This window comes from Vombatus ursinus, unplaced genomic scaffold (assembly GCF_900497805.2).
Source record: "Vombatus ursinus unplaced genomic scaffold, bare-nosed wombat genome assembly UNPS02014820.1, whole genome shotgun sequence".
NCBI classification, from domain to species: Eukaryota; Metazoa; Chordata; class Mammalia; order Diprotodontia; family Vombatidae; genus Vombatus; species Vombatus ursinus.
In genome coordinates this window covers 26,801,035-26,873,123 of record NW_020954598.1, presented here as the reverse complement: position 1 = coordinate 26,873,123, position 72,089 = coordinate 26,801,035, and the positions used below count along the sequence as shown (strand labels likewise).

General features: G+C 40.7%; 1 pseudogene; it reads right to left on the bottom strand.

The window, feature by feature from the left end:
* Positions 1-16,332: 16,332 nt before the first annotated feature.
* LOC114024103 lies at positions 16,333-71,277 on the bottom strand (annotated as a pseudogene).
* Positions 71,278-72,089: the final 812 nt, after the last annotated feature.

The following is a 72,089-nucleotide window of genomic DNA, read 5'->3' as shown; positions in this document are numbered from 1 at the left end:
GCTCCTGCGGCATCCATCCATTCAACGAACACTTACCATTTCCCTGATTGGTAAGCTCCTGCCCGTCACCGTTCAACGCAGTGGAGCACGTGGCTTCTTGTTCTCTTAGAGCTCGTGCACTGACATTGTGCAACAATGTATCATCTGTGCCTAGGGCTGTGCGAGGGAGTGAGGCCAGAGGGATCAGGAAGGCTCCGGGGAGGAGCTGGCATTTGAGTTGGGCGTTAAAGGATGGGTTCGACAATCCAAAATGGAGGAGGACAGTCCTGGGAATGGGAACAGTGCAAATGCAGGGAATCTAGAAAAAAATAGGGTGTGTTCAGGGGAACTTCTGGAGGGAAATAGGAAATGAGGATAGGAAAGGAGTACTCAGGTTGGTGCTTCCTTTGAATTAGCAGGTAGAGGAGCTTGACTTTGCTCAGGCAAAAGGAAGCCACTTAACATTTTGAGCAGATGAGTGACAAGGGGTAATGTTATAAGATAATATGTTAAATGTTTTGCAAACCGTAAAATACAATGCAAATGTCAGCAATTTTTATTCATCTCTCTGAGCCTCGTTTGGTCATGTATGTGGCACGGTATGGATTGTTTTTGTGAATCAGAATTATGCAAATACAGCTTGAGTTTCAGTTCCAAACACTTTCTACCAAAAGACCAGGCAGGAACCATAATTCAAATAGCAAAACATTTCAGACAGAAAAACCAAGTAAATAATAGAAAAATCAAGCAATGGAATCATTTTAAATTCCCCATATACTAAAGGATACAATTTCTCACACACTCTCATAATGTGGTGGTGGGGTGTCAAGGGAACATGGGGAAGAAACAATCCCCAAGTCAACTTATGCTTTTGGGTGATTCCATTGTGGCAGAAACATTTCTTGCAACTCTCATAGCATGATGCTGTAAGCTTCATTTGCCAATAGTCATCATCACCTGGAGCTGTCTGTCCTTTGCTACTGGGGCTTTTTCCAAGGGGTAGATGGACTGCCAGGTGTTATCACCCATTTGTGAGAGCTGAGTACATGCTCCACCTATACCCAGGTAGTACTCTGTGGGTGACCGAAGCATAATGAAGAAGGAAAGTTGAGATCATGAAACGTTGAACTGACAGGCCAGATTGTTTGAAGGAACATCAACATTTAGGTTGGTTGTAGTATCATCCACCACTCTCTTAGGATGATATTGCAAAGGATATGCCTCATGAGTTTGGTTTTGCTCCTGGGAATGTGATCATCAGGTATTTACTGACTTGGCTGCCAGGCCTAAACACACTGCTACTTCCACCCTAAGTTCTTGGTTTTTCTGCCCACCATCGTCTCAAAATCCAGGTGGATGGGGCCCCTAGTAAACAGGTTGTTCTCCAGACTTATAGCTATCAAACACCTGCCCCTCCTCCCTTAATCCCAGTGATTTAGAGTTGTCATTTCCAAATGCAAAAAGCCCTTCTACTTTCTCCATGTTCTCTTTTGCATCTAGTTAAATTGCCACCCCCTCACTTGTCCTTTTCTTCCTCTGCCCATATCTTAAAAAAGAAAACAAAACTTATTTTAAAAAGAGACAAATTAACAAAAAAAGATTCCGATTTAAAAATTTTTGCTTGAGGATACAAACTTTTCTCAGATTATGAAATATTTGTGAAGTGTTAATTATCCTGTGTATAATGCTATATATTCATTTTTGGAGATCACAGTTTTTGCCAATCAATAAGGTATAGGCCTAGTCAGTATTAAATTCACTTTCTGCTAAATCATAGCAGGAAAAAACTAGTCTTCTACAAAGATATCACCTTACAAAAAAGAAAAAGAAATCTTCATTTTATCTAAATCTTGGCAGATACTAAAATTTTAGCACCATCCAGTGGCCATTTTTAAAAAGTGCATATTTTTGAGAAACTGAGTACAGTACTATAAAGCTGTCTACAATCCTCAAGTCATACTCAGATCCGGAAAGATAAAGCAACTGAATTTTTCAAAAATTTAGCACTATAATTTTACAAAAGAATATATTTTCCAATGAAAAAATATTTGCCCTGTAAAATGAAACAGAAGTTAGTTAAGACCTGTTTATCACTTGATCAAACTATAAAAATAATTCTTATATTTTTATATATGAATGGATAAGGATACCATTTGTTATAGACAAATGTTATACATTTGGTCTTACTTTTATCTGAACAACAACAGTTAATAAACTTGTGATAGTATGTTGAAACAAACATTTGAACCTGAAAGGCTTATTGTGTTTCAGCTACACTCAAATAAAGAGGGGCAGTAACATCAATGACATCACATTTTGAGAAAGTTTGCCCTGGAGAATGAACCTACGAATCCACACGAATAATCTTATATTGTAGTTATTTTATAAATTATAAATATGGAAAATGTATTCTACTGATAAGTATCAACATATTACTATAGGTTTAAGAAGTATTATAAAATTATAATCCTGTATCATATTTAAGTAAAACATGAATTATTTTAATTAATCGATCAATAAACATTTATTAAGTGCCTATTATGTGCCAGGTGCTGTGTTAAGCACTGAAGACATAGAAGAGACAATTCCTGCCTTCAAGAAGCTTACAATCTAATGGAGGAAGATAGAACAGAAAAGGAAGCTGAAAAGCATGGCGGGGTGGTAGTAGGGAGATAAAAGTTTGTTTTGTTTTTTTTTTAAATGAAAATGTTAGAGACACATTGTTATATAAAGCAATTAGGGTATTGCTACATGATATTTGGAAACTACCCGGTCATACCCAGCTAGACTATTTCACATAGGAGTTTTCCACTAATGAAAAAACCATAGGACCTTAAGGGTTTCTAGGCTATCCAGGAGAATTTGGAATGGAGGTGATGTACTTGGTAGCATTTCTTGAATAGGTAACTTCATTTATTCATTCAATAGATATTTATTAAATTCCTACTATATGCAAAACATTTTCAGGCACAGAGTTGATAGAAATTTTAGATAGTCTTTGTTTAGTACAGTCCATGGTATACATGCTTAATAGATGTTTTTCATTTATTCGTTCATCCATTGCCCTCAGGGATCCGCATCTACTAAAAGGACACGACATACGTACAAATAGTTGCAATACACATTTATTTACATTTGGTGTTTTACCATCTACAAAGTGCTTTTCTCACAAGAATCCTGTGAGGTGGTTTTTCATATCTATTAGGCAGCTGACAAGATATGAAACAGGGAGCATGGAGGTCAGGTAGGCCCACCTACAGGGAATAGACCTGTTAGGGGAGTGTGGGAAGGGGAGAAAGCGTTGTGCAAATTTCAGTGGAACACTGTCCTAAATGTTGGATAAGGTCTTAGTAAAAGGACTTGTACCAGCCAGTGCTTTAAAGTATGAAAATATACAGTGTATTGAATTTCTCACTAAAGAAAAAATAGCACAGTGGATAGACCACCGGCCCTGAAGTCAGGAGGACCTGAGTTCAAATCCGGATTCAGACCAAACACTTGACACTAACTGTGTGACCCTGGGCAAGTCACTTAATCCCAATTGCCTTAAAAAAAAAAAAGAGGCTACCATGTTGTAAAAGGACTTACTCATGATCAAATAATCAGTAAATGTTAGAGCTTAACCTTGACCCTAGGTCTTCTGACTTCAGCCACATCCAGTGCTCTTTCCACTACACTGTTTCTCCAAGAAGGGAAAAATTACCCATTGAGGAGCTATAAGAAGGCTTCATGGAGATACTTTCTAAATTGTACATTTTGAGGGATGAGATTTCAACCAAGATGATACAAAAAAGTGTGAGTACAGAAACAGGAATTATAATTACTGACATTTATATGTTGTTTTAAAGATTGAAAAACATTTTACATATAGCATTACACTTGAGCCTCATAATACACCTGTGGTATAGACCAATACATATATTATTATTCCCATTTTACAAATGTGGACACTCAGAGGTTATATGATTTTGCCATAGTCACATAGCTAAGAAGTATGAGTCAGATTGTGAACCCGGGTCTTTGTGATTCCATGCCTAGCACTTCTCCAGTACATCATGCTCCCTCTAAAATGTGGGACTAAGTAAGTACCTGGAGTGTTAAGGTACTGTCAGGACCTGTTCTAGATTCTGGTAATTGACTACTGGATCATTTCTTAGATGCAAATTGCTCTACTAAGTACAGAACAAAAGACCCTGAGTAAAGTGTTAACATGTTATGTGCCTAAAATATAAAGCAATATGAAGAATGACCCCTTATAAAATTTCGTGACCACCTATGCAGAAGAATGGGCACCCAGGGAAGCATCCTGGAGTCCAGCCAAAGTGCAGGCTTCTGTCTCTGAACAGAGGCTTAACAGTTAGCCATGGGGGTGTCAGACTTCCTTTTCCCCACTTCCTTTTCTCCCTTCTTCACCCCCTTAACCAATTGTAATACTCAGAAATGCTGAAGCATAGATCTGGGAGCAGAGGAAGCAGATTAACACCTTGTTTTCCCACCAGTCACTACCCTAGAACCCTTAGGAAGCATTGAAAATGGGTGAAACACCACTGACTCATATCAGAGATGGAAACTTTCCTGTGCAATCATCGAGCTGCTATGCTGCCCCATATCTCCCATGAACTGATATTACATGTGGGTTCCTGACATAGCCAATGGATGCCCACTTTGATATAGACACCTCAGAACCTGCAGTTGGTAAAGATTAGAACTCATATTTAAGTCCTTTTATTTTTCCATTAGTACCACTCACCCCTTACTTTGGGCCAACCTTGTAAACTAACAAGATGGCTTTTGAGTTTAACCACTTACCCTCTTACACCCAACCCTGTTCTCATTTTTCAATTAGCAAGAAGAGGCAACTAAGAACATCCAGACTCCCTGCTATAATAATCTCTGTTGGACTGTCACACCACCCGGTTACATATTACTGATGTTGGATTTCCTGATCAAATACGGTTTCCTTTTAAAGCATAAAAGAACATAAGGTCCACTTGAGCAATATGGATCTCCCAGTTGGGGAAGGGGGCATCTAGCTCTTTGATAAATCATAGCTTTGCTCTGAAGGTAAAGAGCTTAGTATCCCCTACCAACCTCCACTCTGCTCACTCTACTATCATTCCCACTGATATGTATCCCTCCACCTGGGCTGTCATTAATAAATTCCATCCTGAGGCAGAGCTGTATGCATTAATTCTTTATTGACTTGGGGACACCAAAAAAAAAAAAAAAGAATGGTGGAACTCAAGTAAGTAGAAGGCAGAGAAAGGGGCTTTTCATCCCTTATGTAACCCTACCACCTACAATGTGTGTAGATATTTGTTCAGTGGACCACAGATGACTAATAATTATTCAAATCCTGCTTTCCTTTCCTATTGACTTGCACTGCTTATCTCTTTAATATAAAATACCATACTGGAAGACTCTTCTTTCCCAGACTCCCCCAAAATGCTTAAAAACTAGTACCTGTTGTTTGAGCTCATGCCTCCTTCCACACATGCTCTTAACACATCATAAACTTATTGATGAATACTGGATGAATTAAATGTGGGTACTGTGAAGGTACAAATCTCTAGTTTAATAGTTTTAACTCATATACTCAAATTGCAGACCCCTTAATGGCATTACAGTACTGGTCTAAAGTTAGAAAATGTAAAGAACAATTCTTAGGAAAATTATGAAGAGAATTAATAGCTTGATAAAAGAGGCACAAAAAATATTAAGGAAAATAACACTTGAAAAGCAGAATTGCCTTAGTGGCAAAAGAGGCACAGAAATTCACTGAAGAAAAGAACTCCTTAAAAAGCAGAATAGGCCAAATGGAAAAAAAGAAGTATAAAAGCTCACTGAAAAGAAAATAATTCCTTAAAAATTAGGATTGGGCAACTGGAAGCTAATGACTCCATGGGACATCAAGAAACAACAAAACGGTCAAAATAATGAAAAAAATAGAAGAAAATGTGAACTATCTTCTCAGAAAGACAACTGACCTGGAAAACAGATTGAGGACAGATAATTTAAGAATTATTGGACTAGGCATAGTGGATAGAGCACTGGTCCTGGAGTCAGGAGGACCTGAGTTCAAATCCAGCCTCAGACACAACACTCACTAGCTGTGTGACTCTGGGCAAGTCACTTAACCCCAATTGCCTCATCAAAAAAAAAAAAAAAGATCGAAAGAATTATTGGACTACTGGAAAGCCACGACAAAATAAAAGAGCCTAGTCATTCTATTTCTAGAGATTACAAGGAACACTGCACTGACATCTTAGGTCCAGAGGGTAAAATAGAAATTGAAAGCATCCACCAATCATCTCCTGAAAGAGATCCCAAAATGAAAACTCCCAGGTATATTATAGCTAAATTCTAGAGAGTCAAAGAGAAAATATTGCAAACAGCCAGAAACATCAGATATCAAGGAGCCACAGTGAGGATCACATGAGACTTAGCACATTCCATGTTAAAGGAGGGCTTGGAATATGATATTCCAGAAGGCGAAGAAGCTAAGATTACAACCAAGAATAACGTACTCAACAAAACTGAGTATAATCAATCCTTCGAGGGGAAAATGGATATTTAACAAAATAGAGGACTTTCAAGGATGTCTGATGAAAAGACCAGAGCTGAATAGAAAATCTGATGTTCAAACATAAACCTCAGGAGCAGCATAAATAGGTAAGCATGAAAGAGAATAAGAGACTCAATAAAGTTAAACTTTTTACATTCCTATATGGGAAGATAATATATGTAATTCCTAAGAACTTTATAATTATTAAAGTAGTCAGAAGCAGTCTACATAGATAGAGGGCAATGGGTGTGCATCAATTCTGTTGGGATGATCTCAAAAAAAAAATGAAGGGGTGAGAAAGAGGGATGTACTAGGAGATGGGGGAAGGGAGTGAGAGAATGGGGAAAATTATTTCACATAAAAGAGGTGCACAAGGAAGAGCTTTTATAGTGAAGGGGAGGCAGCAAGCAATCTTTGAACCTCAGTCTCATCAGAATTGGTTCAAAGAGGGAAGTGTGTGTGTGTGTGTGTGTGTGTGTGTATACAGACACACATCCACATGCACTCAGTTGGGTATAATTGATATATTTTCTTGCTGTCCCATTTACTTTCCTACAATCAGCATTTCCATTTCCCAAACCTGTAATTTCCAAGCTGGAGCAAGGGGGAGAGCCTTGGGTCTTGGATCCACAAGAAGATCCAGATGGAAATGGCCCAAGAGATTTCTACACAGGTGAGCGAAGGGAAAGCTTGAGGTGTCTTCTACTCTCTGTTGTCTCAACTTAAAAAATTTTTTTCCATAAAAATTCTTTTTCAATCCAGTGTTAGAAAAATGTAACCCTAATTTATTAAAACAGCTGGGCATAGGCCATTAATGAGCACTGCCATTTCCAAGACCAATCTACCCTTCTTGTCTGTCTGTAGTCTTGGTCCTCCAGGGACACTGCCTGACCAGCCTTGCACATTCTGCCTGTGCTGAGGCTTTTCTTTGCTTCTCCCCATTTGTTTCCCTTACACACTATCTAAAAGAAATATTCAAGCATCACTCAGGACAAGAGGCAGCACAATAGAGCAGATGGTGGCTTTGCCTCAGAGATGGGGGTTTGGGCTCAAGCCCATCTCTGACACATACTGTGACACTGAACAAATCATTTAGCTCCTCGGTGCCCTGAGCAACTCTCCTAAGACTGCAAATTGGGAGTAATTGCCAATCTGCATTGGGTTTTTTCCAAGAGAGATTTTCATGTACTGATTTTTTAAAAAGACATCAATTAAGGAATACTTGACAATAATATTCTGTCTTACAAAGGGGAAGGCACAAAATGATGACAGAATTACTAGGGGTGGAGGAACAAGAGAATACCACTAGGCAGGCTAATGGAGTGCAACATCAGTGGTCTTCAGGGAAGGAGGAAGAAGGGGAGGGTCAGCCACAGCCCCTCAGAAAGACCACCTTCCAGCTAGGTGATCAGCTCTGCTGACTCCCTCCACCCTGGTTGTAGGAGACGTTGGGGTCCTGGCTCCTCCACACAAGAGCTACCCAATGAAGTTGGAAAGGGACGTGGTTTTCTAGAGGAGGGTTAGATTCTGGCTCCTGTGTGTTTTACTGGTTTCCAATTTCTAGTGTCACAGACGGGGAAGTGTTGGGGACCAATGAGGATTGCACGGGAAGGGACCTAAGCAATCATACAATCTCTTATCGGTCCATTTCTCTGCATGCCTTATTCCTCCTAAACTGATTCTGTTATCACCTTCATCTCAAGTCACCCCAGCCCTCGGTACTCTTGTAGTGCTCATGCTCTGGCTTCACCCTCCTCCCTTCCCAAACTCTAATTCATCCATCACACAACTGCCATTCCTAAAGCGTTAAGTCTGACCATGTCACTCCCCTGCTCAGTAAAGCTCGGTATGTCCCTATATGATCAAACCCAAATGCTTTTGTTTGGCATCCAAAGTTCTTTACAACATGGCTCCAACTTTCCTATGTCATTATAAATTATGCCTTTGCATGCTCTGGTCTCCCTGGGGCTCCTAACACGATGTTCCATCTCCCATCTTCATGCTTTTACCCAGGCTGTTTCCAACGCCTGGGATGCACTCCTTCCTCGCATCTTTCCTTTAACATGCACTCAAACATCACCCCTGCATGAGGCCTTTCCCAGCTCCCCCGGATAGAAATGAACCTTATGGTTAGTAAATGTGTTCATGTCTCCCTCCTAGAGAAGATAAACTCCCAGAGATCTAAGACTGCCTCATTCTGCAAGGTCTGTGGCTCACATTAAGTTCTTAACAAATGTTTGTTGACTGATATGCTACAACTTTTTCTTTTAGGGCAACACAATTACAAAGGGCAGGGGTCACACTTAGTGAGAAAAGCTAGTCAGTCTGCCCGGGATTATCCATCCGGAGAAAACCTGCACAGAAACTGGAACAGAACTGAAGAGACACTGACTGTGCAGATTCGGGAGCTTCCCAGGCATCAACAGCATGGAGCCAGCCGGAGAGGTAATCAAGAAGAGTACAAGTACACAAAGTGAGGTGTTGAAAAGTGCCCTGAAATGTGTAATAACAAAGTGCAAAGTGCTCCTTTTGGGATCTAGAGAAAAATAAAGAATAATATACAAAGTATACTTTGTACACTTAGTGTATGGTGCACTGCCATACTAATAATTTAAGAGAAGGAACCCTAGGAAGCCATCAGAATTCATTTTCCTAGTTTTTCAGTTATTTGGTATGACAGGAACAGCAACTGATGTACTCAATGCATCACTCATAGTATGTATTCACTTGCTGAACTATGCATGGGGCCAATTATTTATTGTGAGGCACCAGTCATGTGGATCCCATATATCCTAAATGGGAAGTTAATAGTTGCAATTTTGTGTCATCTAATAAATAGTTTTCTTTTATCTGCTCTAGCTCACCTCTTTCTAGGTATTCTTGTTGGATATGCAATAGACTGATGTGGCATCATTTTTATCCAGGAAGAATTATTTGCTTGATCGTTGGTACAACCAGCTCTTAAGGAATGGCTGATTCAGGACCCCTGATGTTCTTCCAATTCTCTACCCCTGCCTCAACCCCAGCTAAGTGTTTTTCCCATCCACCACCATGGGGTTTTGGGCTTATGTAAAATGGATAGGACACAGTGAGATGAGGAGAGTTAAGCTATTCAGATCATGGGAATGGTGAAATCTCAGAGCATATTTTAAAAAATAATCTTACTGAAGGTGTCCCCAATCCTTTTTTTTTTTTTTTTTTTTTTGGTGAGGCAGTTGGGGTTAAGTGACTTGCCCAGAGTCACACATTTAGTGAATGTTGTGTCTGAAGCTGGATTTGAACTCAGGTCCTCCTGACTTCAGGACCGGTGCTCTATCCACTGCATCACCCAGCTGCCCACCCCAATCCTTTCTAAAAAAACCTCAGAACAACAGGAGGGAGAAGGCTGACAGCATTGTCCCTTCAGGTAGTCTATATTCCTGCCAAACTGGACTCCTGCTGCTGTGCTCAATGCCTGGAATGTGCTCCCCTGTTCTTCGTCTTTATTTGGAGTCAGAGGATCCAAGTTTGAATTTGACCAGAATGACCTTAGACAAGTTACTTAAACTCTCTTGGACCCATTTTCTTAACCATAAGATGAGGCAGCATGTCAATGGGCAGAGGTTAGGTCTCTGAAACAGGCAGGCAGTCAATAAGCATTTATTAAGCACCTACTATGAGCCAGGTACTATATTAAGCATTTTCAGCAAGATTTATAAACAGGAAGACCCAAGTTCAAGTTGTGCCTGACATGTACTGGTTGTGTGACCTTAAACAACTTCCTCTCTGCCCCCAGGCAATCGTCTTAGCCTGTGGCAGAGCAGGTGCCAACTTGCATTGGTAGGAGCTCCCTAGAGCAATGAACTCATAGGTCAGGTTAAAAAAAATAAAAAGGAAGCGTGGGCAGATAGGTGGCACAGTGGATAGAGCACCATCCCTGAAGTCAGGAGGACATGAGTTCAAATCCGGCCTCAGACACATGATACTTGCTAGCTGTGTGACCCTGGGCAAGTCACTTAACCCCAATTGCCTTGCCAGCAAAAAAAAGGGGGGGGGGAGTGAAGAGGTTCAACTACATGACCTCTGAGGTCCCTTGAGTCCTAAATCTTTAATAATCCTATGAACACGTTCTCCACTTGAATACTGTTTCATGAATCAATGAACAAGCATTTATTAAGTGCCTCTTATGTGCTAGGCATCAGGGATACAGAAATAAAACAGTTCCTGCTGTCAAGGAGCTTACATTCTGGGGAGTGGGGGGACTGGAAAAGTATATACAAAGTAATATAGGAACTGGACCTTTGCTTTCTTTTATCAAGAACTTCTAGATAAGGAAACTCACTCTTACTAATCCAGGTCCATCTTCTCTGCCACTCACAGTCCTAGTAATCTGTTTGGGGTACTGAGAAGGTAAGTGACTTGCCCAGGGTCACTCCTACTTGAATCCAGGTCTCCCTAGTCCTGAGGCCAGCCCTGTAGTCACTAAACCAGGCTGCCCCTGGCACACAGTGGGCACAAGCCAATCTGGAGTCGAGGAAGGGCGCAGCCTGTCCTCCGAGCCCTGGCAGCTTGGGCCCAGCCGTGGGCGCTCAGGGTCGAGAAGCCCAGTCTTCGTGGCTCTGTCTGTCCAAACCCACCTTGATTCCTAACGGCCTTTTTTCTCGAGGCATCACCATCCTTCTAGTTAACACTCGTGTCATCTTTGACTTCTTAATAACGCTGAGATTCTCTCTAAATATCCGGTCAGTTGCCAAGTCATGTTGATCCCCAATTCTTATCTCCTGTCAGCATCTTTCTGTCCACTCACGCAGCCAGCGCCCAAGTTCACGCTCACCTCTTGCAATACCTTCCTTGGTGGTCTCAATGTCTTAAGTTTCTCCCTCCGCCAATCCACCCTCAACAGAGATGCCAAGCTGAGAGTCCTAAAACACAGGTCTGACAACACAACTTCCTTTCTCAAAAAATTTTAGTTGCTCCTTATTTCCTTGAGGATAAAATACAATCTACCTTGTTGGGCATTTAAAGCTCTTCACAATTTGGCTCCAATCTATCTTTACAGATTTATTTCCCATTACTCCTCTTCCCAAATTTTATATTCCAGTCAAAAAGGACTATTTGTCATTCCCTCCAAACAATGGTATGCTGATCAAAGACCAACCAACTTGCCTGGGAAAAACATAACAACAAAAACAGAACTGTACTGCCGACACACATTTTTCATTAACATTTTCTCCATTTATTTTCTTAAGTCTAAGCAATCATCAGAGTCTTGATTTGTAGTGTTTGCTGATTTCCCAAGTGCATGTGCTCACACTGAAAATTTAACATCAAGAGAGCAGTTCTAGTGGGCTGTAGCACAGCCCTGTCTTCACTAACAGTCTCTGTCCTCCATACCTTTTACATAGGTTGTGCCCTACACCAGCTCTCATTTCTCATTTTCACCTCCTGGATTCTCCAGCTCCATTCAGGGCTCTGCTCAAGTGTTATCACCTCCAAGCAGCTATTAGCAATACCCCTGCTGAAATGACTTCATGTTCACCTCGTATGATTTAAAATGTACTTATCTGTGTATGTGTTCTTTTCCCCAAATAAATCAACAAGTACCTAAAGTGCTTAATAAAAAGGAATTAAGTAGCTCATCTCAAATGATCCTGCCACCTCAAAGCCAAACAAAGGGAAAGCCTCAAACAGAATCAAAAGGAACCATAGGCATTCCCAACCTCAAATCCACCAATTTGAATGTCACCTCCAAAGACTCAGATCACGACCTATCCACGCCTGCTCATGCCATGGGGTCCTTGTCCATGTTCTCTCATATTTGCCACGGGAAGTCCACTTGACAATTCCTTGCTGTCTCTTGACATCATGAGGGTATCAGTGGAGTACTCAGGCTGTTCACCTGACAGCTTTTGCTCTCACCATGTGACAGCCTCATGCTTTTTCCTGTCATGTATTTCCCTGATGACATCCATTACTTCTGTCTTCAAAGTTCTTATTATTTCTTACAATATGCACCTCTTCGATGCAGTTGATGGACTGCCTGTCTTCAATCCCTGTGGAGATGTTCTCATAGAAGTTTTAAAGGGACAGGGAGCAGACCTGTAATTTCATTGGTAGAGGGAACTCACTGGTGAGGAAACTATCTACCAATGTAGCATAAGCTGCGCCTTCGCTCAACTTACTAATGAAGGAAAAAGCATTTATTTAGCTCGTACTCTGCACAAAGCATATGAAGTCTTAAGAGAGTTGCCTAGAGAAAGGTGTAAGTGACTTGCTCAGGTCACACAGCCAGTTTGTGTCAGAGGCAGGCAGGTCTTACTAGCTCTGAGGCCACCCACTACTCCTTGCTGCCTCTATATAAACGTTTTATATTGATGACAAAGTAGGAATAAAAACGAACATTTGTTAATGCTTTGTCACCTTTCCTCAATATTACTTTAATGCTGACAATCGTGTCACTTCCAGAATAGATCTTCGCTATGTACACTGGATTAAACCTGGATGCCTGTCCCACTGCTGCTGTCATTGGTGCTATTTCTACCTCCTCTGTAAGCACATGCAGGTCCAGGATGTTCTGGAGTCCATGTACAGTGGCTCTATCGTGCTTGACGGGGAAGTTATAAAAATCATCGTCAATCCTTCCCCAGCTTTTGGCCCTGCTTGTCCTCCCATTCTCATCCTTTAAGCCTTCAAGATAACCCCAATTAGGTCTCCTTCCTAAGCTTATTTTTTAAGAGGGTGGTTTTACTCTCCACTGCTTATTTTTGCTTTATGACATGATACTCCTCATAATCTTCCACCATCCCTCTTTGGAAGAATCTACAAATTTATTTTCCAACCCGGTGTTGCCTTCGACAGCCATCTCTCTGCCTGGCAAGAAGGTTGTGCTACTGATGGAGACGCTCTTTAGGTCTCTGTTACATAAACTGTTTTACAGTCAGTTATGATTCTTATTAAAATTGTCACAATAATGTCATTCCTATTTATTTGTCATGATCAATAACTGTTAATTACATGTCATATTTTCCTAATTAACACTTTTTCTTCCATGTTTCTGCTAATTCTGATCTTTGCTCTAACAAGTCAGTGGTATGCTTGTCCACAAATCCCCAATTCAGGGCTAATTCTCATATCAATACAAAGTCATTTCAGATATCATTTTTTTTGTGTGATGTTACTCAGTGCTTGTCATATTCATCACCTCCTGGTTCCTTTTATAAGTTTTCAAAGAAGGTATTCAGGATAGAGGTGTAAGGCTTCTGTATAATCTGCAAGTCTTTTTCCTTTCTCATTCCTTATTCCATATTCGTGCAGGAATTAGGAGGCCAAAGACCTACACTGACTAAATGTCCTTAGTGCCCAACAAGTTCAAACCACCAACTGTTTAGCTATCCTAGTTGGAACCAAATTTTTTAATCCCCAAATAGCAAACTATGGCTTCGGCATTCTCATCCACATAACATAAAAGCAAAAATCAACAAATAGGATATTGTTAACATTAAACTTTTCACAATGGAGAAAGGTCTTTTTGTATAGCATTAGAAAGCTGGATAATTGCAGGGAAGCCATCAGTGTGCTATACTAGTCAGAATATTGGACTTGAAATCGAGATCTGTTCTCACACCTCTGATAGTGTCCATGGACAAGTCACTTAACCTGTAAATCCTTTACAGCTGTCAGTTATTATTAATGTATGGTAGGCTTTCCTAAGCCTTCAGTCTGCCTTTTTTACCTCCTTAAATTTTTTTTTTACTAGTGCTTTTATTTTTATATCATTGTCATTTCCCAAGATCTCTTCCCTCCAAAGAATTCTCCCCTGTGAAAAAGCATAGCTAATTAAAACCAAGGCACTGGTCCTGTACTGACAATGTATGCCTCATTTATTATTCACAAACTCTACTATGAGAGGAATGCTTACCTATGAGTCTTTATGCCTTTCAAAATTGTTTTTACAGTACTGTGGACATTGTATAAATTGTTCTAATTATTTCACTCTGCAGCAGTTCATACAAGTCTCCCTATATATTTTTTTGAATTCTTTATATCTATTTCTTATAGTACATTGCCATATGTTTTCATAACTTTCTGGAATAAAAATCTTCTACCCCATCCAAAGAGAAAAGAAAGACACAGAGATACAATTCTGTTCAGGAGAAAAAAGGCAAAGAGACTAATATGGATACTCAGTTACCTCATGGACCAAGATTATTTTCAAAGATGTGCAAACAAAGGCAGTTAACAGAGGATGAATATACTATAAAAGCATGATATGGTTCCATAAGAATTGCAGTAGCTGTGTTAAATAAAGCTAAGTCAGAATTGGGAGAAAGCAAGCTAAGGACAAAAAGGATTTTTAAAAAATAGCTACGTGGGGTAAAGGTGAAGAAGCACAGAGCTCCTATTTGGGGTGGAAGGGATGATGATAATGTATACTGGACAGAAGGCAGAGATGTTCCACTCTTACGTTTCTTGTTTCCTCTGCTGAGAATGATTATTGGACTGCAAAAGACAGAACAACAAAGGAATCTTCATAGTTTATAAGCCAATGAGTTTGATTTGATTCTAAAATGCTAAAAGAAAAATTAGTAAAAATGGAAGTAGTGATTACCAAGAGCCAGAATGGCTTCATCAAGAACAGGTCAGGCTAGATTCGTGTAATTTCCTTTTTGACCATTACTCAGCCTGATAAGAAGTGAAATAAGGAGGTGGGTAGAGAGCTGGCCCCCAAACCAGGAAGACACAGGGTCAGTCCCGCCTCTAACACATACAGGCCATGTGACTTTGGGCTAGTCTCTGAACTTCTCAGTCTGAGGCACCTATAGAGGAGTTACAAAGGAGGTGCCAACCTGTATAGGTAGGAGTTTTCTTATCTGGGAACTCCCTCTATCAATGAAATCACAGGTCCAGGTGCTAAATCAGAGTAATGCAGTAAATATGTTACTTCAAAGTACTTGCCAAAGTCTTTCATTTTATCCTCATGGAAAAGATGGAGATGTCCCTTCCCTGACAGTATGATTTCAAGTTTTTCCTCAACCCTAACTCCTCTGTTAAACATTTATTAGACTCCGACTATATTCAGACAAACTGTTATAGAAAAAAATGAGGAATGCAGACGCTTTCTGCTTCCTCCTACACCCCAATCAAGGGAGATCAGGGAAGGATTCATGGAAGAGGCAACATCTAAGCTGATCCTTGAAGAAAAGATCTTTACCGGTGAAGATGAGGAGAGGATGTTCTCTAGGGATAGGGAACAATCAGGGCAGATGCAAGAAGGCATAGATCTACAATGATCAGACCAGTCTGACTAGAACAGAGTTTGAAGGGTAATAGAACAAAGTAAAACTGCAAAGGCAAGCTGAAGTCAGACTATGGAGGACTTCAAATGCCAAGCCAAGGAACTTGTATTTTGCCCTATAAGCAAGAAGTGCACTGAAAGGTATTTCAGCAAGAGTGGCTATCTTCCCATTTGCCTAAAATTCCTTTAACAAGAGACAAAGGCTTAAAATGGAAGTGGCCTAAGACAGGCTTTGCCTGATTTAATGATTTTTTTCCCAGGGCAAATCCTATCAAATTCAACTGTATGCAAATAGAAGCTCCTGTGAGCCTAGCAATCTCATTTTAAATATGTCTTATTTGATTAAGACTAATTGGGTTAGTTTCCCATGTACTTGGATATTAGCTAGGGGGTTTGACAGACAACAGACACAATCCTTCCAGCCACAAAAAGGGCATTTCTCTATTGAAAATTATTAAATTATATTTTTGGTTTATATAAATTTTCTGTGTTTAATATGAATAAAAAATAAAATTCAGTTTCTGGAGATGCAAATTTAAGAACCAGATCTATTCATCAAAATATTCCAAAAACTCTAGCTAGAAACATCTAATCACTTTTACTTATTTCTGACTAGTTATATTCTCTCTCTCAATTATTGCTCTCTTGAAGGGAGTGATTATGCTCATTTCTATGCCATTCCAATTGGTCCATATTAATTTAAACTGGAGACACTTCATTTCCACTGATCTTTGTCCAACTCATCTTTTCACCTTGTTTTTATTATCCATATAATCTCTGCCTTTAAGGAACTTACAATCTAGTTGAGATGAAAACAATGAGTCAGTAAGAAAATAATACAAGACACCATATAATTACTAACTGGAGTTCCTGGCCTGTTTGGTGTAATAGGAAAGAATAGGAGGTGTAAATCTTGGTAAGCTCAGAGTACATGGGGCACACTTCATGGGACTTCTAATAAAAAAAATCAAAGAAAGGGAGAGAGAAGAGGTGAGGGCATTTGGGGAAGCAGCATTAGCAAAGGCTCAGAAGTAGGAATGCGTATAGTATCTGGGGAGGACAGTGAAGAGACTGGACTGGATGGATTGGAGGAATCAGTTTGGGGAAGAGTAGAAGATAAGGGTGGATAGGTTAAGTGAGGCCAGATAGTGGAAGGCCTGCTAACTTGAACTTGGGGTACACAGAGACCAACAATTACATTCAAAAGTTTCTCCCCAGGGTGGATTCTCTGATGTCGGATAAAATTTGAGTTCCGAATAAAGACTTTTCCACATTCCTTACATTCATAAGGTTTCTCTCTAGAATGGAATCTCTGATGATGGCTCAAATCTGAATTCTTGCTGAAGCCTTTCCCACACTCCTTACATTCATTGGATTTCCCCCAAGAGTGGATTCTCTGGTGCCTATTTAAACTTGCTTTCTGTTTAAATGATTTCTCACATTCTTTACATTGATAAAATTTCTCCCCAATGTGAATTCTCTGATGCTGAACAAGGTGTGAGTTCCGAATGAAGCCTTTCCCACACTCCTTACATTCAAAAGGTTTCTCTCCAGTATGTAGTGCCTGATGATGAATAAGCTGTGAGTTCAGACTGAAAGCCTTCCCACATTCTTTACATTCAAAAGGCTTCTCCCCAGTGTGGATTCGCTGATGCCTTACAAAGGTTATTTTTTGAATGAAGGCTTTTCCACATTCCTTACATTGGAAAGGTTTCTCTCCAGTGTGGATTCTCTGATGCTGAATGAGTGTTGAATTAAAGCTAAAGGATTTCCCACATTCCTTACATTCATAGGGTTTCTCTCCAGTGTGAATTCTTTGATGTGCAGTACAATGTGAACTACAACTGAAAGCTTTCCCACATTCTTTGCATTTAAAGGGTTTTTCCCCAGTATGGATTCTCTGATGCTGAACAAGTGTTGAATTAAAGCTGAAGGCTTTTCCACATTCCTTACATTCATAAGGCTTCTCTACAGAGTGAATTCTCTGATGTTGAAAGAAATCTGAACTCTGATAGAAAAGTTTGCCACATTCATCACACTGATAGGATACAGGTCCTCTAGGAACTTTCTGATGCATTGGAAGATGTGAGACTACACTAACATTTTCTCTTAATTTGTTATATGTCCTTCCCATTTCTTCATCTTTAACTGTCATTTTCATGAAATCTCCCTCTTCTCTTCTCATTCCATCTTCTTTGGGATTTCTTTGCTGCTTCTCAAGCTTATCCTTTAGTAAATTAATTCCTTTAAAGTTGCGAACTCGAGGAATATTCACCTGGATTCCTACTGACACCATGTGTGAATTTCTTCTATCAGATACTTTCTGCTTTGGAGTCAAAGCTTCATTCTTAGTCCTGGTCTCACCATCTGGGAGAAGAAAATATGGACATCATCTGTTAGTTACCTTGACTGTAGATTATTAAGTATCACATGTGGCTGCACTTAATAATGAACATCATTGTGTATATTAATAGAGAGAATCAGCAACCACTAACCCTAAGAATAGGCCAAAAGGAAAACAGGAAAATAAAGGAGTGGGCCTCATTAGAGATGGGAAGGGATAGAGAATGTTAGGAGAGGTACAGAAGTAACAGAGTAACACCAACTGACAATGTTGAAGGGACATAAAATACAAAGCAAAGTTCCTGCCCTCAAGTAACTTACAATCAATTTGGTACATTAGGTCCAACACATACAAGTTAGGAAAACACAGTAACAGAAAAGAGAACATGGATCAGTTTCATTATCCCACAGTAGCTTAGCTATGTGAAAGGCTTGAAAGGAAGCCAGGTTTATTCCAGCGGAATTCTGAGGTTAAAGGTCCTAGACTAATTTGGTTGATGTGATTTGCCTCCTTGAGGTTAGATTTCTAGAATGATTTTCTTCTTAATTGTCAGATTTATTGGAGAGTTTTTAAAGGAAACTTTTTTGGGAAAACTTTACTTATGGAAGACTTACTTGTATCTTCACTTACCATTACAGGTGCTCTGCAAACCCTCTTTGTTCAAACACTCCTGAACATTAACACCCCCTGATTCTTCTTGTTCCAGCTGAGAGATCACAGCAGGTTTCAGAAATGGACACCCTGCCCAAGGCCAAAAGACAAACAAGACCTTATTGGATGCTTGTAGGCTGTAGAGCTGAAAGGGACCTTACAGATCACTTAATCCAAACTCCTCATTCTAAAAGTGAGGAAGTTGCATCATAGAGACACTAAATAATTTACTCAAGGTCACAGTAAAAGAGCCAGGATTTGAACTCAGATGTTTTGACTTCAAGTCCAGGGTTCTGGTTCAATAATCTCAACTACAGTATAAGAAAGAGTAGAATTCAGTAAAGAAATATAAATTATGGGAAAGATGAGGCGATTCACCTTCACAAGCAAGCATGGTAAATAATAGAAATTGAGTAGAGATGTTAACAGGATAAGGGAAGTAAAGGTTTATGATTGTAAAACAAAAAGTAGAAAACAAAAATGTGGAACATAGCAGTCCCATTACTCCACATTATACTGGGTTAAAGGATCACATGCTTTGTTAATACAAAGACATAGGCAGAGCAGGGGAGGAAACGGTAGGCTCTTTGTGCACTCACCTGTATAACAAGTGCCCTCTCTGTCTAGTGGTCCCTGTGGATCCAGGACCCAGGGATCTCCTCCTTGCTCTAGCTGGGAGATTACAGCAGGTTTAGGAAATAGAAATGCTGCTTGAAGGGAAGAAAAGGGGACAAGATGGTGAATGATATCATACAGAGTTATCCCTGAATCTGCAGAAGGAAGACGGGAAAAGAAGGGAAATAACATAGGGAGGCCACAAGGAAGCCTAGCCGACCCAGGAAAAAGGGCTTAGGACTATGCTCCTAATATTGTGGAGTAGGTTGTGCTATTTGAGATTTTGCTTAAGGGGAATACTTAGGATTTTGGCCTCTCCTGAAAACAGAAAATTCTCACACTGGGCAAGTGTGCATCAGGGTCCAGGAGAGATTGTTTGATTCAAAAGAAAGAAGTCAGGATCTCTTCCAGACAGCTCGGAAGACGGGGAAGGTGAGGATTTTGGTTGGTATTGGGATGTTGCTCATTTGAAATTAACTTTGAATAGATCACTGGGAAAATTCACTAGAGAAGCAGCAAAAAAGTCTCAATTGAGAGCCAAAGGGTCCTTGTCCAGAAAATAATTGAAGTTAGAGGATATGATTCTTGAGACTCTAGTTAACCTGAATATTAACAAAAACCTTAAAACCTCTAACTAGAAAGCCAAGAAAACCTAAAGGGCAAATAATGTATCTAGGCAAAACAGAAGTACTTACCCAGGGAGATCAGAGTTCCATAATTCTCCAGCATCACATCTCTGTAGAGGGCCCTCTGAGCTGGGGCCAGGCTTTCCCATTCCTTCTGAGTAAAGTACACAGCCACATCCTCAAATGTCACCAATTCCTGCAACAAGATGATCCTGCTGTTTCTGAGACAATTCTAACACTCAGTTCCAGCGAGGAAGCCGGGGTGGGGAGAGTTAGCACTGTGTTGTCTTGGGAGAGATGACATGCTGGTATATATAACTCTGAGTGATTATGGGAGATGAGCGCAGAGCAGGGGAAGGAAAAACAGAAAGGATACTCACAGAGGAGGACTCAGTAAGTGTTCCCATTCAAACAGGCAATTTGTACTTTAATTTATCACCAGAGGAACTTCCATAGGCTTGCACATTTCTCACAGACATCATATTTAGAGATTTAGAGTTGGGATCAGGCTATGTGTACAAGGGAATTTGGGCACAATCCATTCATCTGTATTTATATTTTTTATTCTGTGTACCAGATCTACTTCCCCTTCTTAAACATGTTAAATATGCTACCACTTCTTTCCAGATTGCTTTCATTCCTTTCTCCACATCTACCATTCTGGGAACAATCCTTTGGGCCCAGCTACCTCCACCCAAAACTCATTTTCATATAGTCCAGATTTAACCCCTTCTGACTGTGCCCATCAGAACCCCAATTCCTTGGTGGGTAAAGTCCTTTGGATACAGCATGTAACCCCATGACATAATTTTTCATGTTGCCCCTTCTTGTAGGACATAAATTTTACCACTTCCCCCAGTCCAATGAGAGAGAGGGGCTTTTTCATCAATCCCCAATGCTACTGAAAGTTTGTAAAAGTACCAATCTATTCCTACTTATCAAAGTCTATGCTATCTACATCTCTCATTTTCTCTAAATCATCGCTGGTATTATTTATTACTTCCCAGGACCCATCTTCACTCCTGAGTAGAAAAAACATTCCTCCTCTTCAGCATTATTCTCAAAACAGGACTTGTCTTTTTCTTTCATCTATAGTCTGTCCCTTCCTTTAGGCTCCTTCCTATATGACTTCAAACATTAACAGGAGTCAGTATAGTATAGCAGAAATAACACTGAAATTGGAGTCAGATGACCTGGGTTTTAATTCTAGCTCTTCTCCTTATCAGCTAGACCATGGACAAATCACTTCATTTCAACCCTAGAAAATATTATCACTTCTTTCCCTTCCACTCCTTTCTTAACCTTCTACCCCTTTACTGAAATTTCTTCTTCACAAGGGAACCAAGAAGCTCGTTTAGCCAAATCCAAAAGATCTAGTCTTCAGAATTCTGATCTTGTTCAGAATTTGATATGGTTAGTTAAAACTATTCTTAAAACTCTCTCCAAGTTTCCACCTTGCTCCAAAACCATCAGTGGATTCCCTCTGCCTACCAAATAAAAGGCAAACTCAGTCTGCTATTTAAGACCTCTGCTATATGGCTCCAACCAGCTCTTCCAGCCATAGTTCATGGTATTCCCCTTATCCCACTCTGTTCGAGCTCCTGACTGTTTCCTAGACTCATCTTGCCTTCTGTTTTTGCACATACCATCTCCCATGCTTAGAACTGACTGTTTTCCTAAATGGTTTTCTTACCTCAGCCCCTTCTCCCTTTAATCAATACTGTTTGTTCATGTTCTTCTCCTCAAAAACTTTAATAGTTTCCTGTGGCCTTCAGAATCCAGTCCAAAATCTTTAGCCTGGCATTCAAGGCTTTCCATAACCAACTGCCTTCCTAACTGGCCATCTCTCACAACATTTCCCTCTGAAAATACTCCAGCCCAACTGGAATACTCACTGTCCTCTGTTTGTGTCTTATGCTGTTCCATAATTTTTTATTCTTTCCTAATGTCCTTACCCTCTTCCCCATCTGTGCCTGTTGAAATACTACCTATCTTTCAAGACCACATAGTGAGGCACAGGGCAGGGATGCTGAGCATCTATAGAAGCAGTGATTAAATGGAGGGATGTTCCGGTGATCTCAGCAGGAAGCTGATTTTCTTTTTTTTTCTTTTGGCTAGGCAATGGGGTTAAGTGACTTGCCCAAGGTCACACAGCTAGTAAATGTTATGTGTCTGAGGAGGGATTTGAATTCAGGTCCTCCTGAATCCAGGGCTAGTGCTCTATCCACTGCGCCACCTAGCTGTAACCCCAGGAAGCTGATTTTCTTACATGGAGCAGCAATTCATTTATCAAGGAACTGTAAGCATGAGAGCAAATGATGAATTATCTCTACTTAGAAATAATGGTTTATACTTAGTTTAACTTTTGTTAATAATGTCTTCTTTTTTTATTTTTAAAAATTTTTATCTATTTTCTTTTTAATTTATGGAATAAAACAAGAATTTCCATAACATGGTATAATAAAAAAATATGACTGTACATGACCCTGCAAAGCTATTATGTACAACTTTTAAAATATATAATAAAGTTATCATGTAAATTTTTTCCCCTTTCTTTGACTGTTCCCAAAATGGTAGATTTGGAGAAAGGAATGAAAGCAATTTGGGAAGGAAAAAACTTCTTTCTCCAATTTGTGTTTGCTCTGTGCAGCTTTATGTGTAAAGTTATTCACTCAGAGGTAACAGATGAAAAAACTCACTCTTTTTAGATTCAGAAAGTCTGAATCAGGGCTGCTCTGCTAGTAATTAGCTGTGTGGACTCTGACAAATCATAAACTCTCTAAACCCAAGTTTACTCATCTGTAAAATGAAGATGATAATACCTGACTTACCTAGCCTTTGGACTACTATCTTTGATTCTTCTTCTGTTTGTCTGACCCCTCTTTGGTCTTTGCTGAAGCATCATCCATACAATGCCCTCAAACTCTGGGCATATTCCAAGGCTCCTTCCTTGACCCTCTCTTTTCTCTCATTATGCTCTCTCAGGTCATAACTTCATCAGCTCCTATAGGTTAAATTATTATATCTATACAGATGACTTGAAGATATTTATATATATGTATGTATGTATGTATGTGTATATATATGTGTGTGTATGTATTATATATATATATGTGTATATATATATGTTTGTATATAGTCTCTCCTCATGCATCCAGCTGTGCACCTCCAACTTCTAATGGTCATTTGGAGCTGGACGTCCCTGAGGCATCTCAAATTTAACCCACCACACTTCCAAACTTCTTTGAAGGTCACCACTATCTTTTAGTCCCCCAGATTGATAACCCAGGTGTGACACTCACCCCCTCACTCTCTCTAACCCCACGGAACCACTTAGTTGCCAAGTTTTGTTGATTCTGCCTTCACAACACCTCTCCCATCCTCCTCTTTCTCCAGGCTCACACAACTATCACCCCAGTTCAGGCCACTAACACCTCTCACCTGGCCTACTGCAATGGTCTCCTAATTGGTATTCCTGCCTCAAGTCTCTACCCCATCCAGTCTATTCACCACTCAGTTGCCAAAGAGCTAAAGCACAGGTCTGACCGCGTCACTCCCTCATTCAAACTTCAACGGCTCTCTGTTGCCCCCCGGCTCAAATAAAGCTCCTGTCTGGCTATTAAAGCCCTTCACAGCTTGGTCTCAACCTATCTTTCCGCATTATTCCCTTCCTGTACTCTATAATCCAGCCAAACGGCTTCTCTTGCTGCTCCTCACACACATGACCCTCCATCTCTGGAATCCACGCTTCTGCACCAACGTTCCCCTGGGCCTAGAATGCATTCCAATCACCAAATCTCTGCTCCTTAGAAAGTCTCGTTTTCTTCAAAACTCTGCTCAAGCATCACCTTCCACATGAAGCCTTTCCTAACCCATCTCCAATTTGGCAATTAATGCCTTCCACCCATAAATTTGCCTTGTATTTTGTATATACTAATTTGGGCCTCTCCCCCTATGTTATCTCCCTCAACTGAACGTAAGCTCCTTGAGTTGAGGAAGTGTTTCATCATAGTCCTTGTATTCCCAGAGCCTGGCACAGCACCCACCATATTGTAGACACTTAAATAATAACTGATTTTTGTGGTAACACTCAAATGAGATTTTACATATACTTTATACACAATATTACTAATAGTAATAATGAGTATTAAAGGCTGCTGAGACCTGTATTTACTAAACACCTCAACTCCTCAAATCTAGGAGCTTAAAAGTCAAGTTTAGAATTATTTAAGAATTCTACCAGTGTAAAAAGAAAAAAGCAACAGTGGTAATGACTTATGGTAATGACTCCATTAAAAAAAAAATAAAACATCCCTGAATATTACAATCATGATTCCCTGGCTGCATCTTGGAGTTATCCAGACCATTCTGCTGTGTAAGCTAGTTGATACAGGCCAGGCTTTTCAATCATTTCATCATTCACTCAATAAATATTTGGACACCTTGTATTATCCAGGAACTGTTCTACTGATATGCTTATTCAACAGCAGAGCTACTCCCTTCAAATCATCAAATTACACTCAGGCATGAAGATGAATGTCCCAATTCAGACAATCTACGTATTTTTCATATTCAGTTCATGCCTCATTCCAATCTATCAGCTATAGGATATTAACCTTTACTTTCGATTTCCAGGGACAATTTGTATTCTAATTGGGCCTATGCTCTCTGGCCACATACACCTCTCAGCTTTCGTATGTGTACTCTCCAAGAGTAAGCTAGGTGACTAGGGAAACAGCTCCAATTCAAGTATAGGACTCATCAGTAAGTATGTCCATGGACCTTGTACCAATTTATCTGAAATCTGGTCTATTTATAGAAGGACAAAAGTAAATTATCGCTCACCTGGGGTTCAGCTAGCAGATTTATAGCAGTCATCATGGGACCTTTTGTGTTTACTCCCCTCTCAAGGAAGGGCAAGAAGAACTTCAGGATCTGATGGAGGAAAGGAGAAAGAACCATGAGTAAAATCAATTCTACAATACAGCTTATCCACACGGTAACCTATACCCTACCTATGGGCAATAACCGATTTTTTCTGAAACTAGTATGTAAAATATATTTGTGTGTTTCCCACGCCATGGCACAATCCTAGGAACAATGGGTTGAGACAGCTGGTAGATATAGGAATGGCCCAGGATGAAGAGAAAAAGCCAAGACCATTCCACCTAACATTCAAGGACTTCCACAACCACTTGTCTGGCTTTCACTCATACTATTCCTCTCTATGAAATAACAAAAAATGAAACAGAAACAGTCCTTGCCTTCAAGGAAATTATATTCTACTGGGAGAAACAAAATCTATACAATATAAATACAATGTAATTCCCAGGAAGGAAGGAACTAGATAGGACTCACGTTGGAGGCAATTTGAGCTGGGCCTTGGATTCTTGAAGGCAAAGGTGAGAAGGGAGCCCTTCCCTCCCCATGCATTCCAGACACAGGGTATGGCCAGTGCAAAGGAGATAAAATGTTGGGTCTCATTTGTAAAATGAGAGGGTTAGACTTGATGACTTCTTAAGTTAGTCATTCAGAACCATGAAGGATCCCAGAGAGAAGGTGTTCTGGAGAGAGTGATTTGGTGTTAAATACTGGAGAAAGGTCAAGAAGGATGAGGAAGGAGAAAAGGAATCAGTTGACAATTTAACAGTTCTAAGATCACAGATTTGGAACAAGAGGGGTCTTTAGAGGCATATGGTGTTGTTCAGTCATGCTCAATTCTTCATGACCCCATTTGAGGTTTTCTTGGCAAAGATACTGGAGTGATTTGCCATTTCCTTCTCCATCTCATTTTACAGATGAGGAGACTGAGGCAAACAGGGGTAAGTGACTTGCCCAGGGTCACACAGTAAGTATCTGAGGCCAGATTTGAACTCAGGAAGATGAGTCTTCCTGATTCCAAGCCCAGTGCTCTACACACTGAGCCACCTAGCTGCCCCTTAGAGGCACATAATAGGGGCTTAATAAATGTTGGTTGAATGACTGATTTAAGAGGTCATCAAGTCTAATCCTCTCATTTTACAAATGAAACCCAAAAAGGTTATAAGGGATTTTCCCAAGATCACTTGGGTTTTAAGTAACAGCCAGGATTCAATCAAACCAAGGTCTTGTGACCCCCAAATTCATAAATTGTCTCCATTGCACAGAATTCAGATAAATCTACTTGAGAAGCCAATTTAATTAATCAACAATCAATTAAGCAGTATTTATTAAGCATGTTCTAGATGCTAGGCAGTGAAGGATACAAGCACAAAGAACAAAACAATCCCCACCAGCCTGGATAATTCTGCCAGGCCGCTCCACAGGGATCTCCAGAAGGCACAGTGGAGCTGTCCTTCACCTGGGGTGCTGCTACCAGAGCAGGGAACCTGTCCCCAAAGCGTGACATCACTCCCTACACCACCCAGGGGCAGGTGCGGGATGAAGCCAAAGGAGGGGTGTCCCCCTTCCGGGCCGCTCCTCCTCCTCCCCCGAAACTAGGAATCAGCTAGGGGGTGGAGAGGGGAAGAGGGGGGGGAGGGGAAGGAGAGGGGGGGAGGGCAGGTTACCAGCTCCTCCCGGCAGCCCCCGGAACAGCTCCTCCCCTTCTCGGTCCTGTCCGGTCTCGTCTAGTCGGGGGCCCCACGGGGGTCAGGCGGCGGCTCCTCGGCTCCTCCCCCGACCCGCGGTCGCCCTGGACGCACTCACCGAGATCGAACGTCAGTCCCGGAGGCAGGGAGACGGACGCCTCGCTGCTCGGAGGGGCGCAGCCCCAGCTCTCCTCCCAGACCCCTGGTTCCCCAGCAGCTAGGTACGACGATGGCGAGAACGGAAGTGCGTCACCAGGCAGCGGTGGGCTCCCTCCCACGGTGTGCCCTCGCTGGGAAAGGACAAAAGGGCTTTTGGAAGGTCGGGAATTAGCTGAGCTACTCCTTCAGAGCCCGCGGAGGCCGAGAGAGGACCCCTAAGCAAGATGTCCTGGCAGGGGAGTGGAAGATTGGCTTCGGAAAGGGGAGAGTTGTCCCATTGGATGGGACGATCGGGGGCGGGGCTAGTCTGGGCAATGACTAGCCGAGTTTGTGGAAAGGGCGGAAATGACCGCAGAAAACATCAGTGTTCCACGTGGTTCCGCCCTCGGTTTCATTGCCCTCGAGGCTTTCTTGACAGCTTAGAAACTGTTGCAGCTTGAAAGAATCTTCGAGATCATCTGGTTCAGCGCTTATATTACTTCCTTTCACATTTTAGTGTTGCAGCCAAATAGGACTACTTTCTACTCCCTAATATGTACTGAATTTTTGCCTCAGTGCACACTATTCCCTATTCTGGAATATCATCCATTCAGTAAAGCAATTCAACAAGCATTTACTAAGCACCTGTAGTATACAACGTGCTCTGTTCTATGTGTTTGGATACAACGTTAAAACGGAAAAACTGGTCACCATCCTTCAGGAACTTCTATTTTACTCGGGGAGGGATAAATTAACACCAAGTAAATTCGAGGAGGGCTAGAACACTAACAAGTTGGGAGACCAAAGCAGGTTTTGAGTAAAAGGTGATTAGAGATCATCTTTAGCTGATTCTTAATGAAAGCTAAACATTCTAAGAGGAAGAGGGAGTCCATTGCAGACATAGGTTTAGCCTGTGGTTTTAAGGCTTGGAGGCTGGAGATGAAATGCTGGGTTTGAAGAATAGCAGGTAGGCAGGTGTGGCCTAATATAGTCTGTTGAGGGAAGTAACGTGAAATAAATCTGGAATGGCCGTCTAGAGTAGTCAAAAAGAGATTGAATCTTTCTTGACCTCTGCAGCTTTTGACTCTCTTCTCTCTAGGTTTTCATGCTGCTATGCTCTGTTAGTTCTTGTCCTACCTGTCTGACCTCCCCTTCTCAGTGTCCTTTGCTAAATCTATATCCAGGACATACCTTCTCACTATAGGTGTTTCTAGGGTTCTGTCCTGGGTCCTTTTCTCTACTTGCTCTATACCAGGGTTGGGGAACCTGTGGTTTCGAGGCCACATGTGGTCCTCTAGGTCCTCAAGTGCTGCCCTTTAACTGAATCCAAACTTCACAGAACAAATCCCCTTAATAAAAGCATTTGTTCTGTAAAACTTGGACTTAGTCAGAAGGCTGCACCCAAGGACCTAGAAGGCTACATGTGGCCTCGAGGCCACAGGTTCCCCATTCCTGCTCTATATTGTTTCACTTGGTGATCTCATCAGGCCCCATGGATTCAAATTATCATCTCTATGCTGATGATTCTCAAATCTAGTCAGAGGTTAGAGATTAGATCTAAACTCTCTGCTGACCTCTGGTCTCTCATCTCCAATTGCCAGCTAGACAGCTTGAACCATACATCTTGTGTTGTTGTTCAGTTGTTTCAGTTATGTCTGACTCTTTGTGACCTCATTTGAGGTTTTCTTGTTAAAGATACTGAAGTGGTTTGCCATTTCCTTCTCTGGCTCATTTCACAAATGGGGAAACTGAAGCAGAATTAAATGACTTGCCCAAGGTCACCCTAGTAAACTAGTGTCTGAGCCAGATTTGAACTCAGGTCTTCCTGACTGCAGGCCCAGTGCTGTATTCATTGCACCTGCTAACTGTCTTGAAGACATCTTAAACTCAATATGCCCAAAAGTAAACTCATCTTTTCTCCCTAATCCTCTCATCTTACTAACCTATTACTGTTGAGGGTACCACCATTCTTAACTAGTCACCCAGGCTTGCAACCTAGGTGCTATCCTAGACTTCTCACTAGCTCTGACCCTCCCATATCCAATCAGTTGCTAAGGCCTATCAATTTTACTTTTGTAACATGTCTTAAGTTTGCCCTCTTCATTCCTCTGACACCATCTCCACCCTGCTGCAGGCATTTTCATCACCTCACACCTGGACTATTGAAATAGCCTGCTGATTCTGCAGATTTGCCTGTCACAAGTGTTTCCGCACTTCAGTCCATCTTCTACAGCTGTCAAAGTAATCTTCCTAAAATACAGGTCTGATCATGTCACATATACCCCCTTCCCACTCAATAAACCCAGTGGCTCCCTGTCACCTCCAAAATCAAATATAAAATCCTCAAGCATTCAAAGCCCTTCTTAACGACCCCTTTCTATGTTTCCAATCTTCTTACACCTTATATTCTCTCACCTCTCCCTATCCCCCACATACTCTGCAATCGGGTGACACTGCCTCTTTGCAGTTTCTCAAACAAGACATTCATTTCCTGCAAGTCCCAATTAAAATCTCAATTTCTGCAGGCAACCTTTTCATGAACCCCCTTAAATTTAGTGCCTTCTCTCTCTTGTTTCCAATTTATCCTTTCTATAGCTTGTCTTACGTAGTTTTTACATGTTGTCTCTTCCATTAGACTGTGAGCTCCTTTTTTTCTTTTTTTTGCCTTTTATTTATTTTTTAAATTTTTTGCTTTTTTGGTGAGGCAGTTGGGGTTAAGTGACTTGCCCAGGGTCACACAGCTAGTAAGTGTGAAGTGTCTGAGGCTGGATTTGAACTCAGGTCCTCCTGACTCCAAGGCCAGAGCTCTATTCACTGTGCCACCTAGCTGCCTCTCTTTTTTTGTCTTTTACTGCATCCCCAGTGTTTAGCACAGTGTCTGGCACACAGGTACTTAATGTTTATATAACTGACTGATGATGGCTTCAGGAACATGATTCTCTAAGTGAAAGTTCTCACAGTGAAAGTTAAGTGCCTATGAGATAGCCAGAGGGAGGAGTGAATAGGATATATCAACGAATTAGGTGTGGAGGGAATACCCACATCAGTGACATATCCAATGAAATAATAACCAATGACTTTTCTATAGAGCTTTAAAATTTACAAAATGCCTTCCTCACACCTTATAAGTAGGTAGAACAAGGATTAATATTCTCATTTTATAGATGGGAAAACTGATGCCCAGAAAGGTTAAATGACTCATCTGGGAAACTGGACTTAAACTGAAAAAAACCCCAATATTTGAGTTTCAGCTCTCTGTAGACTTCAAAGGACCATAGAAATTTGATCAGTTGGTATTGCTATTTTGTTTTACTTCTGAATGTTGCATATACTCCTCATTAGCCTGAAAGTCTCACAAAGCAAGACTGTACCAGTTTTCATCTTTATATTCCAAGTGCTGAGCACAGAGCTTTGAACATACACAGATACTTTCGTCTCACTGACATACATACTGCACCTTCGCAAGGCAGATGCCTGCTCCCCCTCCACCTTGTCATCCTTTGTTCTTTTGCCCATGAGAGCACCTACGTGCCCATGACTCTAAGTGAAGACAACATATGTGAAGTGCCTGGCAAATTTTAGACCTTTATATAAATGTAAGCTCTTATCACATCATTACCGTTCTCATTTTTTGATGGGCTTCAGATAAGAGATGGACTGAGGACAAGTTGCCATCCTGTTATAATGCTTTTACACTAAATGATCTGTAGAATATTGTGTACTTTGCTATAATGCCTGCTTTTTGTAATGAGATAAGAATATTAGGATGTATGCTCATCAGTAGACTTACCAAAAGCATCTTTGGGGACAACTCCAGTAGCTTACAGGATGACAGGGATTACGTGTTCTTCATCTAGCTTCCACAGTTTTAATTTCTTTTACTAGGTCCCTACATTTTGAAAGCATTTCATTCCATGGAGCTTAAAAATTGAGTATTTCCTTTCAACTTTTGTTAAAATGTTATTCATAAATTTCTTATAGATCAACATTGTGTTTGGGCAGTTGTCGGCAACAGTGATCTTTGTAATGGTCCTCCAGTTGCAGTTGTTTATTGAATTCTCAAGGATATTTTGGAGGTATTTGCAATATGGGAATTTGTCATTTGTCAGCTTATGAAGGATAGTGAGTTTCTGGTGTAAAATTCTAGCCACCTTATTGTATAATAAATTTTTGTAATTCCCAGTGGTGAAATGCTGCAACTTCCATCATTTCAGGGTATTATCTGCAGCAATCAATGTGAGGGATCCTTAACCTCTGCAATTTGGGGTGGCAAGTGACCAAATTCTGAATTACTCCTAAAACCTGTTTCTATCATCAAAGCCACATGATTTGGTCATTTGTTTGTCAACATGTTGCCGTGTGAGTACGTGTGGATGTTGCCCTTGGAGTGCCTTTTAAGTCCATTCTTGGGTCACAGCTATTTCATAGTAGGTAGTTTTCAGAGAAAACCACTTTTGGTTACATTCAGCAAATCTAGTGTTGTATATGTGTTGTTAGCCCTTACTGCTTTTAGGTCTGCTCCAAAAGTATTTTTGCAAATTTTTAACCTGTTTATCATGTGCTCTGAGAACACCTATCAATCCTCTTCCTCATTTTTGATGGTGTTACTTTTTCTATTAATACTTGAAGTGATGTGCTCTGAGTTTCATTAATATAGTATGAATTTTTGTTGGAACACCTAGATGATTTTACTGTGTCAAAACTATACATTAAGAATAATGAGTAGGTATTAATTTCTCTAAAATTTTTTCCCCCATTAAGCTTTAACCTCAAGATGTAAATCAGTCTCAACACATACAACTTTGGCTTTCACCTTAATAACCTTATACTTAAAATGCCTTGCTTGGAAAAGATCAAGGTATTTAAAAATATTGCCTTTGTCATTGGTTCAGTTTGACCTCTGTATTCAAACTCATAGCCTTAATTTTCTATTTTTCATTGACACACTTGAAAAACTTTACATTTAACGAGTCCAAATGACATTTGATATTATTGGGAAAAGTTTCTATGAGATAGATGATTATTGGGTTTTTTTTTTAATTGGAGCCATATAACATGGTGTCATCCACCTTGTACATATCCACGGCTAGCATTTGAGTAGCCACTGGAGCTCAGTTAATGCTGTTGCCATCTCTGCCCACCACAGTCAAGAGAAACCCTGAGATCTAGATCAGAGGTATGCCTAGGTAAACTAGTCATTGTGGAACTTTTCATTCAGGCAAACATACCAGACAGCGAGGAGCCAGTCTCTTCTCCCTTTTCTCCCAGCTTGAGAGAAACTTACCAGTTCTCTAAAGTGTGTTTACATTTCTGTGCAATTAGTATTGAAAGCTATTATAAAATTATGACTGACTATAGCCAATTTTTGATTTACATTTGATTATTGGGGATGGGAGAAAGGGATAGTGATTGCCACTCTACAGAGAGGGATACTGAGAGAGAAAAAATATGAATTATCTGTTAGAAATTATCAGGATTTTTTTCAGCTAGAAGCTCAAAGTAAATTAAGAGAATCTTACTGATTTATGTTTCATAAATTCTCAAAGCATAGTAAAAGCATGAATCCAGATTTCTCCTGGGCAAAAGGCAAGCTCGGTAGTAGTTACTGTTGTAGAGATATAGTGTAAGGTGCACAAGGCTTTCCCCGTGGTTCTACTTAAATATGCTCAGAGACCCCTCTCACTTCTAGGATGGAGCTGAGGAAGGTGACTAGAAAGTCTCACCTGGTGAAAGGAGAGTGGCTAGAAATGACCAACAATTCCCACATTCCAAAGATAGCAGCAGAGGGAAGATTAAGACTAATCCTTTTCCTGGAGTAGCCCAGCAAAAGCTTTTCATTTTGTACAAATGACCCTCCAAAATAGACAATGCTTTATCATTATGATGGATTTCTTTTGACCACATAGACCAGGAACACTCCACATCCTTATTTGGAGGTTCCCTCTTTCCTCCAATTTGCTTCTCAAGCCCTATATAGTTTTATTAATGGTGAATTATTTTGTGCTTTGTGCAATTGATTCCATCACCTTAATCAGTTGGATTTTGCTTTTTTAAATTAAGGGAATCAAGAATTTCTGATGTTTCTTTTTCAGATTCCATTGCACGTTTTATCTTGTATATATTTTATGTATTTCTTCTGTCTCTGATAGAATTTAAGTCCCTTGAGGGGAGGGACTATTTTGTATTGTTTTGTGTCCCTAGCACATAATAAATGTTTAACAAATGCTTGATTGCTTGTATCCAAATAGTATGTTTCCAGTTTTGTTATGATGTAGAACTGTTGCATAATGAAAATATCATATTTGGTACATTTCATACATATTCATGGCTTGCTCACTTCTTTTCCTTTGTAACATCTCATATTAACTTCAAAATTTCCTTTAAGTCAATGAAGCATATTAGAAAGGTGACTTAAACATAGGCAATGTTTATATCAAGATGAGATTTGCTTAAGTTATTGAACTATATCCATTATAAAGTAATTGAACATTTATTCTGCATGGAATTGGATGGCATGGAATGGTCATTATATTTTTCTATCTATTTTCTTACCAGGTACATTCTTCAGTTACTTCCTAGTAAGCCTCTTATTCAGTGAAACACCTTGGCCCCTCATCATAAACATTACATCCACCAGAGTAGCTACTGTGCATCTCATAATCCAGCCTTCTATAGGAAATTATATACATCTATTGATCAATCCATTTCTTTACTGTTCTTCATATCTATCATGCTCATGTTGTTCTCCATTTTTAGATGTCAAGATTATGTCTACATAAATATGTCTGGCACAAAATAGAAAGTTAGCAACTGTACCAACATAGAATAAAATCAGGACATTCTCATGCCAGAGTAGTTTTTTTCTCCAGTCCCTTAAATTTCATATGCGGTGTTTGTGTATGTACACGTATATAAAAATAGATGAAATTTAACATGAAATCTCACCCTTAAATTCAGAAAATCATCTTTTCAGGTACAAGATAAAGGAGACATTGTTAAATAGTAATTGGCCTAAAAAAATGATCTGGGAGTATGGTTAGTGGACTGCAAGCTCAATATGTGATATGGCAGCCCAAAGTTAATGCAATCTTAGGTTGCAATAAGATGGATATCCAGAAATGTCCTAACACTACCAATCTGCCCGGGACACATAATGTCTCAAGTACTGGGGACCACATTTTAAAATGGGTCTCGGTGAGCTAGAGGCCATCCAGAAGAATGGTCAAGATGATAGAACTAGAAACCATGCCATATGACAGAACAGTTGATATTCTGCAGTATCTGAAGAACTGCTGTATGTCAGAGGGATGACAGAATTGACTAGTAACAGCAGCAGAGAGGTAGATTTAGGTGTGATAATAAGGAAAAACTTCTTAACAATTAAGAGCTATCCAAAGTAGAATACTGCCTTGAACGTAGTGGGTTCTTATTTAGAAGGTCTTCAAACAATTGCTGGCTGACCCCTTACAGAGGGAATTCTTGTTCATGTATGGGTTGGTCTAGATAGCATCTGAGGTCTCTTCCAACCTTAAGATTCTGTGATATCAAGAACAGCCACTAGCAGATAATTTTTTAATACCTTGACTTTGATCAAGGTGGATATACATTCTTCAGTGACCACTGGTAACTCCCAATGCAAATCAGAGACCAGAGTTATTGCAAGGGGTCTAATACATTGATGACTCAGTAACAAACATACCTTCCAGAGTCAGGAAGACCTAAGTTTAAATCCAGCCTCAGACACTTATTAGCTGCATGACCCTGAGCAAATCACTTAACTCCTGTCCACTAGTTTTCTCAACTGCAAAATGGGGATAACAGCACCTACCTCACAGGGTTGTAGTGAGGACCAAATGAGATATTTATAAAGCACTTAGCACAGTGCCTGACACAGTAGGTTTCTGATAAAAGATTATTTCCTTCTTTCTAAACACTGTCTCTCACATGTATGCAACACTGTTTTTGAAAGTTTATGTAGATATCATGGCTAATATAGATTTAAAAGCACTACTAACTTCTGGGTAGACTTTTGTCAATGTGTTTCATGTCAACAAATGATTAATGTAACTATCATGGTGGAGGCTCTCATACCAGTGCAAAAAAAAAAAAAAAGGAAGGGGGGCCTTGATAGTGGAAAAGGCTGGGAATCAGTGAGCCAGACGATAGATGATGAAAAGGTTATACATCTAGAGCTATAAAAACAGGACCATTAGGACATAGAACTAGGAGGGAGCTTCAAGATTATAGGTAAAACCTGAACTATAAAAGTTTTAGGGGATATTGTTTAAAGGAGTAAAGGTAATCGAGTTCTGGGAGAGAACGTGGATAAAAGCATAAATGTGAATGGTATTAGCATAGTATGTGCTTGGGAAAGTGCTGAAACAGATCTGACAAAACAGAAAGGTTCATGACGAGTAATAGTGGATAATCAAAGTTAGGTAATCTGGGGTAATATTGTGGAGGACCCTCTCTCATTCAGATGTAGATTCCTTTAGGCTACAATCACATTCAAAGGTTTCTCCTCAGGGTGAATCCTCTGATGTTGAATAAGGCGAGAACTACAATTGAAGGCTTTCCCACACCCCTTATATCCATAAGGTTTCTTCCCAGCATGAACTCTCTGGTGCTAAGATGTGAACTACAACTGAAGACTTTCCCACACTCTTTACATCCATAGGGTTTCTCTCCAGTGTGGTTTCTCTGATGCTGAATAACATAGGAGCTACAACTGAAAGCCGTCCCACATTCTTCACATTCATTTGGTTTCTGTCCACTATGAATACTCTAATGTTGAACAAGATACGAGCTACAAAGGCCTTCCCACACTCCTTACATTCATAGGGCTTTTCCCCAGTATGAATTCTCTGATGTACAACACAGTGAGGGCTATAACTGAAGGCTTTTCCATAATCCTTACATTCATAAGGTTTTTCACCAGTGTGAATTCTGTGGTGCTGAATTAAGGCTGAGTTATAACTGCATGCTTTCCCACACTCTTTACATTCATAGGGTTTCTCTCCAGTATGAGTTCTTTGATGTACAATGCAAAGTGAACTACAACTGAAGGCTTTCCCACATTCCTTACATTTATATGGTTTCTCTCCAGTATGGATTCGCTGATGCCGAATAAGGTCTGAGCTTCGACTAAAGGCTTTCCCACATTTCTTACACACATAGGGTTTTATCCCAGTGTGAATTCTCTGATGTATACTCAGGCTTGTGGTGCACTTGAAAGCTTTCCCACAGTCCTTACATTTATAAGGTTTTTCTCTTGTGTGAATTCGCTGGTGATGAATCAAGTCTGAGTTCTTACTGAAACCTTTCTCACACTCTGGATATTCATAGGGTTTCTCCCCAGTATGGAGCCTCTGATGCCGAGTCAGATTTGAGTCCTGAGTAAAGGCTTTCCCACATTCATTACATTCATACGATTTTTCACCCGTGTGTATCCTCTGATGCCGAATAAAAGTTATCTTCTGATTGAAAGATTTTCCACACTCCTTACACTCATAGGGCTTCTCTCCAGTGTGGAGTCTTTCATGTTGAATAAGGTGTGAGTTCTGCCCAAAAGCTTTCCCACATTCTTTACGCTGATAGTGTGTCTTTGGTGTGAAATTTCTGAGGCTCAATAAGATATGAATTAGAACTAAAAGTTTCCCCACAGTCACTATGGTAGTGAGGTTTCTTTCCACTATGTATTTTCAGATGTTGATAAAAATCAGAACTTTGATGAAAATATTTGGCACAGATTTTACACGTATAGAATGTTTGTCTTCTAGGAAATTTTGGATACGCAAAAAAGTCCAAGCCAACACTAACATTTGTTTCTACTTCCTTATGCTTCTGAGATTTCCCTTTTAAAGTGGTTCCCTTAGTCTTAACTGTCAGTTTCATTAAAGCTTTCTCTTCTCTCCCTTACAGGATTTCCCTGCTGTTTCTCTAAGACGTTCTCCAGGTCACAGAATTCCCTAAAGTGTGGTCCCTGGTAAACATTACCCTGGAGTACAACTGATGTCACTATACGGAGTTCTGTCTCTTTAGAAACTGATGTTTTCTGAGTTGATTCTTCTTTTTTCAGTCCTGGCGTGACCTGATAGGAAATAGAAAATGCAAATGTTACTACTTATCTGTCTTGGGTGGAGGGAGGAATTGGTCATAAAGTAATAGTGTCGTAAAAGCACATCTTTGGTCTTTGGTATGCCTAAAAAAATGGCTTCATTTGATATCAAAAACAAGGAAAGACAAGGAAAAGTTTCTAGACGTAATAAGGATAGTTGGAATATCAGAAATGGAAAGCAAAGACAGGGGTGGTAGACAGTTCTCTAGGAGAATAGAAGCTGCAAAACAGCAGCAAGAGAGATAGTCAATGACTGAGGATACAGTGAATAAATGTAATAATTGGCAGGTAAGGGGTAAAGCAGGAAATTGAGGGAGTGGTGCTCCTATGGAGAGGGACTCTCATGGTGCTAAACCTTCTGAGATACTTCTTGACCTCAACATCCTGGTGCCCTATTTTTTTTCTCTAGGGTTTAGGGCCTCTGCCCTTTGGTTCAGTGTAACCAACCACCTACTCTGCCACCTGGGTTTCTCTCAACTAAGGACCACTATGGAAAAGGACATTTCCCAATTTCTTCCCTACCCTGTTACTTCATTTAAAATAAAAAGCAAAATGGTAAAGTGGTCTTAACAAAAACATTTCATCCAAAACAACTCTGTGAAGGAGACAGGGCAAATATTATTATCCCTATGTAGAGGCATCTAGGTGCCACAGTAAATAGTGTGCTGGGCCTGGTAGCCATTCAAATCCAGTCTCAGACACTTTATTAGCTGTGTGTAACCCTGGGAAGGTCATTTAATCTCTTAAGCCTTAATGTTTTCAACTATAAAATTAATATTATTAAAAGCACCAACCTCCCAAGGTTGTTACGAGGATCAAATTAGATAATATTGGTATTAGCTGTGCTGGCAAATAGTAGATATTTAATAAAAACAATGTCCATTCCTTCCTATTTTATAGATAAGGAAAATGAGACCAATAGAGGAAAAGCAACTTTTCCATTGATTTCCAGTAACAGTCAGAACTGAGATTTTAAAATTCCAGACTCTTCCCAATATTGTCTACCCCTGACTTTCAATGAAATGTAAAGGTAACCGGTAGTGCTAGTTCTTAGTGATCCCACTAGCCCCCAACTTATCCATTTATCAGTTGTTCTAGAGCAGGGGTTCTTAATCTGGGGTTCATTTTTTAAAATAATATTTTTATAACTGTATTTCAACATAATTTGTTTCTTTTACAACCTTATGTATTTTGTTTTATGCATCTGAAAACATTATTCTGACAAGGGCCCATAGACTATACCATATTGCCAAAGGAGTCTATGGCACAAAAAAGGTTAAGAATCTCTGCTCTAGAGAGTGAGTCCCACTCAATCCCTCTCTTATTATTAAAAGAGATGTAGTTTCTGGATTTCACAGCTCCCTCTTTCCTATGCAGATTATCATAAATTAGCATTAGCAGTTGGCTGCTGATTACCTGCCTTACACAAAAGGCTCTAGGAGGTTTTTAATATGTCAGAAACTCCATCAATATCTCCCTACTTTCCAATGGAAAAATCATCCGAGGTCATATTCTGACATCTGCCTGGAGATAAAATGGCATGGAAAATGGAGAGAGGGATTTTTCAGTAAGGTAAAAGCCACAGAGCAAATGAGATTGAAAGACAGGGAGTGATGAGCTTCTGCTCATTCTGGAAATAAGGGTAATAGGGTAGGTAATAATGATTATGGGAATCAGCAGGGGTGGTAAAAACTCTGATTACTTATTGTAACACTGGGCCAATAAAACAAAAACCAAAAACATAAAAATTTTGAGTTTTAAAAAGTTGAGAAAAAGGTCAAGAGAGCTGGTCTGTGTTCACTCGCCCATGCAGACATCTATTAGGTCTTCTCTCTCCAAAGTTCCCTGTGGATCCATGATCCATGGCTCTTCCCCTCTCTCTAACTGGGTGATCATGACAGGTTTAGGAAATGCAAATGCTACTTGGAGGGAGTGAAATGGGACAGAATGGTTAAATCCAGGCAGAACTGATCCTGCCAGCCATCCCAGCCCTGTGTCTGTAGAGCCCAACAAGGAAAAAAAAGAAACACCCAAAGAGAGAGTAAGTATGTGGAATGCCAGAAGAACAGAGTTGGGCTTCTAGGAGAATATGGTCAGGAGAAAAAGTTGGTAATTTCACTTAAGAGGAAATACAGCTTTCTGCCTTTTTCCTGAGATGTAAGGAATTATAAGCTTGGGCACACATATTAGGATGCTGGAGAATGGGCTGGAGTTTCATCCTAGAGAAAAGAGCTAGATGGAAAAGCTAAGGTTTGACAGAACCTGGATGCTCAGACAAAATAAAATGTGCGCAGAGCAAAAATCCTCAAGAGTAGGGCTTTCACTAAGGAAGAGGCACGATATAAAAGTTCTGTCTTATCTATGGCACTACAGGCAATCCCTGACTGGGGCTGTCAGATTAGAAACCCAGAGCCAGTATTCTGCTATATATTATCAGAAACTCCAAATTCCCTCATGTACAAGAATGCTGCAAAACTCTAAAGTGTAGATTCTGAGTCACAGTGTGGGGAAGACACCTTACCCAAGGAGATCATGTTGCTGTAATTCTCCAGCACCACGTGCCTGTACAATGCCTGCTGGAAAGGGGTGAGAGCTTCCCACTCCTTCTGGGTGAGGTACACTGCCACATCTTCAAAAGTCACCAAAACCTGAAATACAGGGTTTAATGCCTGCGCCAGGGAAAAAGCTGGCAACGTAATAGAAAAAGGCAGGGGAATGTTGGCATATACATCCACAAAGACCAATGGAAAAGGAGATTACATGGGGAAGAGGCAAAGAATGAAATTATAACATTCCCTCCCACCAAGAAGGGAAGATGAGCTTGCCACAAATTTCCATTTTGCATTGGAGAGAGTTCTCTGTTCTGCTACTTAACAGTTGTGTGGCCTTGAGTGAGTTACTTCATCTCTCTGAGTCTTTGTCATCTTCTCTGTAAAAAGAAGGGGTCTGACTAGAAAACCTAATGTCCATTTTATCTCCTAATGCCTGTGATTCCATGACTACAAGAAAACCCCAAATGGGATCACAAAGAGTAGGACATGATTGAAAAACAACTGAACATCAACCCTCCAGAGAACAGTGAGGCCTCTTGCATACATTCTTGTATGGCACCACCAAATACCTTCTCACAGGTGCCCCAAACCTCAAGGTGACTCTTGCCTCACTCTCCACATACCACCAGTTCTACCTTTTGGGGTAAAGCAAAACGTCTTAATCTTGCTTTTTCTATTTCTACAGGAGTGGAGAGTTTCTCAGCTGCTACCATATTTTTCCTCTTCTTTCTCTTGGTATCTATTTCTTTTCTTTAGCCTGGCCTCTCCCCACAGGAACCCTTCTGATCAATGAACACGTATGGAGATACCATTAGTGCTGGGCCTCGGATTTACCAAAATCACCCGCTGGATCGCAGGAGTCTCTGAGAAAACCAATTTGCTTAAGGAAGTTCAGAAAGAACCACAACTCGCCTGAGGCCTGACTGGCAGGAGCATGTCCAGCCGTGTTCAGGCTTCTGGGTTGCTCTTCTGAGGAAAGGCCTGAACAGCCTCAGGAGCTGCAAAAGAGAAAAACAGCCTGGTGCAAGCCGAGGCTCGCCCACCCAGCAGCAGGGCAAGGCACCCTCCGCCGTCCACCTCTGCCATCCAGGTGCGTCCTAGGAGGGCCCGTTACCCACCCAACCACGAGCCTTCACTGGCGAGGCTGAAGAGAAATGAGCCGAGGCCAGGAAACGATGAGGGCCATTAAAAACTGGCCTGAGCTGCCCCAAACCAAGACCTACCAAAAAGAGCTTCGGACCCTATAGGTTTTAAGGTTTACGAAGCATTCTGCCCAGGATGGTCATTTGGGGAGGGAACAGATATTGTCAGCCCTATTTTGCAGATGAGGAAACTGAGGCTCCGCAAGGGGACGTGGCTACTTCAAGGTCCGCAGAGAGTCAAGATTCAAACCCAGTTCTCTGGGCAGCCAATCCTGGGCTCCTTCCGCAATGACACGAGCTGCCAACAGGCGAGGGAGGTCACAGAGACTCCCCTGCCGGAGAGTGGGAAAGGCCCTTGGAGGGAGGCCAGGCCTCCAGAAGGGGAGGCGAGCAGAACTGTGCGGGGAGAGAGGACGCTCCGCCCGACAACCCTCCGGGAAGCCCCGAGTCGGCCAACGAGGAACAGGAAGGGTGCTAGCCTCGGAGCGGAAGTGGGCCATCGTCAGCAGCACCTAGCGGGACTGGTTGAAAGACAGCTGGGCGCTGGAAGTGCGTCAGAGCGATGATTTCCATTCGTTCAGGCTCCGCCTCCTCTCTAGGAATCCTGGAGGACCCCGCCTCTCGATAGTGTGGGCGGAGCCAGAGGGAGAGGCGAGCCTTCCTGGGAGGGAACTTTGGGTGAGGGAGGCGGGGTTAGATGGGAGCGCGAGTGCAGCCCGTGAGCCGGGGAATGTGAATGCAGCGTTCACCCGAGAATGGCAGACCGAAGGGGATCCGGAGCGCAAGGGTCCTGGAAGTGTGGAGGTGAAATAAGAGGAGGGGGAGACAAAGAGAAGACCACCACTTAGTTGGGAAGGACTCAGTAAATGTTATCATCTCCAATCAGAGTAGCTCCACCATCCCCCTCTCATCCCAGAGGGAGCCTTATCATTTGCAGGCTTTACCTGGATATTCCAGTTTGAAAACAGACAAACCTATGAGCAGACACGTACGTACTGCTGATTTTGACCAGAACGCTATGTGTCTATCTATTCATCTTGTTCCATTTGGCTTGACCTGTGCCCCCATCCTGCCTCTCACTCCCAGTATTCCTTCATTCCTTTTCTCTATTCCCATTGCTTCAGGAACAAACCTCTTTTGTTGTTGTTGTTGTTCAGTCGTTTCAGACTCTTCTTTGTGACCCCATTTGTTTTGTTTTTTTTTTTAATTTTGCGAGGCAATCGGGGTTAAGTGACTTGCTCAGGGTCACACAGCTGGTTAAATATCAAGTGTCTGCATCTGGATTTGAATTCAGGACCTCCTGAATCCAGGACGCTTGCTCTATCCATTGTGGCACCTAGCTGCCCCTGGGGTTTTCTTGATGAAGATACTGGAGTGGTTTGTCATTTCCTTCTCCAGTTCATTTTACAGATGAGGAAACTGAGGCAAACAGGGTTAAGTGACTTGCTCAGTGTCACACAGCTAGTTAGTGTTTGAGCTAGATTTTAACTCAGGAAAATGCGTCTTTCTGACACCAGACCCTGCACTCTCTCCACTCTGACACTTGGCTGCCTACCCCTGTTCTGAATACTAAGGAAGTTACAAATCTTAAGACACATTTCCTGCCATCAAGAACCCTACAGTTTTTCAGGGGAACAAGGCACAAATACAAATTACTGATATAATAAACACAAAGTGTCTTCCAAAAGTCTTAGTGCAGTATTAAGATATTACTAAAACAGAACTAACCATTCCACACCCACCATACGCTAGCATAACCTCATCTTGCATTTTGTCATTACAAGGCGCTGCTCTAGCTCTGTGATCTTTAACCTGACACTCAGGCTATTTTCTTCTTTTCTATTTCTGTTAATTTAACTATACTCCTTAAGCCTTTCCTTCTTCAGATCACTGCTTTATTTGGACCATTTGACAGGATAAATGAGCTTTCAAGCTCATTGCCTCCATAATTATCTCTATGTAGTTCTGAAGTATCTAGCCTTCATCTATTTCCTGAGCTCACATTACCAAATGCTTGTTGAGATCTTCTTCCCATAGGTATCTCAAACATGTTTAAAACAGAACTCTATTGTTTCCCTTTTTCTAAGTTCCGCATTTTTGTTGAGGGTACCCATTCATATGACCCAAAATCATTCTCAACATTTTCCATCTCAGAGTCATCATCATCTCTTTCTATATCCTCACTCCTCATATTCAATCAGTTGCTGAATCTTAATAATTCTTTCTTGACATCATCTCTCAAATCTCTCCCCTTCTCTTCTTTCACATGGCCAGTTAAGCATAAAGAAGAAAAACAATTAAAAAGAAATCCCTAGTACAGTAACAGAGGAGGCAGCAGATAACCTGGGAATAATGCTCACTAGCTTTGGAGTTGAGGACTGTAGTTTCTCATCCTGGTTCTGTCTTTACTACCTGTGTGGACATGGGTAAGTCACTTAAAATCTCCACTGTAAAATGAAGAGATTGGATTGGATGCATTGTAAAGTTCCTCCAAGCTTTACTATGGGCCTATGATTCCCATTAGATAATTTAAATGGATACACCATTCTTTCTCTCCTAATAGTACTGGACCTCTCTCTCTCTGTCCTGAGAGGAGGGCGGCCTCTCGCATCTCTCACTCTGATCCCTGCTGGATCAGTCCCTTCTCTCCCCAGTTCACTGGAACTCCACTGGGGGCCAGTGTTGCCTCATGGAGTGGTCCATTTGAATGCAGGACTGCACTGGAGCTTTTAAGAGCAGCTGTAGCTCCTGGTCACCAAAGAGAACACTGAGCAGGCCAGAAGGCAGTCAGTAGCCTGTGGTTGACCTGTAGGCAGCCACATCTCAGTGGTACTCCCAGCTCCTCTAAGTAGCTGCTTGCCTTTGGTTGCTGCTGGATGACTCAGACAGTGACTACAGATTCTTGGAGCTGCCCTCCTCTTTTCCCTCCCGCAGTACACCTTATCTGAAGAAGAGGGAATGGCAGTGTTCCTGCCTTCAATACCTCCGTCACTGGCTGGGGTGGAACATCAGCAGGCCGGAGATGGATGGGTTCGGATTCACCAAATCTCATAACCCCAGTGTGACACAGACAAGCTGACTCACATCCCAAAGACAGTTACCAGTGTCAGAAAGGAAATGCAGACCACACCACATGAGAATTCATTTAATTTATTTATGGATTTGAAGAAGTGAGGCCCTTTAGTCTAGAGAAAATGACTAGGGAGGCATCAGAAGCTGTCTTCCGGGAACTGAAAGAACATCACACGAATTAAGAATTGTTAAGACTTAATCTTTAGGCTAATAGGGAAGAACTAGTAGAAATAGTGGGGAGCTACCAAGAGGAGATTTAGGCACCACTATGTAAGAAAAAAATGTCCTCCAAGACCATTCTAAAAGACTTTTTGAGCGAGTTACCCTTACAAGAGGTCTTGAAGAGAGGCTATATGAAACTTGTCAGCTATGTTCTATTAAGGGTTCTTATTCAGGTGGATGTTATTATACTCAATAGCCTATGAGACCCCTTAGAGCACTCTAAAATTCTACAATCCATTTCTTTCCAAAGTTTTTTTTCATTATTATCATTTTTATCATCTCATTTGACCTTCACAACCCTTGAAAGGTATCTGGGGCAACTATTATGAACCTCATTTTAGAGAGTAAATTCATTTGCAATTCCAAAATGTTAAGTTGTTTTATTTACCTAGATCACACAGTTGAGATGGATGCCTGGTCTCTCAGATACTGAGGCCAACAGCCTGTTCTACAGTACAGGGTTTCCTAAGCCCTGCTGTTCTAAGTTTTGGAACTAAAGACCCTTAATAATACCTATTCTGGTTCACATAATTGTCCAAAATTGGGGGTTGGAGAGCATGCACATTTTATTTGTCGATTCCTCCAATCCTGATTGTAAATTGTAGGTGCAAGAGATACACTTAGGTTTCTGCCAGACATGTCTTAATGGGTCCATGCCTTTTTCCTTTTCTGATTCTTTTAGATCACACCTGAACTCAATAGAAATATTATCTAGCAATCAAAATAAAGGCCACACTTTGTCCCTAAATCAGACATGTATAAAACCTAGGGTGTTGCCTGTAGTCAGAGCTTAAGTCTCCCTGGCTTCTCCAATGGCAGAAGCAGTAATAAAAACAACGGCTCACATTTAATATAGCACTTTAAGGTTTGCAACAACTCTTTGGGGTAGGTAGTGAAAATACTGTTAGATGGCTTTTGTTTTTCTTGCCTTCTCAATGTGTAGTGGATGGGGAGGGGAGACGGAGAGAATTTGGAACTGAAAATAAAACAAAATAGAATTTTTTTAAAATTATGTCTATTTTACAGAGGAGGAAACTGAGGTTAGAGGTTGTTATTTGCCCAAGTTCACACAGCTAGTGGTACCTTGAGCATTTAACCCCAAGAGTCTACCTGCCCTCCAAAGCCAATGCTTTTCACTCTGTCTTATTGCCTGAATAACAACAGCATTCTTACAAACCCACCCCAGCTGAAAGCACTTATTTGGGACTCCCTTGGTGTGGATGTTGCAAGGCAAAGCAGGAAAATGGGAATGCTTATAGTGCAGAGGAATGAAAGTCAGAGGACCTGGCTCTATGACATTCTACTGTGTGACCGTGAGCAAGTCAATTAGCCTTTCTGGGCCTCAGTTTCTTTGTCTGTAAAATGAGGAGGCTGCACTAGTTCCAGCTCCTTGGATAGCTCTTTTACCTCTAAATCTATGATCGTATGTCCAGCTGGAAACTACATAGAGAGGTATTTGCATAGACACAATAATTGAATCAATCAACCAATGAACATTAAGCCATGGAAGCTGATAAAATCACTGAGGAAGTACAGGGAAAACAAATAGGACTAAGCCTAAGCACAGTTAGGGAAGGGGCAGAAGGAGGAGGATCAATCAGCAAAAAAGAGAAAAGAAGCTTTGTACTCCCTCCCCATGTCCCTTTGCTCTCCCAGAATATTTACTTCTTTTTATTCCTCACAGAACCTGACACACTCAATGCCTTATAGACAGTGCTAAACAATATTTATTGTATGAGTGGTTAAAGCTGTTTTGTTCTGAATATAGGCTGCATCTCTAAAATGAGATCTCTGAAAGGAAAAAAAAAATGCATGTTCCACTGGAAAAAATGACATTAAATTATTATATATATTGTATTTTTAAAAACAATCTATTTGGGAAAAATCCACTTATTTTACAAGTTCATAGTAACTCAGGACAGTCAGGAAAACCAGAATGAGAAACAAAAATGGTAATTTTGAACTGTTTGAGCTAGAGAGGAACCTAACTCAGTCACTTTCCCTTCCTCTTTTCCACTTTCTCTCCAATCTTAGCCTGTTCCTGACTTAGCTGTGACCGCTAGCAATCTCTTACTCTGTAGGTTCCACCATCCCTTCCTCCTAATTGGAACAGCAGACCCAGAATAAAGCAATATATATTCTTTTGGGGGATTTAGAGTTCTGAAGATCTCCTTCCACGGCTGCCCAAGCAAACTTCAGAGACTTGGGGAAGGGAGGAAGGGGAGAGTTGACAGGTTATGTATGTAAGTACAGAATATATGTAAGTATATATTCTTTTCTTTAAGGGATTGGGCAAGAATGCAGACATATATATAAAGCATGCAAATAAGAGGAATCCAGTCATGCCTCTCCAAGTGCCTGCCTGTTGGACATCTCCACCCAGGTGGCCGTCAGAACTCCCAGACTCTACATACTTGCTTCTATGAAGCTTCCTACAGCTACTCTTCTTTCCAGCTTCCTGTTTCTGTTGATGATGGCCACCATCTCATCCTCTCAGTCATCTAGGCTAAGGACCTCAGAGTCATCTTGGATTCTTTCTTCCCTTTCCCTCAAAGCATTGCCAAATTCTACTGGTCTACCTTCATAATCTCTCATATGCAGCCCCTCCTCACTAAGCTTGTTTCAGATCCATTCTATTGTAATGGCTTCATTTGTTTCCTTATCTATAAAATGAAGGGGCTAGACTTGATGAGATCTCTAAGGTCCCATTACAGTGAGGGGTGTGCTGGAGCCAGTTCATATCAATTCACACCATGGTTATAATTTCCATGTGAACATTTGAAATTCAGCAAACGTACAAATTAGGGCTTGATTATTTTACTGTCTACACTTAAGTGATGGAGAAAATGTTAATAATACGGATGAAAATTAAAAGTGGGTTATGTGGATATGGTCCCCCCCCCACCAGGGCTGGTTGTTAAACATTTAACAGCACACCCGTGGCCTCCTGCTCTAAATCTGATCTTTCATGAAATAGAGAGCAAAGTTTCTTCCCATTTTAGAGATAAGAAAATTGAAGCTTTCAGGGGTAAGTTTCTTTGAGGACATCTTTTTTTAATCTTTGAACTCCCAGAGCTAAGCAGATCGGGTACGTAGTCGGCATTTAATATGTTTCCTTTTACGAAAGTATCAAAGAAATCAACCAGTAACTTCCAGGCCTGAGTACAACTCCCGAGACCTGGGCTGCCCCAGTCCGGGGGGGATCCCCAGAAGCGGGACTCCTCCCGGGAGCTCCCTCAGCCGTGTTCACTCGGGGCCTCCAGGTAGGGGTCCACTTGTCCCTGCCAGAGGCCCTGCCTGTAGTTCCACTTCTTCTTACGGAAGGAGGGTCCGCAGGCTCTGATGCAGGGGGCGGCCCTGGGGTTGGGGGGGCACAAAGGCTAAGTCAGGAGCGCTCCAGCGGAGCCCACAGTGCAGAGCTCCAAACACTGCCCCGACATATCGAAAAGAGGCGGGGTCAGCGATCCCACTGGGTAACGGTACCAAGGGGCTGAGTGGGTTAGGCCTATGAACGGCCCCAGACGTCAGAAGGGCGGGGCCTTCACAAATGCTGTGAAAGAACTCTAGGAAAGGTGGCTGACCAGGGTCCTGAGTGCCATTGAATGACTGCTGGGCCGGTCCTAATAACCCATGGTTGTGTAATCGAGGAAGGACCGTGGAGACACTTGTTCAACAAGCATCTATTAAGCTTTTACTGTGTGCCCGGCACTGTGAAAGAAACGCAAACAATCCCTGTCTTCAAGAAGCTCGAATGGGGGAGATAACAGGTAAATGATTAGACCCAGAGCAGATGAAAGTAATCGGAGATGCAAGTGCCTCCTGCAGAGGGAAGGATTCGAGCTGAGCCTTGAAGAAAGTCAGAGAAAGCTAGAGGGCAGAGAGGCCTTCCAGGGAGAAGGAACATGGAGGGCCATGTTGGAGGAACTGCCAGGTGGGTAGGCCACGGTAGTCGAGTTCATTTTGGGGTGGTGTGGGGGGAAGGAGGAGTACGGTGTGGGAACGCTGGAGAGGCAAGAAGGGATCAAGTGATGAGGAGCTTTAAATGTCAAATAGTGGCCTTTATATTTGATCCTGGAGGTCATAAGGAACCAAGGAGCTCACTGAGCAGCGGAGTGACGTGGTCAAGTGTAGACCAGAAAAATCATCTTGGCAGCTGAGTGGAGGATGAATTGGAGAGGAGACTTGAGGCAGGGAGACCAGTTTGAAAGCTATTATACTAGTCCAGGAGAGAGATCTCTAGGGCCTGAACTAAGTTGTATTTGTGAGTGAAAAGAGGTTGCATGGAGATGTGAAGGTAGAAAGGACAAGATTTGGCAATGGATTGGATACATGGGGTGAGAGTAAGGATAACACTGGGGTTGGTAATCACAGATGGAATGAATATATTTACTCAATTTTTTGAAGCATGGATGCAACTGGGTAAATGAGTGATTATTGAAAATGCCTATTCAAGGAAGTGTGTCATTTTGCCCTGGTAAGCATGTAAAAAGGTATGTGGTGACTTCAAATGGTGAAAACATAAAAAAGTCACATCTGCAGATTTTCCCCTAAGTAGAAAGAGCCCAAGATGAGTCAGGAAGACTGAGGACAAAAATCCTACCTTAGATTTTTTTTTTTAAGATGAAAACTGTGAGCTTAATTTCTTTTAAAATAAAATTTAATACCATCATAACAAAATTCAGACACTTTTTAATAGCCCAGTAATTAAGGAGACTGATGTAATGGAAAGTGCTGAATTTGGAGTCACAGGACTTGAGTCTGAATCTGTTAGTACCTGTAAGGAATCTTGAGCAAGTTACATCTCTTTGGGCCTTAGTTTCCTTTTCTGTAAAATGAGTAGTTCAGATTAGGTGACCTCCAAGGATCTATGACACTTATAATCTCAGTAATGAAAGCTCAGTAAGGTGACTTGTTTTGTATCTATTTGTATTTATTCACTTTATATTTGTATAAGTACTTCGTTTCCCCCATCAGAACGTCCGAGCTTTGGAAGGAGGGGCCATTTTTCTCTATACTTGGATCCCCAGAGCCCTGCACAGTGCCTGACACATAGTAGGCACTTAATGCTTACTTCTCAAGGTCGCACAGCTTCTGGGAATTATCTGCACAGAAATGATCATTAAGATCAATTAAGATTAAGGGCTGAAATCATTCTAATGATTCTGATTCTAGAGAGCTAGAAAGGGACTAAACCCTATCGAGTCACTTTACAGATGAGGAAACTGAGGGCCATACGAATGAGATTCTACGAAACAAAGCTAAAGCAAAGCACCAATGACAGTGCACCAATCAAAACTTTCAGGTCATTTATTTGGTGTTACAACCCCGCAGCTACCTCGCACAATGCCATGTACCTTGTAGTCACTTAATGTTTAACTGAATTTGACAACACAAATTCAAATCCATCCTTAGTTTCCATAGGTGGTCCAGTCTTCTAGATTACTTTGAAGCTGAAGAATACCTGTCAATTTGATCTGTATTTAAAGCATTTCTCTTTCCATGCTGTTCCTGACATTCTTCGAAGGTGCGCTCTGTGTCTCCAATTGATTTGCATTGTTTCACTGAATTCTAAAAATTTAATTTTTGTCTTGAGGAAATTTCCCCTTTATCCTGCAAACATGAGTCTTATCTTTAGGCATTTTTAGTAATTCCCTATTCAGTCAGATATATAGTCATGATTGGTTATATACAAATATTTCCTCAGTTTCCTCTAATTACTTTTCTGGTTGGCTAAATCAGTTTTACATTAATTAAAAATGTTTAATTTTTACAGTCTTGATTAGCATCACAATTAACTTTTTTTAGATTATTACCAATCTTTTTTATACTACTATTGTTCTTAAATTTTAACTGTTACAGCCAGACTGGTTGTGATTTGCCAAGGGTCAGGACCACAACTAATGTCTCTTGATTGATTCCCACCTAGTCTGTTTTCCCAATGCAACCAGATGTCTTTCTAAAGAAGTGAACAGAGTGGGAAGAGAAGTTTGGGGGTGGGGTTGAGGTGGGAAGGATACAATTAACATCATGCAGCCACTTTTGAATATGTAACTTCTTATATTTTTTAAAGCTCTTTCACCTACTTTATTTGTTCTTCACAACTTGTGAATACAATGTGTTTTGCACAAGAAGTAGGTGGGTAGGTATTATGGCTACTTGACACTGTTAAATTATTAACTAGATTGTGAATATGTTGATTTCTAGTCTTCTGTAGCACGAAGAGAAAAAAGCAGTTGAGAAGTGATGGAAAGTACATGATAAACTGCTTAGCTATAGCTACACATATCCAATTTAGGATACCAGTTGGTTCAGACTCACACCCCAAAGGCACTATAAAGAACATCTAATCCCACCCTGTTTTACAAAGAAAAGTTCAACCTATATCCATTGACACCTGCTCAAGGTGTGTAAGTGGTAAAAGAGAGACTAAATACAGGTCCCTAGACTCTTAAGGTCAGTGTTCTTTCCAGTATACACATCTCCTGTCCCATTTAAGATCTTTACTTCAAGGTAACCACTTGAAAATCACCCATACAATTACCTCACGTGGCCACATTTGGAGTGATCATTTTTGGAATATTAGGTAAATTTGGGAAAAAAGCTTCTCCACCAGCCACAATGATGTTAAGATACATACAAGAATGGTATGGATGGCAGATGGGAAAAGTAGAACAGACTAGCTAACCTGGTTCGTTTCGTATTCTCTTTGATCTAACCTCCCTCCACTCCCCAAGTTAGCAGGAAGAGAATGAAATCACAAGAAATGGTTGAAAAGTGGCTTTACTTATCTCCAGTCACCTCCACATTTCATGATCAGAAAGAAGGCTGAAGACATATCCTTCATTCCCGCTCTCATCTCCTCAGTAGAAGGGAGCTTATTTGGGGATTGACCTACTGAGAAGTGCTGATCTGCCCTATAACAATGGCATTCAGGCCAGAGGCCTCAAGAAACACTTGGCTCTCTGGGTGGTCACCCAGGCTAGCAGATCAAGTCAATTCTAGATCTCCAAGTGTTAATGTGCCCAGAGGGTTCAGAAAGGCTAGGGATAGGGATTAGACTTTTGTGATTTCACTGATGCAGTTTGAGGCTTAATAATAACAATGATAATTACTATCATCTTAGAAGGTTTGCCTAGAACACTGAGAAGTTAAGTGACTTGCCCATGGTCTCACAGCCAGCATGTTTCAGAGGTGGGACTTGAGTTCAAGTCTTCTTGGATTTGAGCCATCTCTGTCCACTACTACACATTGCCTCTTGTGTGGTTTAGAACTTTTTTTTAGTACTTTTCATACTGGGCAGGTGCAAATCTGCATGAATTCAGACTAACCTAACTCAAAAAGACAGTTTTGTAATGCAGATAACCCATTAGTTAGTAAAGACAGCAATAGGGCAGCTAGGTGGTGCAGTGGATGTAGCACCGGCCCTGGATTCAAAAGGACCTAAGTTCAAATCCGGCCTCAGACACATAACACTCACTAGCTGTGTGACTCTAGGCAAGTTACTTAACCCCAACTGCCTCACGTAAGGAAAACAAAACAAAAAAATAAAGATAGCAATAGCTGACAAGCAGACTTTATCACCAAAGAACAGATTCTTTACATTAAGGAGAAACCAAGTAAGATATTATCTTATTATGTATCACCAGAAGTAAAGGAGTTCCAACAAATTCTAATAAATATTTATTGAATGGCTAATTCAAATTGAGATTTTGAGTGCTATAGGAAGTTAAAAGATATGACACTAATTTCAAAGAACTTGCTATCATCCTGTGGTTAGTAAATAATCAAGAATCTTGTTTTAAATAAGGCAATAAATATTTAAGTAATACAAGTGGTACAGATGTGCCCTAGGACTTCAGAGAAGGGAAAACCAAAAGGGCTGGAGAAATAGGGGAAACCTTCAGAATGAGAGATGTTTATATAGGTAGGTTGGAGATTATGGAGTTGTGAAAGTGAAAAAGAGGATTTTGACATTCTTGCAGGAAAAGATTCCTCTTGAGGTGACAGGTTGATGAAAGCAGTGTTTTTTCTATTGAAAGGGTAGTAAATGGAATATTAGTTAGCAGGAGAAACTAAAAGCTCCAACATCGGAAGCTATTATATTAGTCTAGGTGTGGATTTTTAAGGTCTAGACTAGGGTGGTAGTAATAAGAAAAGGAAGGATCAGATACAACCATTCTGATATGACATTGATGTAAAGAAAGGAATCTAAAATAATTCTGAGATTTGATCCTGAATGATGGAAGAAGGGATGGTAAACACAGAAAGCCAAAGAGAGGCTTTAAGAGAAAATTAACTCTATAAATTTTAAGACATACTGAACTTGAGGTGATGGTGGAACATTCAAGTAGAAATATCTAGGAAACAGTTGGAGATCTAGAATTGTAGCTCACATGAAATGAAGCCTAAAGAGGGAGTTATTCACTAAGAGTAGGCATTTGAAACAATGGAGATGGTTTGGGTCTATAAGAGAATAAACAGACCAGAGCAAGGGATCTATTATCTAACTTTGGTTAATATTACAATTAGAAAGCAAAAGCCACAACTCAACAAGTTTCAAAAAGTTAGGCCAATATAGTATGACAGAAGTCAAAGAGTGGTCAGTAGTATCAAAATCTAAACTTAAAGAAAAAGAAAATTGGGAAAAGACCATTGAATTTAGCAAGGGATCAATAGTAAAACTGAATAGTGTTTTCAGCGGTTATGGAGATTGGAATGAGGCAAGGAGCTAAGAAGTGATGAGGAAATGGTGGCAATGAGTTGGATGGAATTATAGACTATATTATTCTAGGCCAGGGCATACCACTTGGATGCAACCACTATCACTATGAGGTTTTGCCTTCCTGGTAAACCAGAACACTGAATCCTCCCCCAAAGTATTCCTTCCCTGGTCAGTACTGGAAACAAATAATCTTCTAAAACTTTTCTCCTAGATTTCCTGTTGTAACATACAACTTCCTATTTCCAGATGGCTAACACTTTTAGTTACATTTTTACTCTCCTTGCTTGCTTCCTTCCTGACTACATCTATTATCTTTCTCTGTATCTTGGTAAGAATCTGAAGCCCTTTCCTCCTGATCTTTTTGAAAAGAATCTTTTGAACTCATTTGCTTAGTCCATAATAGTTACCCATAAGAGAACGAGCCTCTCTGTAAACCACCTAGACTCGTTCCATAACCAAACAATAACACCAGTTTTTCCAGGCAGGAAGTTTTGTTCCTCCTAGGAGATCCAGCCACATTTTAAGTCCTGTCCACATCTACAAGCCTTATTTCTTTGAGGTCATTTCCTGGATGGTGATGTTATAAGTAAAGCTGTCAATTAAAAGGCAGATTTTGTTCCTCTCTAGGCAATCTGGCTACAATCCGAAGTCCTGTCCACATCTACAAGTTATCTCCCCTTGAGATCTAAGCTCTCTAAGTTGAAGACTTCTTTATGCCATTTCATCAGGGTTACCTTTTATTTCAGGGGAGTAAGAGAGGTGACTCACCTCTCCTTAGCTCTCAGGTCCCAATACTAGCCTACTTCCCCATAGGAAAATCACAAACTGCAGAAGGAAGATCTCATCCCTTCCCTTCACCATAAGGGATAAAGGGATCAAAAACTTACTCCTTAGGGCTCTTTATCTAGCCCAATGGCAAGACCACAGGCCTTATCTTATATCTTGTCTTGGTGAAAGTCTGAGTTATCCTTTGTGTACTATGAGAAAGAACAATTCTATTACACTACCCCAGGATGTTCTGAGGAATAAATGAAGTCTTTCATAGTCTAAAGGCCAAATAACAGAAAATTGTCTGAAGACTCAACTTTCTTGTCCCATATATTCCCCTCTTAGTTTGGTCACTCTTCAGTCATAGGGACAGTGAATTAATATCCATCTCAGTGGCACTTATTCCAACAAGAGGAGGCCTTAGAATTGTTTTTAGATTGTAAAAAAGGAGAGTCATCTTTCTTTTTTTTTAATGAAGATTCAATCTCCAAACTCTCCATTAGCCTCCCAATGACCACCCTTATGCACCTTCACTGGCATAGCTGAGACTCACCCCCTAAGTGGAAATAAAGTTAGGGCTGAAAGAGAATTTTTCTACATCTGTTTCAGTCACAGAATTCTTTTTCTCCGCAGTCTTTGAACCTCTGTCAAAAATACAACTTCCTAAATGAAAATACTACTTTTGCTATCTGGAATCATCAGGCAAGGAGTTGTTTCTTAATAGCTTGAGATTTTATCCTGTACTTAAAAATACTTTTAATGGAAATGTAAGAGCTTATACAATTCTAATGAAACAGCACATGGTACATAATTTAGCCTCTTCTGAATGACTCAGCATCATTATGCAAAGTATTACTGTATTGCACTGCACTAGAATGAAGTCTATACCCTACTGAGGTGTGTAAGCCTGAGGGTTATTTGTCCCTAAGCTAAATGGCCTGAGACTATTGTTTGAATTCATGTCTTTTTCTTAGTTTTGCTCCATCCTGTGATCAGTCACTCGTAGCTGCTGCCTGATGCATTCCTTCCCTCTTTTCTAACTCCCCCTTCTACTGTGCTGTTTCAAATCTGACATGGGCTTGGAAACCAAATAACAAGGCTTCTTGGAAGTGTGTGTAAAACAAGACTACACAGATAACAAGTGAATCTCCCCTATGAATAAAGCTGCCTGAACTTTTTTTTTTGGTAGGCAATGGGGTTAAGTGACTTGCCCAAGGTCACACTGCTAGTGTCAAGTGTCTGAGGCCAGATTTAAACTCAGGTCCACCTGACTCCAAGGCCAGTGATCTAGCTACTGCGCCATTAGCTGCCCCCTGCATGAACTTCATGACAGCTGTTGTGGTTAAGAATTTAGCTTGTTCCTTAGTCATATTCCAAACTATTAAACGATGCTGAATAACTGAGTTCCATTACATGAGGTATTTTTATATGAACAGGTTCCCATATTGGAAGAATTCCAGCTTAATATTAATTCTTGTTGCACATCTTATCAAGCTTTCTTTGCAGTCACTATAGTCAAAGATTTATCTGTAATATGGATTCTTTGATGCCGAATAAGGTTTGAGTTCTGACCGAACCCTTTCCCACACTCACTGCATTCATAAGGTTTCTCTCCAGTATGAATTCTCTGATGTCGGATAAAATGTGAGCTCTGACTAAATGCTTTGCCACAATCTTTACATTCATAGGGTTTTTCTCCACTGTGGATTTTTGAATGCTGAATAAAGCCCGAGTTTCGACTAAAGGCTTTCCCACATTCCTTACATTCATAAGGTTTCTCTCCAGTGTGAATTCTCTGGTGTTGAATGAAATCTGAACTATTGCTAAAGCCCCTCCCACAGTCCTTACATTCATAGGGCTTCTCCCCAGTGTGGATTCTTTGATGGTGAATAAGGTTTGAATTACAACTGAAAGCTTTCCCACAGTCACTGCATTCATATGGTTTCTCTCTGGTATGAATTCTCTGATGAATAGTATAGCCTGTACTTTCACTAAAAGCTTTCCCACACTCATGACATTCATAGGGTTTTTCACCTGTGTGGATCCTCCTATGCCGAATAAAAGCTGAATTTTTTCTGAAAACAATTTCACACTCCTGGCATTTATACTGTTTTTCTCTGACATGAAATCGTTGATGTCGAATAAGGCTTGTGCTCCATCTGAAGGCTTTCTCACACTCATTACATTTGTAGGGTTTTTCCCCTGTGTGGATTCTCTGATGTCGAAAAAAGTCTGAACTTCGATTAAAAATTTTATCACATTCTTTACATATGTAGGATCTATGTCTTCCAGCAACCCTCTGATGTATGTCAGGAAATGTGTTGACATCGATGTCTTTCTCCAGGTTCTTACTCTTCTTGCTTCTCTCCTCTATGAGGGTTCTCTCATCCTTCACTATCCTTTGTAGAAACTCCTGCCTCACTCTCTCCCCTGTGGTGTCTTCTTGTTGCCTCTCTAATCTAATCTCTAATCCACAGCCATCTCGAAAGGAAGAACTCAGGAAAATATCCCTCTGACGTCTGTCTGATATCAATGTGTGAGAGTTTTTTTCTTCGAAAATTTCTTGCTTTGGACTTGGCTCTTCATATTCTGTCCTGGTCTCACCATCTGACATAAAAAATTGAAAACAAGAGCTTGTTGAATTGAATTTACAATACAAATGTCACTTGTTACCAGTTTTGGAGTAGGGTAGGGGTTGTGATGAAGTAACACTAAGAGGTCCAGAAAGACAGATAGCACTTGTGTCTACAAAAATGGCTTAGCGAACATCAAGAGGATGAGAAGAGACAAGAAAATGGTTTCAATATTCAGTAAAGGATTTAAGGCTAGGAGGAAGTGTAAACAGTAGACAATCAGAGTCAAAGTTATAGATCAGCCTCCGTCAAAGAGTAGCTATATAAAATTCAAGTGTGAAGTTATATATTTAAGCATCTACCACAGGACAGAAATTCCAAGAAGCATTCAGTGAATAAATAAAGCCAGTATAAACTCGATCTTTATGCAATAGAGAACCCACTGCTTCTCAAAGCAGCACATTCTACTTGTGGATAGCTCTAATGTTAGGACTTTTTCACTCTTGGTGGGAAAAAGGAACATGCATTTATTAAGTGCCAGCTCTGAGCCAGGCATTGTGCTAAGTGCTTTCCAAATATTATCTCATTTGATTCTCACAACTATGAGAACTACCTATAAGGTAGGCGCTATTAGTATGCCCATTTTGTGGTTGAGGAAACTGAGGCAGATAGAGGTTAAGTGTCTTGCCCAAGGTCACTAGAAAAGAACTCAAGTCTTTTTGACTCCAGACCCAGTGCTTTATCAACTGAGCCACCAAGATGCCCTTCTACCTGCGGCACCCTGACAAAGTAGATGACAGGATCCAAAAGGATTTTGACAAGCTGGAGAGAAGATGGGGCTGAATCTATTAAGATGAAATTCAGCAGGGATAATATGTAGTCCTGTACTTGGGTACAGAAAAATGAACTCCATTAGTATAAGATAAAAGAGGCATGGATGTGGCTGTTGTTATATTTGAAAGTCAAATTTTCTATTCAGCTCTGGTCTTTTCATCAAGAATACTTGAAAGTCCTCTATTTCATTGAATGTCCATTTTTTCCCCTGAAAGATTAGACTCAATTTTGCTTCTTGGTCATAATCCTAGCTCCTTTGCCCTCTGGAATATCATATTCCAAGCCCTCTCATCCTTAAATGTAGAAGCTGCTAAATCTTGTGTCATCCTTATTGTGGCTCCACCATAACTGAATTGTTTCTTTCTGGTTGCTTGTGATATTTTCTCCTTGACGTGGGAACTCTGGAATTTGGCTATAATATTCCTGGCACTTTTCACTTTGGTATCTCTTTCAGGAGGTGATCAGTAGATTCTTTCAATTTCTATTTTACCCTCTGGTTCTATATTGGGGCAGCTTTCCTAGGACATATCAGTTCTAAAAAAGATCTGAGCATTTTAGTAGACAAGCTCAATATAAGTCTCAGAATGATGTGGCAACCCAAAAGAGTTAATGGAATCTTGGATGATATTAAGAGGGACAGAGTTTCCAGGAATAGGGAGGTGATAGATAGTTCCATTATATTTTGGTCCTCATAGGTCCTTTGGAACTTCTTGGGACCTTAACCTAGAGCTGTATTTAGTTCTGGATATCATAGTTTAATGGCACAGATAAGGTATTAATCCAGCCCTAACATCTCGACTGACCTCCAGATTAGTAGCTGTAACTGCTTTTTGGACATCTTAAACTGCATGTTCCACTGACATTTTAAATTCAACATGTTCAAAGCTAAACTCATTATCTTTCCTCCCAAATCTTCTCCCTCTTCCTAATTTCCCTGTTACTCTTAAGGGAAATCATCAGCAAAGTAGCTAATTTAGGTTAAATGTCAGGGAAAATGTTCTGATAATTAAAAGCTGTCCTGAAGTGGAATGAGGGTAGTGAGGTGACTCAGTGGATAGAGAAGTGGGCCTGAGTCAGGAAGACCTGAGTTCAAATATGGCCTCAGACACTTACTAGCTGTGTGACCGTAAGCAAGTCACTGTTTGCCTCAGTTCCTCATCTGTAAAATGAGCTGGGGAGGGGGATGGGAAGGAGAAAAATTTAGAACTCAAAATCTTATAAAAAAATGAATGTTGAACACTATTTTTACATATAATTGAAAAAATAAAATATTATTTACAAAAAAAGTGTTCTTCATCAAGTATATGATAGTGATAAGTTCTCATTTTTGTAATTCCCAGTTTCAGCTGGTATCCAATATCCCATGGTACAAAGAAATGCCTGATTTCAAGGCTTGCATGTTAGGGCTCTGTTACACATGTAAAACACTTTAAAAACTTTAAAGTGCTATATAAATAGTAACTATTATTAGTAGTAGTATTATACCCTCATCTAAAAGTACTTCCACTTGCAGGTGGCCTGCCATTTGATCTGGCTACCAAGGATTCTTTACTGGAGATCAAGTTACTGGCTGGGTTCTGAGAAACCCTGTCCAGTCACTTAAGTGCTGTGTGTAACATACACACTAACTACAAGGGAAATCAGGCTGGGCCATGGGGGTTTGCTCATATCCTGGCCAGAGATGGCAGTAGTGAGAAAGCTAACACTGAGGCCCCAGAGTGGCATGTGGAAGAGGAACTCTGAGAAGCAAAGTGATTAGGTGTTCTTGGTTGAGTAATAAGTCCAAAACATGGAGACCTCTGCTTTTCTGTATCATATTATCATGACAACTTTATGGACCACTTTTTTAAGTATTCCCTAAGGTCTGTCTTATACAAATTACCAATAAAAATTTTATTTGATTTATTAACTCTACTAAGATCTTTCCATCTTTCCTTTGGTTACGTTTCTTCTGCCTGCATTTCTCAAGGTGTTTGTGATTTGGGGCCCAGTCAGCACTGCTCCCCACACAGTTATGATAACATAGCCAACAAATTCTCCATATTGGGAAAAGTTGCTGCACAGTATTTCTTGTGTTGTGTTCCAATTAAAGTCACCCATGAAAAGCTTTTTGATCTCATTGTTCCTGAGCTGTTTATGACAACAACTGTATGTCAACCAGACTTGTTCCCTTCTCTGAAAGGTCACTGAAGTGAGATCTTCACTTAATCTTGTTATTCTTGCTAGTAGCTGTTGTGGTTAATTTCCATAGCAAACTGCCTTAGGACATGGCTAGTTGCCTTGTGCTTGTGGGTCACTAAAACCCTTAAGTTTTTTTTTTTAATTACACAAACTGCTTTTTATCTTTTCTCTCAACTTGGGCTTCAAATCTCTAACAATTTTTATTCAAGTCCTTCCAGTTTGCATATTGTTCTCCTTGGTGGAGAAAGGAGAAGCAAAACAGAAGTTGAATAGTTTTGTCTTTTCTCTTTCATTTGTTATTATACTTTGTTCCAAGAAGACTGGTCTGCCTTTTTCCTTGTTCATCTTGTTCTAAACTTACCTTTAAATGCACTTTTGAAGAAACCCTGGCTATCTATCATGAAGTACATGGGGGGAAAAAAAGATCCAAATCATTAGTAATTAAAAGAAGGCAAAGTAAAACAAGCCTGAGATTTTACTTCACACCAATGAGATTAGCAAAGATGACGAGAGGATAATCACTGGAAGGCATGTGGAAGGACAGGCACACTAATGCATTATTGGTTGGAATTCACCTCTATGACTTTTCTAGAGCTTGGCCCCCTACCTAGAATTCCCTATCTCTCCTTGTCTCTAAAACATACATTGTTCAAAGGCCAGCTCACGTCTTACCTGTTCCATGAATTCTTCCCTTACTATCTTATACTAACCATTTTCATCTCTAAATTCCATTGCACTTGTAGTCAATAAACCATAAATTGGCACTTAGTTTCAAGTCTGTTTCAGTTTTTCTCTGAAGTTGCAGGAAAAAAAAAAATCACTCCTTTGTAACAACTTAGCATAGTTAAGCAAAACAGATCAACACACTGGCAAAACTGTATTCATCAGTCTTTGCCTCTAGTCCATCATCCCTCTATCTGGAGGTGGGTCAGCTCCTAGAGGAGTTAGAGCAGTTCTAATACAGCTCCACAGGGCTATAGAGAGAATCTAGTCATGCTGCCACTCTGCTAAAAAAAGAACAACTTCAGTGCCTACCTGATGCCTCCTAAATATATCTCAGTCCCTTAGTCTGCCAATTCAAAGTCCTGTACAAGCTGGCACCACCTTATCCCATGTTACTACCTTCCATGCAAAATGAAACATAGTAACCAGCAGACACAAATCTCTGCTATTTCTTTGCTCCTGCTGTTCTGTCTATACTATCCTCCCTCTCCCTGTTGAATCACAACCTATCCTTTACAGGCCTATTCAAATGCCACCTAAGCTTTTCTAATACACTTATCATGTTTTTAATGTTTTGATAATTCTATTGCAAAGTAATCCTGTGTATTTTACCTGAGGCATTTAAGAACATTCTTCTATGAAAGGATCAGTAGGCTTTGCTAGACTGTCAAAAGGGTCTAGGACACACAAAAAAGTTAAGAATCCCTGCTGTATACTATTATTTATGTTTGTGCCTAACCCTCCTACCAGAATGTAAGACAGACACATGTTTTATCTAAACTTGTATCTTCCTGTTCTTCACAGTAATCTGCACATAGTGGGCAATTAAGAAATGTTTAATAAGTGAATTAAAATGTTACTCAATTAATTATTGAGAAGGGACTCAGTAATTACAAGCTGACTTACTGATTAGTGGACAAAGAATGGAGACATGACAATAAACCAGATGAAAGGTACAAGGATTCAAGAAAATTAAATACAAAAAGTAGTGGGGTAATGAGAAAAATCGAGCACACTGGCTTATAAGGACTAAGTTCTGTACTGAGTGACCATATGCAAGTAACCAACTGAGAAGAAGGGAAAAGGATGGGAAGGAAACTGAATTTATTGCTTTCACTTTTACAGGAGTAATCTGCTGACTTAGATAACAATGCTTAACCCTGACAAGGATAGAAATTTAATGTTGTAGATGGACTTCTTTCAACTGAGTAACCGATTGAGAGTTTGGGGAATTTCTAGAGGTCCTTTCTACCTAGTAACTCAAAGAACAAATATCTGTGAAATGTTTCTATTATATGCGAATTTCTCAGCATTTCATAAAGAACATGGACTGTGTGTGTGTAACAGGGAGGAAACTGACAAGTTCCCCATTACTCACCGGAGCATATCTCTCTTAGGTCCTCTTCATCCAGAATGCTCTGCAGATCTAGAACCCATGGCTCTTCCCTTTGGTCCAGATGGGAGATCATGGCAGTTTTTGAAAATGGAAATCCTGTTTGAGGTAAAGAGAAAAACAGTTAAGTTAAAGGGAATGTAAGAATTGGGCCAATTAGAAAAAGGGAAAAGATGGGAGCAGAAGCTAAGACATAAGTAAGTGAGGAAATGAGTAGGAGACAGAGACATGAACCTAAAAGCATCCTGTATAAGTTAGGAACATTGGGACAGAAAACCTCTACCAGGATTTTAAAAAATTAAGAAAGGTTTAATGATGATATGCAAACTCAGTTTATTTATAAAATCTAAAAAGTAGTAACTCTCACAAGGTATCTATCTCAGTGTCCTTTTCCATAGAAGATCGAGTTCATTAATGACTTCTAAAATAATTATCTGTACAAAAACTTAACCTGATTATGTAGAAAAGTAACAAATCAAAGAGCCTGGAATTTATCACATGATGAATGAATAGTCAAGAAAACTATGACTAAAGGGCTGTATGAGCAAAAGTATGAGCAGAAACAAAAAAGAACAAAAAATACTGTCCATCCTTGCCACAGGAAAGCAGGATGAACAGATTATATTGTAAGAGCTATATGTTTTATGATTTAAAAAAAGGTACAAACAGTGTTGTTAGTTTTTGATCTTTGGTCACTTGGGTATGAAAGCCTGAGCTAATAAGTGGAGACATAAATAATAAAGAAGCCTACTACCTGCCACTGTGTCTCAGAATTAAATCTGTTGACTCTGCTCATATCCTAGGGACAAAGAGGTATTCACATATTGGGGATCGAGGCACTGTAAGGTATGATGCTGGGATCCCCTCAGTACCCCCACCTTCACCAGCTCAATGCAATAAAAAGAATTTGGGGCAGCAGTGACCATGAATCAGATCAAGGGTCCCTAACCTTTACTGTGTTATGGAACCTTCGGCAATTTGGCAAAGACCATAGACTCTTTCTTAGAATAATGTTTTTTTGCTGGGTTTTTTTATTATTTTTGGGGGGGGGGGGCTAGGCAATGGGGTTAAGTGACTTGCCCAAAGTCATACAGCCAGTAAGTGTTATGTGTCTGAGATCAGATTTGAACTTGGGTCCCCCTGAATCCAGGGCTGGTGCTCTATCCACTGTGCCACCTAGCTGCCCCAGAATAATGTTTTAAATGCATAAAATACATAGGATTACAAAGGAAACTAATTAAATTGAAATAGAACTATCAAAAATATTTTATTAAAAAATAAATTCACGCATCCCAGGTTTCAAGAACTCCTCAATGGAACACAGACTGAAGACGGGAAACAATGACTACTGAACCAACGAGGAACGGGGAAACGGGGGATATGTTAGCAGTAGGGTAAGACAATACACGTTTTTTACATTTCAAAAACGTTAAAAGAGAAGGAAAATAAATTGACATGTTTTTACTCACTGAGCTGTGTACACACACACACACACACACACACACACACACCCCTACCTTTTAGGCCCTCTTCATTTGGTACAACCTGTGGATCCAGGCCCCATGGTTCTTCTCCTCGTTCCAGCTTAGAGATCACCGCAGGTTTAGGAAATGGAAATGCTGCTCAAAGGAAAAGAATGGGTCAGGATGGTGAATGGAGTTATACTGAGCTGTCCCTGAATTCTATCTCACCCTGTGCATACTGGGAAGAGAAGGGAATTGCTTGTGAAAATTGTGAAGAAGGCATAGAGGCAAGTAAGGCAACCCTGGGGACCTAGGTCAGGCTCATACTCCCAGGAAGACTAAGCAAGATCAGGGAGTTCTAGGTTTCAATCAAGAGGAAAAACAATTCTGTGCCCTCTCAGAAAAAGATGGGAAAATCCAACAGGGAGAACATGTACAAGATCTTAAGAAAGACTCCCTATATACGTGAGAGGGGCCTGGGTCTCCTTTAGAGAACTAGGATAGTGCAGTGGAGGATTCAGCATGGAGCATCATCTAATTCCCACTGCAAACAGAACAAAGCTCCCCAAGGAATAGGAAACAAAGTGTTGCTTTAGGGCCAAAGGAACCCCAGGGCTCTCCCCAGTTGGAAATCCCTGAGAAGGGGGCATGGTAATCTCAGACCTTAAGTCATCACTGTGTTATCAAAGACCCCACAGCATCTAATTAAGAAGGAAATCAGAAAATGACAAAAGGAGGATTCTAAGTCAAAACCAGTTAGAAGCCTTACCCAAGGAGACCATATTTCCGTAATTTTCCAGCATCACGTCTCTGTACAGGGCCCTCTGAGCAGGCGCCAGATCTGCCCATTCCTTCTGCGTGAAGTACACTGCCACATCCTCAAACATCACCGACTCCTGAAACAACAGATTCCTGCTGCCCCAGGGACAATCCCAGTTTGTGAGGTGCAAAATTTGTAGCATAAAGGACCAGAAAATGGGACCTGTTGATATATACCACTCGAACCAGTTGTGCAAGGTGGGTATCACATAGGAAAGGAATATAAAGCAAAAGTATAACAACTGAAATAGGAGAATGATTTGGTAAACACTCTAATCCCTTTATCTGGACATTTGTTCCTTTTTAAAAATAAGTTTTTATTATTCTCTTTTGTTTTTATATCATCTATATCTATATATCTCAATATATTCCTTCCAGAGAGCCATCCCTTATAACGAAGGATAAAAAAAGAGTAATTTTTTTTCTTAAATTAACCAAATTACCCAAAAAGTATGAAATTATATGCAATGTTCCACATTCAAAGTCCCCCACCTTTGCAAAAGAGCAGGAGGAAGAGCCTTTTCACATATATTCTTTAGGCCCAGGTTTACTCATTATTTTTTTATTGCATTAAGTTTTAATTATTTTGTTGCTGTTCTGTCCATTTTCATTTGTGGTAGTCATTGTGTATGTTGGTTCACAGTTGCATAGTACTTAAAGGTAACCAAAACATTTTGTTTTCCTGGGTTCACTTATTTAATTTTGCATCAGTTCATTTATGTCTTTTCATGCGGCTCAGTATTCATTATATCCATCACACCTTTATAGCAAAGCATTTATTCTATTATATTCATTTACCACAACTTGTTTAGCCATTCTCCAATTGATGAAACATGTACTGTATCCAGTTCTTTGCTACTACAGAAAGTGCTGCTGTAAATATTTTGTGCATTCAGGACCTCTATTTTTGTCCTGACTTTCTTGGGGTATGTGCTAGCAGTGGAATCTCTGGAAGGTTTAGACATTTTAGTCACTTTCTTAGCTTAATTCCAAATTCCTTTTTATAATGAATGTAATTATATTATTTAAATCAATATTTTTTGCTCAGAATACTAATTTCACTGAATTTATATAACAAGGATTCCAGAGTTGGTTACTTCAGGATTGTCTCACTCCAAGCCTAGAAGTCCCAGGCTTTAAAACTAGAACAAAGTTCAACAATCCAAACCAGGATCATTCTACTTATTTCTCCATCCCAGTTCCTAAGCTGAACTCCTAGAAGAATGTGTATAGCTATCTGATACAAATTCAAGCATTTCAGTTTCAATGGAGCTCTCCAAACCACGAATAGATCTTCCCCCCTTATCTCCCACAATCTATCTTGCATAATTCCTACCTTAAAGTCCTAGTTACTAACTTTCCAAATACAAGCTCGGTTTACCCTAGCTCCTAGGCAGTGGAAGAATCCATCATTCAGCAGGTTGCCATGGCGATGCATACTGAAATTTCAGTTTAATAAACGTTCATCTTTTTCACAGTAACTGTTTTTAGCCATGCCTCCCTCATTTTATACTTGTAAAGGTGACTTTCTTTTTAACCTGAGCACAGTTCTTTGCATTTATTCCTTTAAATTTCATCTTACTGAATTCAGCCCATTGTTATAGTCACTCAAGATATTTTTGAATACTGTTATTTAGGTGAGCTATCTCTCCCATTTTCATTTGCAAATCTGACCTTTAATATGCTTTTTTGGTAGGAGGTATATCTGCTAGTCACCCATGTGGGCTAGGCTAAGTAACTGAAACCATTCCAAAGACTCAGTTGGCTCAGAGGACTAAAGGCTGGACCTACTGACATCACTTCTTGGTTGCCTGGATACAAAGAGCCCCAAGGAGCTCCAGCTTCTCTAAGGTCTCCAAGGTCCACCTGCCAGGGGGACCACCATGGGCAACTCAAGAGGAAGGATAATTAATGAGCTCAGCTTAGCCAATTCTTAATATCTTTGCTGTATCTCCTTGTGGAACAGCCTTCCCCTGCTATGGCTAAGTAAATCTCCTTTTTTAAACTACTTGAATGACCTTCCAAGTGTTTAATTTGATTCCAACATTGGACCTAAACTACCAGGCTAAGTGAGGTCTACCCCACAGCAACTTTCATCAGTCATCAATAATAAAAGCATCCTCATATTGGTTGCTACCAAGTATGTTTTAGCTTCGACATCCTGGTCATACCTAGTTGGGCCTTTCTTCCTATTAACTGAACCCTAGTTCTGACAAAATATGAGAAAAAAATGGTATCATAGAAAAGGTCTTGGACTAGTAGTTAGGAGATCTAGTTTTGAATTCTGGCTCCAACACTTACTTCTTGTCACATGGGCAAGTCTCAACCTTCACTTACCTAATAGAAACTGGGAAATTTTCTCTTTCCTTGGTTTTTTTCCTCAGTCTCCCTATCTGTAAAATTGGAAAGTGATTTACACACTACTTACTTCAGTGGGTCATTGTAAAGAAAATACTTTTTAAGTCTTAAAGCAGAAAAAATTTGTCTTCTCTTATCTCAAACAACTAGCTCTCAACGTTTTTATTTCTAGCACTCAGCAGAGTGCCTAACAGAAAGCATCCTTTGTGTTAATATCAATAAGGGCTTGTTGAATAAGTGATTGCAAACAGCTTTCTCTTCCTTTCAGCTTCAGCAGATGACCTGGCCTTACTTTATAAGGGAAAGACTGAAGCCACCTGAAGAGAGTTCCTTCAAAAACACTAATATTCACCATAATGTAGCATTTCATTACATCTCTATTCATAGCCTCCCTGTAGGCACACAGAGAAGAAACAGGTTCCATTTTTCTCTTTTCCTAGATCTTGCTTCCCACAACTACGTAAGACCTGCACTGGCAGTTTGTAGTGCACATAACACCCCTACCAAACAAGCTCACAAGCCCATAGAAGCCATTGCTCTAACTTAACCAAAAGGTTCAGAGAGGTTGGGACCTCTCCAGGGTCTCACAGGTAGTTAAGGGGAAGAACAGGGGTTTAAATTCACATCCTCTGACTCCAAATCCATTACTCTTTCCTCTGTACCACACTGCTGTGTGAGTTGTAGACCTGACACAGAAGGTCAGAAAGAGGTTTCCATTTAACCTTCAGATCTATCTGGATTTCCTTATACCCAGTTCATTCATATATTCATTTGACAAGAATTTCTTCAATTCATATTAGAAATCTGAGATTGAAACCAAGTAATAGTAATAACAGCCATAACAAAGTTATCCAGCACTCGACAGTTTATTAAGAACTTCCCCAATAAGAACTCTGTAGGGTTGGACATAAAAATTTTCTTATCCTTATTTTATGGATAAAGAAACTGAGAGGTTAAGGTCATCCCTAGGAAATGGCAGTTGGGAATCAAACCCAGGCCTGAGGGCTCCATATTCAATGATCTATTACAATTTATTAGCATGACCAGTAGACAAGACACATGGTCAGGAATAAATTTAAAAGTACCAAGCCTCCTCTCCTAAAAGATATATGAACATTTACATATCCAAATGAAAACTATACTCTTCAGGACAGAAGTCTGGTAAGTTCTACAGTTATTCTAAAGATGTTACCACTGATCAAACCTCTTATGATACTATTTTGGAACTATCTTTACAGTCAATTAGGAAGCCATTTAAGAAAACCAGTCTCATCACTTTATAGCCACATTTTATTTATTTATTTAAACATACATATACACGCACACACACAAGAAAAGCCAACCCAAACAAAAACTTGATCACCCAGTTTATCAACCAAGCTTTACTCTAAGAAAGCAGCAGTCTGATGTAGGGGCAAGCATGCTGGTCTGGCAGTCATGGGACTTCGCTTGCTATTAACTAGTTGGGTGACTTTGGGCAAATCTTCCACTTTCTGGTCCTCTTTCACCATTATTATTAAATAACTGGGTTGGGTTAAATAGTCTCTGTAGGCTCTTCCAGATCTAACATTCTAAGTTTCAAAAGAAAAAAAAAAAAAGAAAAAAAAAAGGTGTTTTGGCTTTTTGTAAAAATCAAATCAACCTTCAAAAGGCAACAATTTTCTAGTTTTTAACCTTCTTTCTCAGGGCTCTAACCATTATCTCAAGCTTGTAAATGTCCTAAGATGTAGTCTGTCCAGGACAGAGTACAGAAAAACTACTACCTTCCATGACCTTAGGTGTTATAATTCTATTAATGAGGTCTTAAGTTGCATTAGATTGGAGGAGCACAGAAAATAGGTAGGGAGAAAGCTGCAACACACTGTTGACTCAGATTTAGCTTTTGTTTTTTGCATATACAGCGGCCAATTATATCTCCTATCTCATATTTATACAATTAATTGGAGAAAAAAACTTAAATGCAGAACTTGACATTTATCCCTAGTATATTTCAGTTTGTTGCTTCTAGCCCATGTTCATAAGATTTATAAGTAGAAGAGATTTCAGAGATCATCATATCCAATCCCCCTCCCCCAAGCATATAAAGAGGAAACTGAGGCCCAGAAGGGGAAGAAAATGGCCCCACGACACAATTAGTAAATAGAAGAACCAGGATTTGAAAATAGATCCTCTGACTCCAAAACGAATACTCTTTCTTGCTTATCAGGACTCTGTAAATCTTGTTCCACCATATTAGCTATGCCTCTCAGGTTTGGATCAACTATAAATTTAGTAACTCTGCCATCTATACCTCCAGTCAAGTCACTGACAAGATAGAGGGGCATTGCCTCTATTTCTGCTTTCTGAGGGGAACAAAGCAGCGGTACCATTCACCTCTCTAACTGGTTCTATACTCCAATGACATACCCACCTCTTGTTTGGATTCAATTCTACTTTAAGTTAGAGTCCCTAATGATAACACTGCTGGTAGATGCATGCGTGGTCACTGGGCACCTCCGGTTTCAGGCACAGGATTCAACAGATTTGTCCCCTGGCTTCTGCATTAGCTCATCTCCATCTTGGTTGGCTAGGAAAGGGCAGAATGAATCACAGCTCACCTGGGGCTTGGTTGTCAGGAGCACAGATGCCATGACTCCTGTGCTCCCCTATTTTGTAGGGGCAAGAACCTCAGGAGCTGAGAAAGGAAAGAGAGCAAGGGATGCCATGTTACATTTGTGGGTCCGTCTGTACTCCCCACTCAAATCTCTCTCTCACACACACACACACACACACATAGTAGATACTGTTGTTGGTCCTTATTTCTTGAAGAGGAACATCAGGAGGGTGATGTCTAGACTTGCAAGTGAATTTGATTTGAATGAGGCAGGGCTGTGCAAAGTCATCGCCGCTACTACTTCGCCTGAGTCATTGGAGTCCAGTGGCTAGACACAGGTCAGGACAACTGGCAAAGGCTCTGGATGTACTGGGAGACCTTGGCCTTTTAAAGTGAAGTCTTTCCCAGGTCTGTCTGTCAGAGACAACACCCGTTCAGTAATTAAAGGCTAGGTAACAGTGGAGGCAAAAGATGGCCTAGTTTGCTTACTCGAAAAATCGATCTGGGAGGGGAACCCTCAGGGTTTTGAAGAAAATCACTATTTACACTCATTCAAAGACATCAAAACTCAAACAAAGAGCAAGTGAGATTTGGGCTGGGATCTATTATAATTGACCACTCAGTGAGAGCCAGAGAGATTTGGGTTTAAAGGCATACACAGTAAAGTAGCTCCATTTGAATTCCAATGGGCTTGGATTCAAAATAATTCAATTCATTGGCAGCAATTAAGCAGAAGGGAAACAATTATCAATGGCCCCAGGCCCGAGGGACCTGGAGAATTGAGACAAAACGTAAGACACAAACCAACAAGATTACCCACAGAAGAACAGTGAAAGAATAGTTAAAACAGTAACCAGTCCACTAAAAGCAATGAATTCCAAAGATCAAAAGGAAGAGATTCTACAGAAGACTGAGAGGATGGATAGGAGTATTCAGCAGACAGAAGACGTGGAAGGGGAGAAAAACTGCTAGCTAAAAAGCAATGTGATTGATATGCTGCTTGACCAACTACTGTTAAGGTTAACACTGTAAAATTAGAACTCTTTGAAAGAAAAAAATTATGTAAGCATACAAAGAAAATTAATTACATGCAAAATCTTTTTTAATGGGCCTGTCATTTCACTGGTTTAGATAACTCCTTTTGAGCAAACTCCTATTAACATAGATCAGCACCCACTCAGCAACTCCTTCCTCAGTCTTCCAGATTCAGAGACTGGTTCTCTATTGACTATGCCAAGTCGCCTTTACACAAAATTACCACATGAAAACACCAACCAATTTGCAAGAAATAAGTGATTTTTCTAAATGGCAAATACTTTCAGTTACAGAAAAATCTGAACACTAAAACAAACCTTGGAAAGGAAATTTAAAATGGCAAATAAGCATAGGAAGGTGAGACAGCTAGGTGGGCAAAGCACTGTGCCTGGAGTCTGAAAGACCTAAGTTTATATCTAGCTTCAGAAACTCAGTGGCTGTGTGACTCAGATCAAGTCATTTCACCTCAGTTTCCTCAACTGTAAAATGAATATCATAATAGCACCTACCTCAAAGGGCTATTCTGAGTATCAAAAGAGATAATATTTGTAAAGTGCCGAGCATATAGTAGGCTCTTAATAAATGTATGTTTCCTTCCCTTCCTCTTCCCATCTTAACCGGGAACATGACAGTCATCCTGACCTACGTCTCACCACAGGACAGTAAATGTAAATGACTTTGGAGAGAGAGTCTGATAACTTTGCACAGCCCAGCCTCACTTAAATGCAAATCACTTGCAAGTCAAGACATCACCTGCCTGATGTCATTGGTCCTCTTCTAGAACATAAAGGATGAACAACAATTTCCAAATGACGGAGATGAACAAGTGATGGTCCTGTGCCCTCTCCCACCTCCCTCCCTTCCTCAATTTCTCACTACCCTCCTTAGGCAAACCCTCGCTCAATTAGTGGCACATGTTGAACATCCCACACTACATGGCATGCATCTCCTACTCCTTCCTACTTTTCTGCCTAAGTAGCAGACCCCTGCCAGAAATATCAACAAATGCGAAGTAGAACCTTAGATTCCCTCCGAAAGTGTAAATCTTTATGGAAAGGGAATCCCAGAAATCCGTTCCTGAATACCGTACCAAACCGTGTTCTCCAGCCTCGGAAATGTGGGGCAGAGACTACGGCCTTCACAGTAATATTCTTTAAATCTTTAAGGTTTGGGCAGCCTCAGTTTCCTCAACTGCAGAATGCACACAGTAGGCCGCTGCATACATGTTCCCCCTTAGGGGATGGACGTAGGTAGTGGCTCGGAGTTTACAGGTGCGAAGGCTCTCTTAGCTCTAAGGGCATGACGCTCATTACCCCACGGGCTCGAGAGAAACCTTGGGCCACCGTTGGAGGGGCTGCAGGAGAGACAAGTGAAGCACCCAGCCCTGAACCTGCAGCTGAGTGGAACTGGGCGGCGCTGGGGGGGCGGGGGGGGCACATCTATCTAAGTCTCAGAGAAGCTCTGTGTCTCTCCCCCCCAATTCCCCAACCTCATTTATCCCGAACTCCTCGGGCATCAATGCCTTCTACCGCGTGCGGCCTCGGGAGACCCACAGCAGAGAGCGAGGAGGGGCTGGCGTGTCTCTCCAGGAGCCGGGAGCCGACTACGTCTGACCCGAGGCGGTGGGGGGGGCCTCCGCAAGGGCTGGTGGCCGAGGCCGGGGGACCCGTCGGGGCCTCAGCCGAGGGCCGACGCCACCTCCCCCCGCCCCACGACTGGCCCCCTCAATCTCCCCGCCACGTACCGAAACAGAGTCCGAGAGGGAGTCCCGGGGAGGCCGCAGCCCGAAAAGCCGAGCACCCCCTCCGAAGGGCAGAACCCAGACAGTTATGAGAACAATGGCGGACCTGGAAGTAGGGACGTCATCCGGCGCCTTCCGGTGCTTGGCATGAGCCCCCATCTCTAGGACGCGAGGAGGTCATCTCATCTCGGTGGTTTCTTTGTTCCTACTCTCCACCCCTCCTCCCCAAGCCTCAGAAACTGGGGCGGGGAAATGAAGGCAGGAGGCGGAGTCAATCGCCCTATTGGATGGGGACGCGAAGGCTCACCAAATGAGCAGGAGAATCTGGCGAGAGGGCGGGCCTGCTTTTCCCCAACTCCCTGTGGACAGCAACCTGAGTTTGCGACAGTCCCGTTATCATCTAAGCTCACACAGCCACGCAACGACAATAATAAAGAATGTGAGCTCTAGCGAGTCCTTAAATTCTGCAAATCGCTCTACCCACATTATGTCACAGGATGTCTACAGCAACCCAGCGAGGGAGGTGGCCAAATCTCATAGCCAACTTTGTCAATCCGAGGGTCGCGTTCCCAGTGGTAGGTAACAGAGTAAAGACGCGGACTTCGTTGTTCCGATCATACCAAGCCACCTCTATTTAACAAGCAAAACGGCATTCTTGGGTAATGATAAAGGGTCAGTTAAATAAAAAAAAAAGGAAGGGGACTGAGTGTACTGGTGAGTGAATGGTTCTGCATGCCGGTACAAGGTGTTCATTGTAGAGAGGGAGCTAAAAGTAGGAATTCAGGGGCTTGAGACATCAGTTATATGATAGGGAGTCACAGGGAGTGGGAGTCAGTACATTTAAGGAAATGTGGAGAGCCCCTTTGTTTGACTATGGACACATTGGGGGATCAGAACCAGAAGGTGTAGGAAAGTGAGGAAAATATATTTGTTGGTTTGTTTGCTTTTTTTAGGTGGCATCAAGCTTTTTTTATTTTATGGACTTATTGATACTCAAGATGTGAACTGGAAAGCAGATTT